The sequence below is a fragment of the Strongylocentrotus purpuratus genome, unplaced genomic scaffold (genome assembly GCF_000002235.5).
Source record: "Strongylocentrotus purpuratus isolate Spur 01 unplaced genomic scaffold, Spur_5.0 spur5_scaffold_8, whole genome shotgun sequence".
NCBI lineage: Eukaryota > Metazoa > Echinodermata > Echinoidea > Camarodonta > Strongylocentrotidae > Strongylocentrotus > Strongylocentrotus purpuratus.
In genome coordinates, this window is record NW_022145614.1 from 25,411,542 (window position 1) to 25,481,365 (window position 69,824).

Sequence of the window (69,824 nt, forward strand, 5' to 3'; positions counted from 1 at the left end):
CCCTCTCTCTCTCTTTACCCTCCTCTCTCTCTCTCTCATTATGCTTCCACATTCTTTCTCTACCCCCCCCCCTCTCTCTCTCTCTCACACACCTACACACACACACATGCACAAAGCTCCGCTCCGCACATGTTCCATATCAAATGTCTAATTGTTTCCTCATCCACAAAATGAAAATGAAACATAAAGACGTTTACATCGATACAAAACAAAGACGAGGATACCCATCATTTTTATCTATACATAATTTGTGAAAATTTATTTGAAGCTTGCTAAAAATGAATAATACAAGAAATTTTCGAAACATTAATTAGAATTAATCACACTGAGAATGACTGTGACAAGATAGAAATGTTCACTTTGTAACAATTCTGCAAAAATCATTTTCTTGCAGTAAGTTGTATCAATATTGTTTGCAGTTAATTGTTGTTACGCCTATAACTACAGACTGCTGAACAATTCAAATACAATAATTTTTCTTTACTCTACATATCTTGCCAAATATACAATAATACCCTGTCGGTATATATCACAATCGACATGTGAATTAATCTTTTAGACATTTATTAGTTGACAAATTGTGTATAATCTATATAATTCATTATCTTTATTGGACACTAAATTTAAACATCTTCTCATTCAAAATCTAAAAAATCTGATACATATTCAAAAGCTATCCCTGGCAATTTCGAGTTGCTAAACTCTTTCTCTTTCATTATTTGAGCCACAGATACTATTTTTCGTAGTTTCCTCATTTTTTTCTACACCATAATATTGCACGTATCATGCGTAGCACATGTGAATAGCGTCACTGCGTGACCCAACACATTTTTTTTAGAATACCCTGTAGCCCTGGCGTTTCAATTAAAAAAGGACCCTCCAAAGAACCAACTCATCCCTACTACCTGGGAAAATACACACTTCAGTAAATAAACTACTACTCAAAGAGTTAGTATAGAAACAGGGAGCCCAAACTAGAATTATTCCATACAGAATGCAAGACAATCCCGAATAATGAATTAAGGCTCCGCATGTTTTTTCCCATGACACCTATTCACATCAAAAAGTAATTTCCCCGATTCTCCCTTTGCAACAGCCACTGCTGTAAAACATTTAAAAAACGTGGTTTTTTAAAGTCATGTCCTTGTGAACCGAAAACATACCTCACTTATATAAGTGCTCTTTCGTCACCCCACTCTTAAAATATACCCCAAAAACAACACAGAAAATGAAGAAAAACTCCACTTTAGGCCTGATCAAGATGAAAAGAATTCGATACTTGTCGATTATTCTGATATATATATATATATATATATATATATATATCGAATTTCGAACTTTTGTCTGGACTTCTTAAATCATGATAGAATAGAAAGACATCTTGATTATACAAAGATGACCGTATTCAAGCGCAGTGTGAGAAAGTTTTTGCAGTGATGATCAAAAACGGAAAACTATTATACTCAACCACAGAGGCAAACTAACATTTAAACATAGACCTGTTGTAGAACCTTCGAAATGTTGTCTAAATGATATAACCCTATCTACAGACTAACGTTGATATTAAATCTAATATTCATATGGAGGAAAAATGACATAAAACACTTCTCATTAAAGAAATCCGACCGAGTTGACAACAGAAGTCAACTGCATTGGAACGTAGAGGCGCTGAAGTATTAAAAGATAAAACATAATAAAATTAGGAAAGGACCTAGATAGGAATAAGAAGCACTACGTGCAAAATGAATGGGATTTCTTGACGAAGACAAGTCCGAAGAAGAATATTAATAATAGAGAAGAACGCGTGAACGAAGACAATACAATGACGAAGTACGTCATTGCAATAACGATACAAATTATAAGAAATAAATGTACGATTCTGATCTGTTAAAGTAGATTAAAAGAGAAAGACAGTTTAGCGTGAAGTGAAATATCGCGTCACTAACAAACACTGACATATTCCAATATCCCTTTCTTGTACATAAACGGAGATCTACAACGAGGTATGAAGGGAGTATGTCCGAAAATCAAAGCCCTATCAATTTACCTTTCATTATCTTCTTAAATAATAACCTTTGTGCGTTTGTAAATGTGGCGAAATTGTATGTAATACAGCAAGAACGGCCTAATTTGCATAGACAAATAATATTCCTCTGTTTTAAATATTAAGCTATTGTCATTACTAATATAATTGGATCAAACGTACCAAATATCTGAGCAAGAGGTTTCCTATTTTGAGGGCAAACAGCATTTTGATAACAAGATATTGAAAGAACTATTTATGTTTTGTTGTTCTTGTTATTGTTCATATGAATCGGCATTTTTGTCACCGGACTAAACTTGTAAGATCTTGGAGCATATAGGCCGTATGTTTAGTAAGCTGAAGTGCAATTCTGATACAACACACAGTCATTGTGCCAAACGATGAAATATATTTACAATGGAGATATAGTTTCAACCTCTTATCTTTCTACGACTAAACAACACAGAGCAAAATAATCTTGATATTACAATTACATTATAATACGACAACCTAAAATGCTAGACAATACGACGGTATTACAGGACAAACGAGAGTGAATGTATAACGTACATGCGTGGCAAGTGCAATTTTTAAAAACAAAACAAAATATACATTTGAAATCTCTAGATTATGTTGCTTACCACATTACACATTACACAAATCACTGCATCGTGTATAGTGCAAAGCTCTACTGTAATATTTTTGTTCATACATAATAAGGCATTTGTTACATAATATGTTCGCTCAAATAAAAAAAAAGGTCTAATTTTCTAGATTATTATCTAATATTCATACATAATATAAATTCGATCATAATTCTGTACATCATACTAAATTTTTAGATTAAAAATTGTAATTCAAACTATACTAATCTATTTAATATATTCATAATTTCTAATATAATACAATTTTTCTAGCTAGAAGATTATTAAGGGGCGACGGAACCTAACGAGGGTAAGTGGTTCAAAACATGATGGAATCATACACATTCAGAAAATGAATATTGGCCCGGGGAATATCAATGAAACACAAAGTCTTCATATTTCTATCGGAATGTGAAAAGTCTTGTCATAATCAGAAAGGGACGGGGATAAGTTGGAGCTCACTAATAATTATGAGCAACCACCCATGCCACTAACTTTCCCGGTTCCGCCGCCAAATTGATAATTATCATAAAATTACATCTCTTTTCTGTACTTTACTCTGAGAGTTTACTTATAGTTCTAGCATTCTTGCATAGCTAACCCTGGAATGAACATAGGTTTAAACGTTTGTTCCCCGATTAAATCCCCTCCTATGTCTGAGCTATGGCTACGTATTTAATGCTTTCATTCAAACTCTGATTTTAAAAAAAATATCATTATTCGGTAAAATACTGCCCGGATTCAAATGCTTTCAATCAATAAGAGATTATATAATATATTCAGTGCTTAGACATTTCATCAACAAAGATTCTATATATCAAATTTCCAGAGTTTCATCTTACATGTATTGGATAGTTATCAAGGTACTGAAAACATTAAAAAACACATGAGGTTTTACTGATGATTTGGAAGCCTGGTGCGAGCTTAAACATTGGCTTACATTCTGTAGGCACTTGATAATTAAACTAGAATTCATGAATTATTACAACGATGATTATTGCTAATCTTACATTATTTTATAAACACATAATAAGGCAAATTCATTTAACCGAGTATCAAAATGATACTCATATTGGTCACAAACTTAGCACATAATATATTTGGAAGACGTAGGGATTTTGTCGTACAAGTAGACATCACAAAATGCAAATTTACATATTTATGTGTATACATTCAAATATGGAAGTTACAACTATTTTACAAATGTACTGGAAGTCTTTGAAAGCAAAGATAGCAGCTTTTGCAGGAAGGCATCCGTCTAATGATAATATAAGGCACATTTTGGTGTTGCCAACTCGCATTGAACAAGGCGTCAAATATAATATTTACAAAATATAGAACTTGGAAATAGTACTAATCTACAACCGTACCAATACATACTGATACAGTTATTAATTCATATATTTTCTTACTTTGAATTTATACACAAGAGTTCATTAATACGATTAATATCATCCTAAATTAATAATATTATTTCTTTATCTTTTATCGGCAAGCCAGCATCATTCCTTATTTGAGGGTTAATCAAAATAAGCTCACCATTAAACCGTAGTTATTTTAATGGCTGGCAAGTCTTCATTTTCTCATATGTTTTTCGTTTCTACAGCCCTTCTTTTCTTTTTTATTCTTTTGAAGAATAAAATGAAATACTTCTATTCCAATTCGTACTGATGATGGACAAATACATTTACAGTCAAGGTAAATGACGAAATCCTAAAATCGTATAAGTAAAATATCACATTTAGAAACAAACTCTTATTTTCCAAATTGAGTTGTGCTTGAACAATTTTGTTCGTTATTTCCATCTAAGGATGACAATCAATGCGTGATCAAAGAAAATTTCAGTTAAAAAAAATTGAGCTGGAAAGTGAGACTGTTTCTGTTAAAACCAAGATGATTAATCTTACACTAGTCTAACAAAAATGAGATTTCAAACAAATTCCTAGCGGAAAATCATTAATATTTGACATTTCAAAGGAGTTGGAATGAAGGAGATGTACATAGACTATACTGGAATTCTAACACACTCAAGACAATACCTCTGCACACATGTTAGCATAAAGAAACACATCATTACTGTGGCAAAAATGGTGAAAAAACATTTTTTTAAAGAACAGTGTTTTTACTGGAATTGTAAACCAACCGAGCAAACCTGGCAAGCTCATTTTATTAAATAATATATCAGCCGTTGTCGTGGGTACCCAGACTCATTTTTTTCTTTTGCATGGACGCACTCAATGCTGAAATCTTCCAATCTTTCATGACAGTTTTGAAAACTCATACTTAACCTATTGGCGTCACCATATATTTACACTTGCGTTCGATCGGATAGGCTTGGTGCAAAAGCAAAGCACGTGATGCTCCAAAGCGAACCAATCAAAACTCGCCAATGTGTTCGTGTTATTATACGTACAGGAGCAAAATGAAGCATTCTATACGCCTGGGTCAGAAAGGTTGGAAGATTTTAGCAATTACGTCACAAACTCTTTGTGTATAGATATACAAAAAGAGTTTTGAGTTTAAGCAAAGCGATCAAGCAAGTCAAATATTTTGATCCCACACAGCAGCAGACGATCCGTCTATTTATTCTTATCTTCTTCTTACTCGCCCTTAAGCAACGAATAGTTCCATTTTGCCGGAGAATTGACGTTGTCGATCTTGCAGTGCACGAACTGCAATGTCTTGGGAAGAAAATGGGACCACGGCCTCGCCGTTCTGACTCACTTGAACGCTTTCTGGAGGTACCTAAATGTGTGAAAAGGTAAAAGGAGAATTTATTAAAAATATTATGAATTAAACTTTTATCAACATCTTTTTTAGCCCCGTAACACACACAAAAAACACGGTGAAGTTAAATTGAAAAATAATAATCGTGTTTTAATAAAATTGCTAGTGTAATATTTATATTTCAAAAACATATTAAAGACATTTTGTTGGATTCTTTTACTAAGAAGGTACAACAACAAAAAACGAAATTTAAAATCTGGCAAATTTCGTTTGTCACAAAATTGCACTAGACTTTTACGTATCACACATGAAACTGTAATCCCTTTCCAATCGTCTATTCCATTGTCTTTGTTGATATAGAGATTCGCACAAAACTTGGTGGTTCGGTGCGAATTTACAAACGTTTTATTTAAATAAACTATAAAACAGCTCTATAGCTATCAAAATATCAGTTTCATCTGCAAGTTACAATAAGCGATATCTGTAACCTATATTGTATCATGGCAAATGGCAAAATGGCACCGTTATCTACCATGTGTCGATGACTTTCTAACAGCTAATATGGGAATGAGATAGGAGATGAAATAGAAGTTTGATGACATTGCTTGCTCGAATAATTGCCCTTTCCATAATGGAATTTGCATAATAATTTCAGGACGTATACTCTGAAAAAGATGCACAGATTTGTGTTCATTGATTTGTGATACGCAACTACAGTTTTTTGTAATAATCTGAATCTGAAATATTACCTTGGAAATTTTAAAGAAGATGACTAAACTTCATTATATAAGCATCCACCGAATAAACATTATCAAAAAAGTGACACTAAGAAATATCCCAACTACAATCGAACTAAAACATGCACCCAGTATTGGCTATTAAATTGTACAAAGTCGTGTGTATGTGTGTGTTTAGAAATCAATGAATTTTAAACTAGTAAATATCCAATAAACTTTTTTTTCTCAAAAAGAAACGGGTGAAATGTTTGAGAAAACCACACACTCGAAAAGAAATGTAAGGAAATATCATGATGCAAGAAATATATGGATGAGAAAATATCAACACCTTTCGTTTCAGAAATAAAAAGTTGTGTTATATGATGAACCAAACCCCGTGAGATGAATGAGTCCTTGTATAATAGCTCTAGCCACCATGCAGCATATCGCCACTAAAGATTTTTCCTCCACCAACACCTGATGATTACCAACACCAAACGGAACATTATGCACCCTCTTGCCCCTCATTCCTTTCACCAAAAAAAAAACACCAAATGGTAGCTCCTCATTGCTCCCAGTGGTATAAATACACCTTCGCGCCCATGACAAATGCACCCCAACACCAGGCACCCCCAAAACGAAAGCACAGTTAGTGTTAACTGTCTTTTGTACCTATTGCATAGTTAGAGTTCATCACCCTGTATGTAAGTTAGGAGCCAGAGAGGGGTAATAGGTTGACCCCCTCTAGGCCCCCTGATCGCCAGGTCATTGCCACGACTCTGTTCCACGGGCCGATGTTAATCCCTTTGTTGGGGGTGGTTAGGAAACAATTGGTTGAAATGTTAAACATTATTTGTTTTCTCTTCTCCATGAGCATACTGTTGGTGACATTACCCACACATATAAAGCCCCAATCACTACGAATTCAATATTTATCAAGAAAATAAAGTGATTATAACATCATGCAGTTGTGATTTGTTTCTATATCAAAATATAATGTCAGAATATTTCCACAAGCTAGCTGATTTGCTTTTTTTTTTCTTTTTTACACCACTTGAAGAAATAAAAAGTGTAAACAGAAGATCTGTTTTCTTCAACCTAGTGGATATCCAACGATTATAATTGTGCAGAGAGGTGTACAGCTTAGAAGGCATGCACTCGTAGAACTGATCGAGATCCAAGCATAATTAAAGTGACATTTCAGAGTTATTTGTTTTACACTCATAAGCATGACAAGATAACTATATCTTTAGTTATAAAGAGTGAGTGCACCCATGTCGGAAAGTATCTTGCCACTCATGAACTTCTGTTCACATAGTATCAACAGATGTCGTTTCTGTATTTTTAATTGATTCCTAAGCACTATTCCTCGTAGGTTTTTCATTGATTCTAAATACGACAGTTACAATCAGTTGGCAAAAGCTTTTGAATTACTTTATCATAGGTTATGTAATTATTCAAAGTAAGCTTTTTGCAGACATCAATAATTATTCATTAGCCTTCATAAGTTAATAACCTCACGACCATATTTAATTGATAAACATAGAACATTGAAGGAAAGACAGCCACATAAACAGTTAGAGGTTTAACAAACTTACCCCATAGCCCTGGAAGAATTTTGCGACATCTTGGGCAGTGGCGCCTGTGTGAAGCCCTCGTAGACGAATCATAGCGTTACTCTGCGCGGCCGCCAATGCTGCGGCTGCTGCGTTGTTTCCGGTGGCGGCTCCAGGGTAGTACAACTGGTGCCCCGTTGGCGACACGGGTGGACTGGGGAAACCTGGATGTACATACATCAATTGCTGCTGGTGGTGCAAGAACGTGGCGCCTGGAGGGAGCTGATGGTGACCGAGGCCTGCTGCGGCGGCGGCGGCTACGGCTGCGGCGTGTGGGTTGGCGTGACCGGGCATATGTTGCATGGTGGACATAATACCGCCTGCACTGACCGGAGGCATGTGACCAGGGTGGGTGAGTTGGGCGTGAGGATGATTGGGTGGAGGATAATGCAACGGAGTTGTTGGAGATATTGCGTTTACTGTGAAAGAGACAAAGCAAGAATATAAGGAGATTTAATTGCAAGGTTTCTTGATCATTTCTTAAGAATTTCTCACTTTGAAATACGCGCCACCGCCCCTGACTACTACTACTGTACTACTACTACTACTACTACTACTTCTACTTCCATGGTAACCGCTATAAAAATATGATATTGCTGCCACTACTGTACATACTACAACTGTTGTCGCTATCATCCTGCTGAATATTTTGTTCAGATATTATGGTGATATATGATGGTGATTTACAAGCTGCTGCTGTTCCTCCTGTTACTACTACAACTTCTAGCACTTCTACTACAACTACTACTTACTTTGTGGCTGTTGTGCCTTCTCGTTGCGCATGCCACTGGTCAGAACCATCTGCATCTCCTCGCCGGAGCACTGGAAGACTTCTACATAACGCTCTCTCATGTACTTCATGTGGCAAGTCTGTGCCGCCAAGCAGGCGCGCTCTGCAGAGGTCATCTGGATGAACGCCTCGCCGTTTGGCTTACCCTGATGGTGTAAAAGATGGTGGGTGAGAAAGAAAGTAGAAATTGAATTTACTACGAAGAATGTGATATGCATCTATGTTTAATATCAAAAGGATTTTCATATCAGTACTATTCCGTTATAATTATCTTTATATCTTTGTTTAATTTGATTAAGCATTCTGTAATTTTGAGGATACAAAAAGAAAAGTTTCATCTACTAAATATAATCTGTAACTTTAATCACCGAGCTGCAGCTCTTGACCATGTGTATGCACTTACCAACATTTTATTTCCGGTCAGATTATAAAGCAATAATAGTTTGTAAATGTTTTATTGTCCACTATGACAAACTAACAATATCATACCGACAGTATAATTATTTAGATCTAACCATGATTGTAACAATGCTTAACACTTCATAAATATCAACAAATCATTCCTACAATTTACCAACGCATACGACACTTGGCAGGAGTTAAGTTACAACCCTACCTGGAGGTTGAGGACCATGTGGACACCATGAGGCCGAATGAACTGGGCTGCCTCCCCGAGGAAGAGCATGATATCTTCGATGGACGCGTTGTACGGGAGACCGCGCATTCGGATGCAGTCACGGACTACCCCTGCTGTAATGAAGTGCGGGTGAGGAGGAGGAGGGGGCTGGTGTGGATGGTGAGGGGGCATGGCGTGGATGGGGATGGGGATCATCGGGGGCATGACCTGCTGCTGGGGGATGTCCGCCATGATGGGCTCGGACTGGACACGAGACAGGACCTGGAACGACGAACAAGAATTAAGGAAGAGTTGCAAAAAGGGTTGAATTCGCAATTCGCATCGTCCAAATATTGACCAAAATATCCCTTATCCCTTCCATAACTAAAATGAATGAGAGAGGCAAATTTGTGAGACAAGACCTGGAAGGAACGAGCAGGAAGAATTACAAAAAGGATTCATTTTTGCAATTCACTTTCATTGTCCTATAATCCTAATACCTCTATTACCGCAATCGTAGATATAAATATATTTCCTTTTGGAATCAAACATAAATCACTCCCAAACAAATGCGGGTATAGCAATCAATGTAGTTTTTAAGGTATAAGTCGCAGAATCACTGTGTCAGGTATGGACTCATGCCTCACTGGCATAGATTTTCACTTGCTTACTAGTTCCAGCAAAAGTAAAATCAATTTGCCTTGACAATTTTCGCCTTTTTTGCATTGTTTTCTCTCATAAATACTTCTTTAAAAAACCTCTGTCCCTACTCTCTTAACCAACAAACGATTCATAAGTCACGGAGATGCAGTTAAGACGTAAGATACAAACAGTAAATGACTTCGAACACTCACCTGTTGTACTTCAGCAGTCGTGCTTCTGAAAATCTCAATGTACCTGTTTCCTAGGTACTCCCGATGTTTGGACAGTGCCTTGGACACAGCATCCTCAGAGGCGAATAGCACGAAGGCATCTCCAGTCATCTTGCCGTTCTTCTGCTTGACGAAGAGGATCCCTTCTTCTCCTCCTGCGACGGGAATCTCCGGCCCAAAGAAATCCACCTACAACAGCAAAGGACCAGAATTTGTTACAGGTGGGTCTTTTTTTAACAAGTCCTCCAAAAACTTTTATCCTCAACTTCAAGCCATGGTTAGCCGTCACTTAACACAATTTGCTACCTGAGAAGATGGTTACAAAGTGGCTAGAGAAACAGTGCACGTTTCACATGATTATTCCAACTGGCTAGTCTTCTTTTGTTTAAATTAGTGTACACACGGCTATTGCATAATACGTCACTAAATATAATTTATCGCTATTTCGGTCAGCGTTTGGTCAGAGGAGCTGACTCCGGAACCAGGCACAAGATATCGTTGTGTCGCTGTCACTTCCTTAGTTTAAACATTCTGGAATGGCTGTGTGAATTGATACTCCAAAAGAAGCAGAGCTTTACACGTGCACATCGGTTATGTAATCTCTATCTTTCTCTATCTATATCTCCCTCTCTCTCTCTCTCTTTCTCTCTTTCCTTTCCTTCATCCTCCTTCAGTAAGCTGAGATAATAAATAACATTAGGGCAAAATCGTATTCCCTTTCCTAACACTTTGGATATTGTACATTATAAGTTTAAATTACTGATATATCTTTATTACTGTGATCGCTTCCTATTAAACAAAAATATATATTTGAGGGGTGTACATACCACATCTTTCTCTGAGGCTGTGAACGGGAGACCCCGCATGCGCACGATGATATGGCCTTCATCCCTAGCTAAAAACAGTGTAGCCTCTTTCGATGTTCCTGTGAAATATATGAATGAATCCGTTAGTGCTCCACTTAATTTTAATAAACACCGAAACATCGCCATGAAATTAACTTCGTTCGTCTGCAATATGCGTAGGCTACAGATTTATCAAAATTTACACGTTTTTTCTTTATTTCGTAAAACGTTCTTACCAGAGTGTATTAAAGTAGCATCATCCTGTACAGTAATAACACTACTAGTATATATTTTCGATAATTTATATATCTGTCAGAAATAATTTGTAAAAATAGAACGTATCGTGTGGGTCTACTTTTTAATACATTAATTTACTAGATTATCTTTACCCATGCATGGGGTGAAATCCCTAACTGGAAAACAGATTTCAATATAGAAGTCCTTTGAGGAACATGAACTGAACAAAATGAGGGCGGAACAATAAAGGTGGTCGGAGGTCATCAGTTAAGGAGAAAGGAAAAAGAAGAAGAAGAAATGGAAACATACCAGCAGCTACCCGGATAAACTCATCTCCAGTTGCTTTGAATACCTGCAAAAAAATAATCCAAATATGAGCTATTACTTGAAAAGGCCTCGTAATTAAACGGGGCAAGGTCTGAACCCCCTCTCTAAACAAAGATACTTCTACTAAATAGTGGAGTCTTGTATAGCGCTCATGTCTGGCACATTGCCACTCCTGGTGCTCTATTACTATTACCCTGGCTTTAGCAAAACAAGTCAGTTAAATTTAAAACAATTGAATTATAATATTGTAAGTTACAAATTCCCTTTCCTTATCCCTTCAAACACTTTTAGGGCCAAATTCTAACATATTATCCGATGCTTTTAGGAGACATTGTGACAGTGGATTTGGCAATGGCCCTCACTATTTGTCATTTTTTTCTAAATTACGTATAGTCATTCCTTCGAATAGGACTTAAAGCCGTAGGTCCCCTATAGCTCACTAACAATTGTTTACTTGATTTCTTCGCCTTCATACTAATTGAAAATTAAAACAATGATAATTACCTCTACGTATCTCTTGCCGAGGTTGTGTTTATGCCTCTGTAGTGCCATGTCTCTCTGTTCTGAGCTTTCAAAGTGGACCATAACCTCACCGTTCCTACGACCGTGTGTGTTCAGACACAGAGCAACGCCACCCCTGAGAGATGAAGCAATAACATAACATTTTACCAAGAATTATTTAGGAGTGATCAGTGTATGTATCCGGAAGAGCTGTGTGAAGTTGTTTCCAGAGAAAGAGAAATCAACTTATATTAAACAACAGTGTGTCCGCCATAATTGTTTCACTTTAATGATTTATAATACTAAATCACGCTACATTAACCCGTCGGATATGATTTTGTTTTGATATAAAAACGCAAAGTTTTCCAAAGTATCCAGACCTAATTATTTCCTTATTGATGGGTTATTGTCCAAACAACAAAATATCAATCATTTCAAATAAATACTAGATTCAGTAGCTTCTCTGTTTCTTACAGGACAGAATTTTGGCCCTCGTATGTGCTGACTGAACGAAGTGTAGAATGCATGCTTAAGCTTAGTTGCACTGAAATTTTCCACATTGCGACCATGATTTTTCATAATAATGATGTTAATATGTCGTTTAATCATTATAAAACATTAACTTTTTACAAAAAGGACACATGCTGAGATATGCAGTTTAATATGAAATATGTTGAGATACATTTCAATCCAATTTAGTTTATAATATACAAGGCATAGGCTTAGTAAACTGAAATAGCGAAGGATCATCAATGAAAATAAATGAAAAAGTTCTGAAAGTATGTGTATGTAACTTGACAAAACATCTATAGTAACTAATGACGTTTCATCAAAAGTAGGAAATTCCCTAGAGATATGAGACGGGGAGAGGCTAACCTAGCAATGTTGAGTCCCTTGAAGAAACGAAAGACGTCTCTATCCGATGCTTGCCACGGGAGACCACGGGCTTTCACTGCCGTATCGTCTGGTATAGAATCTGTCTTGTCGCTGCAAAGAAACAAAATCATAAAAACGGTAAAGTAAAATTCACAATTCCTTCATTTCAAGGTGTTGATAAGACAATTTCTGGTATTTGCAGTTCCATTCAACAATCTACATGTAGCACTTCGATTTTTAATGCCTTATTTTGTAGAATTCGATCCTACAAAACTTACATTTCATGTCATTAAGGCGCTCTGATGATAGAACGAGATCCCATTCCACCTCCCATGCAACATATTTGTTCACGTTAGGTTTCAGGAGCAATAGGGAGAACTTTTTGTTTTCGTTTTTGTTTATGTTTACTTTCATTTATGAAATGTAGTTATGCACATTTTCCATGCTTCAAAAGAACTTGGTGGCAGCTTTGTTTGCTATCATTCTAAAAGCACATTGCTTGTTATCACATTATATGCTCAGGATACTAAGATAATAAGAGAGAGAGAGAGAGAGAGAGAGAGAGAGAGAGAGGGGGGGGGAGGAGTAGATTGTGAGAGAGGGATCGGGGGAGAAAAGGAAATACAGACGGGTAGAAAGACATAAACAGAGATAGAGAGACAAAGAGAGAGAAGGATTTATAATGCGAATGAAATAGAAACAGAGAAGGGGGATACGATATATTGAACGAATCTGAAAGAGAGCCGAGCGAACATGTGTTGGCATAAAGGGAAACAAATCCCGATGTAAATATAGCTGGATGAACCAATATTTGCCATGGGAAAGCCGGGTTGAAGTACACTCCACTATTTACCTAAACTCACTCTAAGATGAGAGCTTGACACCGTTTAAGTGAATGCTTAAGTAGAAATTAAATACGTATTAGATACATAAGTAGCGAGCTCGAAGGATGGTGCTTTGTGTTGTAAGTGTGCTCATATTGCTTAGGACATGCAGGATGAAGTTACTTGTTTCTTTTTATCCCGTCATCTTTCCTCTGGATGTAATACGGTAGACGTTTTCAGACTTACTTTTCCACTTGGGAAACCACGAAAAGTGTTTTTTGTTTAAATTGTTTTTAATGTCATCTCCTCTGTAGCTATGGATGGCGGTAGTAAAAACAAACATCCATTTGATATCCAATGGAATAATTGCTAAAATATAGTAATCAGGAACCTAAGCGACAGGTTTTTATTTTTCCGTTGAATTAGGAAAAAATAAATGATTAAACCAAAACTGTTGGGCCAGAAAATTTGCAGCTGTTACCTATCGTTAAAATTCTAACACCTCATTATTCCAGATTCGATAGGTGTAAAACTATTAACTATAGTCATAGTATTCCCACAAATATCGATATTGTATACTGTTACATTTATCTATGGTTGTTATATTTGTTTTGTAAATGTCATAGTTCATGGACTCCCAAAATGAGAAGCAAGTATAGTCAGGATTTGTCCATGAACTATATAAAATTGATTATATGAATTTATTTAAACTCGACTCGTTCAAATACATGTGCGTAAAGCAGTGGTTGCAGCCTAGATATATTATTGCAGAGTATTGCAGACGCGGCATTTATCTCAACTTAACTTCTATATATATTTTTGTATTACTTGTTATGCACTATAAAAACAATTGACTCCATAGAAAGTGGAAAAACATGAGGAATACTACACACTTTCAAGGGTGAGTTTATATGTCAACAAGAAAAATACTAGGAACAAGAAACCAAGCGATTTAAACAGCGAAAGGAAGAGAGCAAAAGAAACCATGAATGACTTTCTCCGAAAATCATAAGTAAACATTTATCTTGAAGAGATTCACCAATATGAGTCATTATAACACTGTCAAAGACTTTCAAAACAAAGTCAGCCTTTTGCTACAGATATGCATACAGTCTTTGGATTGTATTTACTTATGTCGTTAGCTAAACATCACGTTAGAAATTTTACTCAGTATCAACACTGGCGCCGTCGATAAAATGTCTGCCAGCTAAAACGTTTGTATACCAATACAACTGAAATAGAGAACATGCATACTACTTTACATGTCCTATAAAGATTTTGAAGAAAAAAAATAAATATGCGGGCACTTGTTATAAGAGAGAAAGATGTAGTCTGCAAATTGTGTGAAGGGATATTTTTACATTAAGCATATTCGTTAAGTCCATAGTCGTAAAGATTGAGTTGCTGGTAATTGAGTGTCTTTCTTGTTTTGAATTAGGTCAGTTTTTACGTTATTATCACAATTTACCGTGACTTAACAAAAATATTCGACTAGTTACAACCCAAGACTACATATAGAAAATATCACGACAACAATACTTATAAATTGCAAGCTTAAACTAAGACCTAATCCAATACATATTGATTCTCTGAATCTTTGTAACATACCCTTTTCAAATCAATTCAATGTCTAGAATGATTTATTACTAAATCGGACATGCGTGAAATCGAGAAGAGTGTTTGCCTAGTTATTTTCATTTTTCTTCTTTTTACTGTGAATCATGAATTGATGAGATTTTTGAATACTTACTATGTTCCTGGTTCGTATTTCTTCGTCACGTAATCCGGTTTCATGAACAGATGATCTGCAATAAAAGTGGGGAAAGAAAAGAACTTGTGAGAAAACGAACGAATCAATCAAATGTGCATAATAAAATCTGATAGAAATTGAGATTCTGATAGTCGAACAGTTTAGATTGCATGCATAAGAATTTTCGTCTTCCTTTGTAATAAAAAAAAATATATGTAAACAAGTTAATTCAGCTCTTTTTGACAATTGTGTATTATGAGTTTACTTTACTCAGGAACTGCATCATATTAAAAAAAAGTGTTTTTATATTTGTTATAAATCTAAATTATGTCTGCCTTGCGCCCAGCGTATATGGCAATAGGGCTTTGTGTTTGTAGTTTGCTTTATTGGGAAAGCAATGCATAATTCTATCATGAAACAAGCTGTGCCTTCATAACCCTCACCATCTTGCTCTTTCCCATCATCAAACTTGATATTTAGATTAACGTTATCTCTTTACCCCTGGTAATCTGACGCTCGTGTGAAAATTTGGATTTTTTTCTTCTTCCCCTCTCCTGATTTCGAAAAACCGCGCATTCATCTCATCGTTAAAACAATATCAGCGATGCTGGATAGATAATAACTCGAGACGAGACTGTTTACAGTACACGGGGCAAGCATGGACTCTCGTGGATTCTGTGTGACCGTGCTATACTGGCCACATGTGTTGGGGTGGCGCCGCGTTGCGCTGGGAAACCCCCAGCTGTGTGCACGTGACGAAGCGCTACTACCAGTGGCGCGAGTGTGGCGTACGTCTGACCACGCCTTGCCACGCCCATCTTTGGAGTATCATTATCACTTTCTTTCTCTTTCTATTTTCGTGTAAGAAAGAGTACTTATTTGTCCACCGTTCATCTTTAACGAGTATATGGTGTTTAGCCCAATACCAGCGTATAGGCATAATCTACGCGTACTGTTTCTGAACGTTGGCTTTTTATTTTGTCGTTAGATTCCATTCTGAACTTGTCATCTTTATTTTTTTTACTAACGTAAGCGTTGCTCAGCATATCTCTCATGGCTATTTCTCTTATTTTTTTCTTCTGAATTTTAGCAATTTTGAACCTCGCTAGCAACGCTGCCTGCGACAACAAGAAATCAATGTTAGCAATTGCTAAAATCGTGTTTTTCTTGTTTATTTCAGGAATTAAAAGCTTAAGTCAATTAATACGTACAGAATGATTGATGAGTGCAGAGTTAATCTACCTTTGTTCATTTTTAACATGGTTTTCAAATTAAATTCAATGTAAAGTAGAATATAACCATTTTGGATACACAATACTGAGATTGTCCGTTGAGAAAACAATTACAAAATCACCGTACTGATCGATAACATGGCCTGGGAATCCATGCAGTATCAATTTGGCGCACGGATTTTTTTCTTCAATTTTTCACTCAAATCATAATGGGTTAGCTATTTCTAGCACCATGGAATAAAAGAACATGACACACGATCAATATGGCTGGAAATTCTCGAGGCACGTGTTCCTCTTCTCACGACCTTCTCCTGTCCACCATTGCGATGTTTATTGGATTTCTTTTAGTCGGGTGTGATATCTTCCGAACTTTGAGTTGGTACTACAAGTATTTCGAAGGCGCACGTGCGTTATGAACTAAAGTACGCACTTATGAGTTGCGGGGGGTTTCGAATTATACCAGCTTGTTTTGGGTAAAGTGCGAAAGAAACAAAAGGGCACCCTGCATGGGGTCATTATTCCCGTCTATTCCTTTGTTAATCATTTAAAAATAGGATACGTAAGTTTATGCAACGTTGAAATGTGGTATCATTGCGCAGATAAATGACGACAGTGCCTCAGCACGGGTCAGGAAGAAGTGGTTGGCAGTGGTTTGAATGATTAAATGGAAGATGAGGACTATGTGGATTAATCAATTTGTCATTTAGGGGGAAAGTAAACCTCTTTGGTGTGGTACTAAGCTGGAAAAAAGAAACACATTCAAGATGCTAAAAATGTCTAGGCTAGTAACTTTGACATAATTACATAATTGGTAAGGCAAAGTTTTGTGTAGTGTACTCAAGGTATATCAATTGGGTTTCAGCGGGTTATGCCCACTGTAAATGCGTCACTAGTTTTAGTGGTGATGATGATGGTGTTAATGTTGACAACCCAATATTACGTTGTCAAAAGATAATCAACCTTAGTGCTGTCTTTGTGTTGTATTGATTTGTGACATTATGGTAGGCCTATTTTGGGAGATATGATAGTTGATGTGATCTATACCGATTCGGTATGAATGATATCTGATTAAACTTCTTATTGGAAGGTGGCCATTTGACCTAAGAGGGATATAATATACTTACTATCTGAGATCATCTTTGTGACTATACTGGCCATTGTTCGACATTCGTCTAGTCCCGTCTCGGTGTAGTTGAAGTTACCCACATCTATTTTCAAATCTGAAAGAGGGGGATACTTGGTCAAGGAAATCATATTCATCAAAACAATTTCAATCAGATTCTGTCAAGGTTTCATCAAACAATTTAGAACAGCCTTAGAGGTATCAAACTTTAATCTCTTTAAATCTCTTTCTCTCATTCTCAGTTTAGATGTGTATAATGTATTTGTGTGCGTAGGTGTGCGTGTGTTTCTATCTTGTATCATCTGGAATAGAATCTCGGTCTCTATTTTTTTTTTAAATGCTCGTTTTCTCATCACATCAAACGAATTTTTCTTCCTATTTTCCAAACGTCTAATCATACCGTAACATAATTACACCTCCCAAGAACCAAACACAACGCCGTTTCTCGTGCACACCCACGTCCTACACCATCAAACCTCATAGGACGGATAAATTAATCGTCTCTTTTGTGAGAAGAAATTTATTTTGGTACTTAACTGTATGTTGTTTTGTTGCCTTTTCTATGAGTCCATGTGTGTTATGTCTTACATTTCTTTCTCCTCTCTCTCTCTCTTATTCTGCATGTTCTAAGAGGTATAAGCATGTGAAGCAAACAAGTTGCATATTGTCACATCCCCGGTGGGAACTTATGAACTGCATTTCAGTCCACTTTGAGCCACAAAATATTAACTTCTAGCTTCGCCTGTCCTCTCTTTCAATTTCTCACAAAGCGCTGATACGGCCTAAAGCAATTTATAAGAGGGAAGAGAGAAAATAGTGCAAATAATGACAAACAACTGCATATCAAGCGATCCCCATGATTGATTCAATTCGCACCATGATAATTAATCATCTTTGTAACCATACGGTATGGATGAGGTGGGAACAAACAGAAATCGACAGAGAGGGAGGGAGAGAGAGATAGAGAGAGACCTAGAGAAAGAGAGAGAAAGAGAGAGGGAGAGAGAGAGAGAGAGATACAAATCAAAATACATTATTCCGAATTGTTTGCATTTTTCATTCCTAATATGTTTTTCATGCGCTGCTGCGCAAATCTGCGCCAAGTCATTCGGATCGACCATTTTATGTATTGCTGACGATGCCACAAACACGCTGGGCTTAAACGTGGAAGTTTAATGCCATTTAAATGCATGTTAAGAATGATTTCAATAGGTATTCAGTGATTTTGTATTCAATTCCTTCTCAGCTCCCTCTTTCTCTTCTCCCTCTTTTTCTTCTGATCTTGTTTTCCCATGGTAAATGCGTGTGTGCGTGTATGTGAGTTCATGTTTAGAGTTATTGGTACATAATGATTAACACGGTCGCTCTCATCTCTTTCTCTCGGTTTCTATCCCTAACTCTGGCTGCCTCGTCGCCATTTTCTCACTAATTATCGTTTTCTCATTCTCTTTCTCCATTTCCTTGAAATCGAAACATATCATGCCTCCGTTTCTCCATCTCTCTCTCTCTCTCTCTTCCTCCGTAATCACCCTGTTTACCCCCATTCTTTCCTCAAATTCTCTCTCCTCGTTTATGGGGCTCTGTATTGTTGTGTCTGCTCTCCTGGGGTGTGTGGAGAACAATGGACGGGGGATGAGACGGGAGCGTGGGATAGGCCCTGGGCCGGTTCGGTATGTGGTCCTCCTCTATCGCTCCCCGAGCCATGAAATATAAAAAAACCCACATCTCTCTCCCTCTCTCTGATCTGAACACGGATGAAATACATATAGTAATACCTGTAGTACCAAACAATGCGAGGTATAACTGGTCCAGTGACCGTGATGAATGATTGTAGATAAGAGCGAACCGTGAACGTCCACAATCATTCAAAACATTTGCAAGAACGTCAGCACTATAGCTTTGATATTTATTTATTACAATGGTATAGAATTATGAATCATGTACTCTCATAACGCAATATATCGGCACATTCATCAAACTCTTCTTGTTATATATATAGCAAAATGTTATCAACGAATTAAAGTCGAAAGTGACATTCAAAAGATATCTGGATGTGTATTTGGTTGTATGTGTATGCCATTATAAGTTTTGTATAACAAGTTTCAAGGAATCAATTTCCAATGTGTAAATAGTAACTGCCTCCGTTTAATCACTATCCTATTCCGGAATAGCTGATTGCATTCTTATACAACAGCAACAACGAAATAACAAATCATTATTTTGGTATTTATTCAATTTCCAATTGCGGTGGGCAAGTCCATTTCTGTGTTACGGTCGACTGGCTACAATGTGTGGTTCGCTAAAGAATCATCGAATGGCATTCCTGTGAATATGCACGCTGATAATGAATTATGATGCATAAGGCTTAACAATAGCAAGCCATGTGTGTACACATTGTATCGTCACGGAAGGATTTATCACGGAACTTTTATTCAATTTAACACCATTTTAGTTAGCTGTACGATTTAGGCCTGTACCTTCACTAAAACAAGTAAAGACGTATTCTTGTTAAAGAATCTAACACGTAAAGAGATGATCGGTACTACAAAAGCGAAGAATGAAGAATGAACCCTCTAACAAATATTTTATGAGATTTATGATATAATATTTCCAATGATATTGCAAAAATGAGGGAGCAATCTCACTCATAGACCTCAAACTCCTTATTTTATATGGGTATCCACATTCCAAAGTGACTTCACTGAGGCAGAAATATAGAAAATGGTTGCAAGTCCTCGTTGAACCTATTCGATTAAGATTACTGCTTGCTTGAGGATTAAACAGGATTTAATTCTCGAATTCAATCGAATTGTCTATTCTTTTTGTCAGAGAGTCACATTTAAAGACTTCAGAGAGTTGGACTTATATAGAGCCGAAAAATTGTGCAGTGAAGAATGAAACTCCTTATATTGTAGTTTGATATTGTGAGTGCACTAAAGGGATAGACACCAAGAAAAGGTTCTTGGTCTATTTTTAAAACAAATCGAGTTATGTTTTAGGTTGGAACGACCTAGATTGCAATTATTTAGTCCTAGAGAAACTATGGTTAGTCAACGGTGAATTACGCATGACAAGACTAGACAGAACCCGTTAACTTAAAAGCCCCCCCCCCCCCAATTTTAAAAATACAGGATAAAGACTATAAAAAAAAATATAAAAAAATTGACACAGAGATGTGAACTCACACTTTACAAACGAGCTATTTGGGATCTTATTGAAGGAATCCTTATCAAAGACACAGGTAATCGAAATCAATAGCAAAATGGGGGTCATTTTAGCTCAACTATAGCAGTATAATTGCATGGAAAACTGCACGTACAGTGGCTAGCAGCCAAGGATGATCGACAATAGCGAAATGGGGCATGATATTTAGCTCAACTAGCATACAATGCCATTGAAAACTGCATGCAGTGGTTATCCCAATCAAGGATATACTTATTTAGAGATCTAAATCTAGTCAGGACATTGAATACATTCGGAGGACTTTCCGAGTCGTTAAGGACGCAATCCTTAAATGTTATTACTGATCCTGACTAACCCGGCACCATTGGAACAACTAGGACTCTGCCGAAAATCGAGGCAGGGTTAGCCAAGAGAACCGAATCGTTCACAAACATGTGCATGAAGTTTTGCAATGAGTACGAACATCAATTTTAAAGATTATTTGATAGAAATGTGTAAACTATTAGACTACCAGGCTTGTATATTATGGAGTTAACGTTGAAACTTTGCAGATGCGCACATCTACAAAGTATGAGATATCGGGTTTACTAGTGGTCCGTTGTGTAGCTAGCACTCGACCTCTTTAAACCTAAATCAACCCCTGATGCCGAGCTTGCCCTGGCGCCGGGTTAGCCCGCCGCTTTTCGAGGTACTACATTAATATTACAGGAACGGCGTCAGCAGCATTTACCTTGCGTCTGAGCCACGCCCATCCCACATATCGTTTTCACCCTTCCCTATATACACCAAAGGGGTATTACTACTCCACAAACCTGTTGACTCCGGTCCACCCACTTACATATAGTTCATACGGTTGCACTTTTCAACTTTAAAAATCAACGCCATTGTGAACCCACCCCCTCATCCATTACCTCACTTTACCCTAAATCCAGTCCTTTACAGCGTGCCACTCTATGGGTACATTGAACCATTCATAGACATTAATCTCATCCTGTAGCTGTGACCTCGGAAGAGAATGTGTCACAAAAACGGTCAGAGGTAACATGTAAGGAGGCCATGAGCAAAATACTTTATTCGCCATTAAGAATGCTCTTTTGAAAGATCAATGAAGCCTTGAAATATCTGGATGATAACATCGATTCTCTTTACTCTGTTCCGCATAAGCAACATATTTTTTACAGAATGGAAGAAGATTTTTGCATGAGTTGTTCCCTTACCGCGATCCATTGCCTCGGGTGTATTATCATTATCATATCTATTTTTTTTTTCTTTTCTTTTCAGTCGGCTTACACTTTTATCAATTATTTGTTTACCACTGAATGATTGTTATTTTTGGTGTAGTTGATATTCCCTTTGGGTTTGTTATTGAATTTCTCTAAATGCTTTGACAATTATCATTACCTGATTCAAGTTGATTGATTTGCATTAACAAGTCTTTATTTTCGTTGTATTTCCCTAAATGACGAGGTTATTGCATACCTTTCAATCTTTGGAAATATAATATTTGAAATGATATTCTCATGAGTATGAAACATCCCACATCACAATATACAGACACCTGTTGCATTCAATGTTTCCAGAATAATTTGATCTTAAGGCTTTATACAAAAAAAGCTCCCGAATATAGAATAATATCGTCTATACCCATAATGTACTGTCAGACACTGCTACCTTATTTTGTACCATTTCTGAAGTAGATCTCTACCTTAATAATCACTGCAAAGAAAGTCACTCTTCACAAATCTATTTCAAAAGCCGTCTTTGAAAGGGAGATTATAAAGTAGTGAACCCTTCACCTTATTACACCCATTAAGTCGCAATTTCTACACGCATTCAAGTCGGAGAAGACCAAATCTTTTCAAGATGTATGGTCTCTTCTCTCATAAAATGCAAATTCCTTTAAAGGCCCCTACTCTATTGTAAAAGGTATACAATGCGGACCCTTTTCACGACACCATTATTAGTAATGCCTCAGTTTGCCCGTATACCAATCCTATAATTCGGTAAGCAGAGAATACCAACAAAAAACCCGATAGACAGATTATGTAAATAAAATGAAAATAAAGAGTTTTTGTCAAATCTCGTTCCAGACCTCACCTCTTAAAAAGGTCATTGTCAAAATTGATGAGGTAGTGGGTTTTTTTCTTCATGAAAATAATGACGAAGCCTCTGCCAAAAATTCTTTAACCTATAAGACATCATTAAGCATTCGGAGAGGATAAGAGGTCATTTTATATATCGGGTGCAAGGGAAATAGTATTTGTCTGAAGTAATTACTTAGCTGATGAAGTGACTGTCATTATGATTAAAAAACACCATCAATGGATGTGGAGACGAGTAAAGTAGAATATTGTAAGGAGGAAGGGAACTAACTAAAGAGCAGAAGAGAGACATATACAAAATTAAAGAAAGAGAGAAAGAAGAACAGAGGTCATTTGCCATTCATGACAGTAGTAGGAATGTAGGCTCCTCTTATGAATTTGAATTGAATTTAAAATGTATCCAAATGCTTTGAAGTCAGTTTTTGACGTTGGACATTTCCTAAGGAATAAAAATAAACATTTCAGTGTTATAATAATACCATAATCTTCCCCGTACATCTTCATGATCTTTAAATGCGGATATTTCCATTCAGTGTGATTTCTGTACAAATGGTGTTTTCAGCTTTGATGGTATTGAACCATTATATCAAACCTTACATATGAAGCTTCGTCTGAATGAGGATTATTTGACCGAATAAATGCCTTATTTTATCATTTTATAATTACCCTAAACGATAACTTCAACACGCTATTTACATGAGTTTACATTTGGACCCATGCCATGCTGCCGTGTCAATCCACCTCACGCTTTGTATCGCAATTCGCACTTATCGGTTTTCCGAAGTTTCATCCATTCATATCAGTGTCTGGAAGAATTGGATTACCATTTCTACTTATCGATTTATCGACCACGGTCAACGATCTGTGCGAATGACACACACATTCTGTTCACGTCTGAGAATGGATTCATCGTTGAACACCGAAGGACTTTCGTGAAGGACATATTTTTGTTATTAAGCATCAAGACGCGATTTTGATTAACCCTGTCAGTGCCACATGTAAATGTAGCAAGTATTGATCAAAAAGTATTTTGATTTTTCGGTGACGAGGGCATAAAGTGCATCAGACCAGAGGTTTCCAATCAAGTGGTCTGAATAAAGAAATGTAATGTTATTGTTTGAGCTGCATTGTGACTTATTCGTTTTTAAGTATCAAAATCTAGAGCAAGCGGAACAACCGTTGGTTTTAATTTAGAAATGAAACTATTTAATTTATTCAGCTTTATTCCGCGAATGCATCAATAATGCATTCGACTGTCGTAAAGAATGGCGTGTTTGCACGTTATGGATAATGGTTTATCGCGTGGGTGTGTATAAGTAAATAAAAAATTGACAAAAGCACTGTTGATTTGAGAGTTCGCTGGGTAAACTTGGTAATGGTTTGAAAATTATGTGACCCATATCAAATGAAAGGGTCAAAAAGTTTCTCAAAACAAAACTGAGACAAGATCATCCTATATCAACAACTACACTTTCCGGAGACTGACATTATCGTGTACGCCATGTTCACTTTGGGTGTAGATGCGTGCTGTCTCGAGAAACATGGTGTTTTGGTTAAAAATTGCATCCGATATTTGGGTAATAATACATCGTAAAAATCTTGTATCATACGCACAAAAAACAAAGAAGAAGAAGAAGAAGAGGAGGTGAAGAAAGAAGAATAAGATGGTGAAAAAAGAACTGTTATATCATAGAGGAAAATGATGAGCACCTCATCATGATAGTCAGGGTTTATCCACATCTTCTTTGGAATTCTGTTTGGAAGAGTGTTTTACTCTCCGTAACTACATCCGAAATGCCCCTCCCCTCCCTCTCTCGCTCTCTCAGATGACCGAGGGAGGAAGGTAATCTCACCAGAATATATATTTAATGGTGAACATTATTATTAAAATCCATTACTCGAAAGTGGTCAACGCCCTGTCTGACTATTATTTTAAACCTAAATACCCACAAAAACACGTTAATACTTCAGCAATAAAAGGCGTTCCTACCTATGATTAAATCCGACAGAAAAGATAGTTGGACCTACAGACTACTTTGCTTTAAATTTTAATCCGACTCCATGCAGGTAAATCTGTTCACAGCTAAGAAAAGTACTAGACATATCATTTATTCTCTCATCTCCCTAATCAAAACCTACACCAAGCTTCCTTTATAATCCGCAGACAATTCATAATACATTTAACCACGAAGTACAAAAGGATATCTTATGAATAAGAACAACCGCACTCTATAATTTCGTAATGTCGACTGGATTTCATCATGACAATGAGTCGTGATCATCCCTGTCTTTTGGTTTAGACATAATCGATAACTCGGGGTTCCCTAGTGGAAATAAAAGCGCCTATTCTTAAATTGAGACGGTGAGACAAAGGCGGATTAACACTTGGACCTAGTCTAGTTTGATTATAGACCAAGTCCCATGCGTAGTTTGACTTGAGACACTCCTAATAGTTCCTGGTTCAGAGGGACCTCGGAGAAAGACAAAACATTGCGCCCTGGCCTTGCATTCCGTAAAGAGCCTATGTGCTAATATCACAGAATGATGCTAAATAGTGGTCCATCAAGAGATGTTTCTTGGTAGGATATTCTCACATGCATGTCATTACTTCCGTATAGCAACTGCCATTTCAACCTGAATACCATGATTACAGAGGCAGATCGATCTAGTTCAGTGACAACTATTTAAGAACAAATTCCTTGGCTATGTAACCATGAGATCCTCAGAGTCTTGCGTACGTCAACAGACCTAACGTTTCAGAACGTTTTAGATACTTTAAATAACGACACAACCTGAGCTGAGCGTCCATACTGTATTGGTAGCATTCTACTGCATCGTAAACCATTACTATACTTAAGTGCTTTGATTAGTGAAACCCCTTTTTATGGGAAAAGATGGTTTCCATCTTAATGGGACTAAGACGTAGGACAATGGCGTGCTTTAGGGAATGAGGTTTCATTTTTGCCGCGAATGTGAGAAACGGTCCACCACAGAAAGGTCATTTCACATAGGCAGATCCCCAATCGATAACTTTTGTCTTTAATTACCTTGGGCGAGGGCCATTGACTCTCGCCGTTTGAAGGGGCTTTTACGTGGTTTCGATAACAACAGGGGGAAGAGACTCACAGTATCGGTGATACCGAGCATCAGTGATTGCTACTTATCCCTGCATTGGAACTAATTGTAAAGGCGACCGAAGCGGACATTGTATAACTCGAGCAGAGATTTCTAAGCTCTGTCCAGATTCTTCGAGTTGAAGAGTCAATTAAGTTGTCCTCACATCATGCCGTTCGGGTGGGTTCTTGAATTTGATCACCTCAAAGGGCTCCATTAATATCCTACCTATTAGAAATTATATAACCACGAGAGTATACGAATTCCATTAAGTATTGCATATCCTCAATTATTTGTAATGCTAATTGTTATTTTAATTTCAAGATAACATTTTTTGCCTCACAGCATCACAAACTTCTTTCTGTGAAGACATCATCAGTTATACCAGCAGCCTCCCACGATGTTTACGAACACATTTGTAGAAACGCCAAGTTCAACCTTATTATATGCCTTGATTACTGACCTGGATCGAGAGAGGCAAATAATGATTAAAGGCTTGTCAGAGGACATTTAGTGCCATGCTGGGATTCGAACCCCCAAAAGCGTTTATTGAAAATGAAGTAAATTAACCACATTGCAACATCTCGACAATCATGTGTTATCTTCAGTAGATTAAGAATCAAACATGGGGAAAATGCGATTCATAGAAAAAAGTTTCCCTAGTGCTTGCACGTCATGACAATACTTTTAGACAATTTTCTCCACAATCCAAACGAAAATTGTGAACCAGGTCAGAAACTACCTGGTGTGGATAATATAGAATAAGTGGCCATTTTGATTTGTTTTATCATATTTTGGATCAAGGATGTTTTTTGGTGCTAATTCTTGAAGTCACGTTTCTTTGGTTGCGATTTTGTGAAGAAAGGAATCACGTCTAAATAATCTAAATATAAAACAGTGGTCTTCATACTATCAACGCCCAAATGTGAACACCATACAAAATCACTCAGGGATGTGCGATTTTTGGTGATAAACTCTATCGAAGAGACATCATTTCAAAGCTGTTGATATCTTACTGGTGTTGAACCTTTCACCTTTCCTCGGTTTTAAACAGGTAGCCAACCGATCTTTCAATTCTGACAATAGGGCTAATCTTTTTTGTTTGCAGCAATACGTGACAGAACGATTCCCTTCTCAATTAACCTAGTTTGTACCGAATTGTACCGAATGGTGACGATTGGGTGACGATTGGGTGACGAGTACATCCCGATTTACCTCGGCACAACGCGTAAAGTTCTCGGGAAAGTCCGGCATAACCCATACTAACTCATCCGTATTTTGAACATGCTTGAAGTCCTCGTGAGTCAGTAAAGCTAATTACTAGGTATGTCTCAGGAGTCAGGAAACCTTTTCTTTCCCTACGAGTAATACTGAAGTAGTTCGTGATAAACAAAATTCGGCTCCCGATTCTGCACTAACTCGGCACTAGTGTCAAGAGCTTAAAAAGTGTCATTATGTATACAATATTAAAACCATTAGCTATTAAACTCTTATGGGGTGATTTATTTCATTCAATGACTGTTTTTGCACCAAAATAGCTAGAGGGCACGAAAATATTCTCCCTTTAAGAGAGACAAAACTGAAAATGTTTTTATGTCAATCTTTATAATCACCATCTATAAAACCTTAGTTTAATAGTCGATTAGTCTTCATAAACCTCTAAAATTTAATTCGGCTTTTGTAAGCATATTTACATAACCTGAAAAGGAAATATGACATAAACAAACTAGCCCTCCCAATTTTTCCCCTTTTTTCTTCAAAGGATATCGACTAAAGCAGAAATGATCAATCTGATAAGACACGGTTAACTAAAGAAAATCTTTTGGAAAAGGAGGATATTCTATAAACCTTCTCATGCATCACTGAAGTATGTACGGGGAGTTAACTCCTACTGGAGCATTGCAGTGAACGTCATAATAACTTAACTGTTAAAACAATTATTTCAACAACTATTCAAAACAACATTCTGGACTATAATTAAAAAAATGTTGGCAATGCAATTGAAATGTTCGTCTAAAAAGGTAGTTTATTGTTGAAAATTAAATGTTTCATCTTATACTTAGTCCAAATGATCCATTAGATAGTGGGGTGATTGTGAAAATGTATTTATACAAATATTCATTTGATTACTTTAATGTGATGCTTTTATAAATATAAAATATATTCAAAATCACAAAACTGTAAATTCACTGTGTTTACGGTTTAAAAGTGAATGATAAGAAAAGGGTCATAACACTACTATCGAAATGTCCACATCAAAGAATCTCCCTTTAAGAAAAACAAAATCACGTCTCGTCACATTATGGAAAAAATACCTGAATATTACAAAGTCGATGAATAAAAAGTTGTTTGCGTTTTCAAGGCGCTGATCATCGTGGTATAATCCTTCATGCGTAGCTACCTCTTTGCCAAACCGCAAAAAAAGACAATAAAACCTGAAAATACTATCAAAATCCAAAACCGTCGCCGCTATTGTTCAATTTCTATAACTCGGTGATAATGCATCGCCATAGAAAAGGACGGAAGAATAATAATAATAAAAATCATCTCCGTACAGGTACCACGGACCAAAGACCGATGATTGATTTGAAAAGGGGGTACCTTGTTACCCCGAATCATCGGTATTTGGGATTTTTTTCTATGCGCTATTCTTCTTATTGTGGTGAATGGGGAAGCTATGCACCATTTCTCAAAAAGTTTGATAAAAATTATGAGCTGTTCCCATCATAGCAAGATTGCATCTTATAATGCCTTCCATTTTGTGCTCTCATAACTAGACAATCTATCACTAATCATTCTCATCAATAAGATATGATAGCTTTTGCCTGTCATTTCTATCTTGATAGGGAGATCCATCTTTAATACTGGAAAAACATAAAATTCTCGTATGTTCAAATGGGGTATAGGTCGATGATATTGGGAGCGAGTTGAACTTAATAAGCGTTCTCTCTAGTTTTGTACCGAACGAAATAGCTACTGGGTAAAAAGTCTCGAATGAACTCTCGAATGAAATAACCGAGAGGCAAAGTCTACAGAACTGGCATTAACGAATAGCTATTTTTCTTTTATCATTCTAAAAGGAAGTAGTAGGTTACAATGCACGTTATGTGGGATTACAAACGATGATAATGAAAATGATCAATTAGAGAATTACAATTTAGTATTCCGCGTTTGAACAAGGAACCTATATGAGGAAATCGCTAACAGAAAAAGAGGAAGCCGTTCTCAAAATAGTTCATGAATTCTAAAACAATCTCAAGGTTGACCATATTATTCTTAAACAACAAAAATGGTGCTTTACTGTCTAAAGAATTTTCGGAATTCAGTGTGGGATGTCGCTGAATAGGCTACTCTGTTTCCTTTACTTGATACATTGAGAATAAAACGATTTTCCTTTACGCATCTTTAAAGCTTTTAAAGAGGAAATCTACCTCAACGCCTTTCCACCTTGGTTTATTCTCTTTTTTAAATCACACAAAAGAAGTAGTTTGGTAACGGTAAACCGTGACTTATCTCATTAGGATATTAGTTTTAACTTTAACGGTTTCCAAATAACAATGAAAATCACTTCCTTCTTGGAGAATACTACGGTATAGTTTGACCGATTTAGTTCATTAAGCAAATACATAACTAAAATTACGTTGATTTCACTGGCTGTTGTTTATAAAGTATTGAAAATTGGAAACATTACAACACTATATTACGTAATCTGACAAGATTTCTATGGGATATACAATAAATTTTCCGAAGTTGATTTGATCTCTCGTGAAACCTATGCGATCACGACGTACATAAAAATAATATCACATCTTCCTAAGATAAACAAAAATCATGAAAACCTTCCTAAAACATTTTGTTCAGAAAATCTAACGGCATAATGTTCTTGGTCTTGAAGATAGCAATATGTTTATCGCAATTCATTCACATGGGGACTGGAGAGGTTTTATCCTCGTATTATTGTAGTCACAATTTGTATGTGAGGGAAAATATTACACCTTTACAAATTCCATTATCGCCCCTCCCCCGATTCAAAGTCTTTCGTCCTGTGTGTATGATCACATTTTTAAAATTATGTCTTAAATTATCATCTAAAACTGATCCATCAATAAACTATCACTATGGGTGTTGCCTAAGGGAGTCCAATGGCACCAACTTTAAAAGGTGTATACACTCTTGTTCAAAAAGACTTGGGCTGAAATAATTGCGGAACAACTGAGAGAATTGTGTGCAGACGGCTCTTCTGCATACTGTGCCCGGTAGATAAATGAAAGGCTCAAAGGAGGAATCGAAATAGGATTAATATATTATCAGCGATAACTTGAATGGAATTGAGTAAATAGTGCCTTGAATAAAGCTATGTCAAGGCCAGACAGATTGGAGCGGCATGCTGAACTGTGCATTCGGCCATCCGTGTCAGGCGTCTCATGCTTGAACTATCTTACTGGCGATGGAAAAAAATAATTCTATGATGTGCAGCCTTTAAAAATCAAATGGAATTCTACAGGTATGGGTTTGTTCAATTGGTTGTTTAGAATCAGGCATGCTGAATGAAGTATCACTTTGCCTGGTATCTGACATTATACGAGTCTGACCTATGAGAAGTACTCGTGGTGTGAGCCCTTTGTGAAACCTTAAGGTGGCTCGCTTTTAGTTCGTTTGTTTGTTTGTTTTCTTTGATGTGGTTATAAGTCACAGAAGTACACCGTGCGATTGTAGTATAAAATTTTCATTTGACAACTTGTTTGTTTTTATAATAAATCTGATATGTACCCTATCTTAACTTACATAATCTAGGAAAGAGTAAAAAACGAATATCATGTCACCAAAGCCATTTTCTTTGCATTAAGTTTACCAGTTAGGGCCATCTCGAAGCAGTCTTCGATGTTTCTCCTCTATGAACCCAAACCGATTATGTCTCCTCTCCCCTTCCTCTTCAAAATCCATATTTTTCTAAGGTGTTTGAGGAATTCCTCAAATTTGGACTTTGGTCTCAGGAAATATGACTTTGTTTGAGTAAGAAAGGAAGCCTTTGGAAGGGATTGTTGTTTCGATCCCTCGAGGACCGTGGTGAGAAAAAAGGGAGATTTCGTGTGAATACAAGAATGGGGTAGTAAATAAAGTATCGGGGAGATCTCCTTAGATCAGTATAAGATAAGGAACTAATAATGGAGTCGGCTTGCAAGTCGATTCAGGAAGAAACGGGGTTACCCTGTTTGAATCGTTCGGAACTATGCTATGTAGAATGCATTCATCGTCTCAATAAAAACCTTATGACATGGAGTTCGTGGTAAATCTTCCAAGAACGGGAAGAGGGTGACTAACCATGCAGGATTTGGGATTCCATATATATTCAAGCGTCTGTAAGCATTGCATTGTGTGCCGCTGCACTTAGAGACTACCATGTCAGCAGAAATTTAAAGTTTTTTAAATCTTAGAAATGTCACCAAATCACAGAGGTCACGTGTACTTTTTGCGTATTGTCGATTAACATGATCATTAACAAGCTTATTTCTCCCACATTCTGTTCCAGGTCTGAAACATCATTATGCATGTATTACATATACCACGGCTACATTCTCTTATCCTTCATCTATATTATCTATATTATCTTTATACCTGTATTTTGTTCTCTCCTTTTTATTATTACCCCTTCCACCCTCTCTCTATCACAAACATACATACACACACGCCCATACGCACACAATCAATCCTCCTATACATTTCATGGAAACACAAATAACCATCGAATTACAACTCTATACTGTAGGTCACCTTGTCTTCTCTCTGTCTTTCAATCACTAGAAACATAAAGGAACATCGAATTACATAATAGTACTCAACAGTCTCAACTGATACAGTTCGCCATGTCTTTTCTATCTCTCTCTCTCTCTCCTGTTCTTTTTTTCATGAGAAACGCACATTAACATCGAACAGCATCCCTGTAAGCATTCAAAGGATACAATGTCCTTTACTCCTCACATCTCTCTCCCCTCAACCTCTTCTCTTTCTCGTCTCTCTTTTTGTATTTCTCTAAAAACATCACATAGTAGTTTTGTATGCATTCAAAGGATACAGGTCGCCATGTCCTTGACGTCTGTGATGTGCGGTGCGTTGGGGTACTTCCGTCTGAACTCCTTCCGGAGGTCGAAGAAGTTGTAGAAGTACTCTGGGATTGGGATCCCCTTGTTGGTGGTCTGTGGGTGGATGCATTGTCGCACGTGGAGCTGGCCATCGGTCAGAAGGCAGAAGGTCTTCCCGTCCTCGCCCACCAGTTCGGTCGTCAGATAGTTGTCAAGCTGCGAAAATGATGAAAAGATGTAAAGTAAATTAATTATGGAATAGTAAAGTAAATTAAGTATGGCATAGTAAAATAAATTAGGTATGGCATAGTAAAGTTAATTAAGTATGGCATAGTTAAGTGAGTCCATGCCACTCGAAAGTGGCACTATATGGGGTTGAATGAGAGCGAGGTTGCTCTCATAGTATGTCGAACTGCGTAAAATGATAACAAGGTGTAAAGTAAATTAAGTGTGGTATAGTAAGTTTGTATATTCGAATGTATAGCTTTCTGTGGTTGAGAGATAGAGAAAAGGAGATTTAGGGGTGTTATGTGTCGTCATCACGTTTTCCCTTGACAAAGGGTGTGATATATTGAATATTGAAGCAAAAATGCAGTTCTCTTCATTGCCCTTTGAACCAAAAGAAGGATTTGGGTTTTAAGAGGGTAACGTATATTCTGTTCCTTATACCATGGACCTACTACAGGTTCCTGCTTATACTAAGAAGCTTCCATAGGGTGTATAAAAACCCTTGACCGGAACAGTCACTGTTTTAGGTAGAACAGGTAAGAAGGGGAGAAAAGTAGAGAGGGAAAAAGAGAGAGAGAGAGACGAGGAACTGTCCTCGTTCCTCAGAAAGAGATTTGCATCATTTATTTTGTGTGCCACGTTTGATTCAGCGATCAGAATTAATGAATAGTCTGAAGCCTTTGTAATGAGCATGCATTCAAGGAAGTGGCTTCTTTAATACACGGTAAATCTTGTCGGGGTCGCGACCCTTTAGGCTCGTTTAGTGCACAAAAGACATTTACGTTAATACAACCCATCATTTCATATATTCAATAACAATTGTATTCATACACAGACCACAAGGAGAACTGTTATTAAGTGAAATAAATAGAAAAACTGGATTAACATAACAATTCCCTTTATGAGATTAGTTTTAACAGTTTCATGGATCACAAATTAAATACAAAGTGTACCCTTTAAGACACTAATGTAAACGTGTTAGCTTGATGTACGTTAGTGCAACGGTGACGATAAGTAATTTGTTTCTTTTAGGGTTCCTAATTGCTATCAATGCATTGGCATGTATAATATATTTTTATTGGTTATGTTGTATCGTATTGATAAATAATTATTACATTACCATAAAAAGAGCCGTTATCTTTGCAGAACCAATTACGATAAAATGTTTAAATGCCTTATGAGTGATATCTATCATATATATTACATTTTAGACATGTACTTTAGAAAGAAAATTAACGCAGCATCCCGCTAAGCTACATGGTATCATTTTTTAACATCATATTTCTCGATTATACTTGTACGAAGAACCATTAAACGTAACACGTGGAGTTTGGTTTAAACCAACAGCTGCGCACACTCTCAACGTTTATTCTTAACGCAAGTGTAGAATATCATATTCATTTTCATATATAATAGGTATATTGCATGTGTAATAATGCGAATCTGATACATGCTCTATTTAAAAGAATACAACCATATGCATATTATTGTAGCAATAGCGAGGTAAAAAGATCTGAATTATATCGTTACCACATTGTATGCTTATGGCAAAATATTGTGCTGGAAATCGACATAGTATTCTAATGTTGATGTTAACAATTTCATTACAAGGATAATTAGTGCATAAGACACATTCAATCGACTTCGTAGTAATCACTGGCACTGAAAATATGGCATGAAGATGTTCATTATCAAACATTGGAGTACAACTCAGTTTCAAGATGGCGTATAGTTTTATTCTTCTTAATATGATGTTTGATAGTGTGTACTTTCTCGTCCAGCATCACACTTTCCCTTTAAAATAGAACAAAACATTATGTAATGCAGTGGTTAGCATGATGAGTAACGTCTTCGTTAAGAGGATAGCTTTTATTCGAATGCCATTGTATCCTTTGGTTTGGTTGCCTGTGTATAGGTAGGCTATGTGCTGTTCAATCCTAATCCCTGTGACAGCGTGAGCAGGGGTAATTCCTCGATCTTACACGCCACCCTCACGCACATTGTGTCACAATGCCAGACAAGTTTGACGAATGGTCGAAGTGACGAGTGAATTTCATGATAAGTCACGCAGCATACTCAGTATAATGAGAAATCATGGGCCACTTAACATGCCTAGAAGTAAATCAAACTCCCGTTTAGGGGGCAACTGGATGAGGAGGAGGAGGAGGGGAGGGGGGCAACTGGAAGAGGGGTCAAAATTGGGATACACCCATCTCAATGCTGGCATTAAAAATATCGCATACGCATGGTATAAACAGAGAATTGTTTTATAAGTAGATATAATTGGTCTATGGTTAAATACGGGTTTATTGCATAATGGTACTAACTTCTCAGTTAACATGTACAAATCCTTAAAATTTATATTTTGTGCAAAAACCTTTTGAAAAAGACCATTATAATCCTAATTCAATTCACCAAAAACACGGCAGTGGCGGTGAAGAGACTATACTAGCTGTGTATATAAATTATAATATATTTCTCACACGAGGACTTTCTATGACCGTATGCCAAGGTTTAAATATGCAGCGAGAAGTACCATCATATTTTTAAAAACATTATTGGTAAGGATGGTATATCTGTGTGCTGTTTCTTGCATATTGCAACGAATTCAACACAGCTGTAAAAATGCGGGTAGGATATGCTACATTTAATGGTGTTTGCACATATCAATTCCACATAGATGGATGATAGGGCTGTACCACAAGATATTCTATATTCATATATTATCATCCATACCTAGCATCTGGTTTAGTTATATATTTTAGCACGTAGACTCTCGTTATAGTGTACAAATATTTAATGGCAGATACTAAAAAGTCAGGTTATTACTAAAGCAAACTAGAGGCAAGTTTCCCCTCAAAACCCATCAAGATTTGTTATAAAACCTCCGATGCAGCTTATAGAAATATCAATTTCCACTGTGTTGATTTTATACTCTTATTATTTACCTTTTAGTCCACAAAAACGGTGTTTGATGAAGCTGTTCGAGCTTTTTTAATCAAATCAGCTCAACTAATCTGCTTCGAAGTTTTTTGTTGCGTACCAGTATTTTGATATATTTCTATATCTCATGTCATGTAAAGAGAACTGAATGATTACATACATTCATGGTTAGGATAGTGCCAGGTATTCAAAGGTTGATTACAAAAACTATTTTTCTTTATTTCACTTATCAAATCACCAATTAACATGACGATTAAACATTAATAATCCGACCTGCACCTGTCTTTTGGTAATCCTACATTATTATTGATATGAGTAGTTTCAGTTTTGGTCCCATTATGAGTCGCCTTCTCTCACTGATATACGATGATGATTTTTTTGGGGTATAATTGTTATATTCCTTATATTCGCTGCTTGAAATAAAAACACCTCTCGAAACCATATATTCAAGAGAAAGCAGATGACTCATAAATGATTCTTTTTTCATAGTATTTTGTAATGTGGCTTAAGGATTTGTTTCACTGTTATCGAAAGAACCATTTGGCGGCTAGAACAGTCGAAACAAACAATATTTCGTATCGTGTCGTGCAGTTATGCGAAATCATATCCATGAAATTGATTTAAGCCTCCAACAATGGTGTTTTCATCTACTAAATCGACAAAGTCTGAAGAATAACGTGTCTGACCTATATCAGTTTTAAAGCATAAAGCTTGGATTATGGTTCAAATTCAAGATTTAACACCAGTTATGAATGATGAAACTGATATCATAATGATGAATATTATTTGTTTTTTAAATCAACTGTTAGCACTACGAGATTAATTTCAATATAACGTGTCAAAATTAATTATGATTTTAGCGCGAGTAGGTCTCTTAAGGAACGATTCGCCTTGGAGTAATGATAATAACCATTTTAGATCATAAGTAATGAGAATATAGAGGATGCAGTACTGCTAGTTCGAAGGAAGAATATTATTTTAGCATTTCAAATCATAACATATTGAATCGATTTGTCCGTTTTATATTTTGGCGCACTCTCTCCCACTCTCTCTCACTCTGCCTCCTCCACCATCTCAATCCCCCACTCTCACACACACACAAACACACACACATGCATGGCAGAAATATACATCTTTTCCCCTTCTGCAACCAAGGAATTTCCTCCTTGCTGCAACATTATTCCAGGAGCGTATTTAATTAGTCGTCATCCTTGCAACGACTTTCACTGTCATTACTTTCTCGCCATAGAATCCCCCCTCGCCATTCTTCATCTTCTTTCTTCTCTTCCCTTTCAAACTCCCATCATCTTTTGTCTACCTATTTTCTTTTTTTTTTATTGGAAGAGGAGGAAACTGGCTCGCTATGATACCCCTAGCAGGAATTGGATTGTTTAGCAACATACAATGAGTAACGGCTGTTGCATGATGGAGGAAAAAGGATTACAAAATCAAGAAAGTGTTTTGTTTTGTGACATTTTAAGGAGGAAACGAAATGTGTAGTAATGCTTTACTGCTATACATCACCGTATTGATGCACATGTAATTGCACTAAAAGCATTTTACCATCATGCATAAGTACCAATTGCTGTTTTAAAACCTATCAATTTTCGTGTCTCAAAATAAGAGTTGTGTTTTAACCTTTATAAATATCCACAGTGTGTATTGGTGTTGCTATTGCTACTATTTTATTTCTTAAGAGCCATTGGAATTATTCGTAATAGCTTTTTCAAAATTTACTTTAAAATTCAACAGTCACCAAATGCCTTAATTAAATAAGGCGAATCAGAATGTAGTTGGATTTCGAAATATCGTTGTTTCGATAATCTGTTCGAATTCTTTTTTATAATAACTCTTTGAAGTCCAAATTATTATTTAGAGGAAAATACCATAGAAAACGAATGATATTAACAATCAAGAGGCAAGTGCCATGAAAGAGAGGGGTAAATTTGGGTCCCATTGGACAGAAACTAGAAAAGACCGGGCAAGTCCAATATACTACGCTTTGGAGATTCCCAGATAGTTTCTGTATCGGTCCACAGTAGATGGGTTTCCATTCAGGACGTCTGCCTGTGTTTGTTTTATCCTATCTCTTATTCAACACTCGAAATCCAAAGAAAGGGGAAAAACGAGAGAAACACGTGTACGCCGGAGCCTTATCAAAATAATATCACATCTAAATGATAATAGCTGCGAGGTCTAAACGTATGGCCAGAAAGGCTCACAGAACAATATTGCGGAGGGGGAAAAAAGAAAGAAAGAAATGTAAACAATACCCTGATATGACGCAGACGGTCTGCAATTGAATCATTATGAACGGCAGGCAAAATATCACGTCAAATATTATGAGATATTTTGTGATGTATTAGTTTCTGTATGCATACGCCAGCGCTTTGTATTACGAGATAGGGATGTGTAATCATGAGGTTATTAATAGCTGTTAATAGAAACACGACTGCTGATAATTTCATTAAAAAATAGACACAGTCCGATACCCGCTTAATTGACATTTTTTCTTCTTCTAAAACTATCATGGTACATTGCCTAATTTCAATACACCACTCGATGTTTTTTTAAAAACAGGATTGCCCCTCGCTATCTTTTTGTATCACTTCCCCATTTGTTTTAGGTCTGGGGGTAATGGGTACTATCAGATTTGGGGATAAAATAAAAGATATGCATATATTACTAAAGATATGCCTCGTTCTTCGTTTAATGGCACAACTGACAGTGGAAATTTATATATGGGCTACCGCCGAAACATAATGTTCGGTACAGAAGCTATTTTCCTTTCCAGTATATGCATGGTTTCCTATTATATTCCTTTATCATGGATATGATTGTCGTAAAGTGCTTTGATACCTAATAGAACTTCTATTTCCCGTCTCTCATCATAAGTTGTCATACTATTTCTTAAACGGTGATACAGTTAACCTGTGATCTTCTTCTTTTTCTATTGGGGGGTCGGGGGACACATAGGCCTTAAATGGTAGACTTATTCTATGTCCTACCGGTCTTCCCAAAGCTGTGATTCACTCTCCCTCTCCACCGCATGCTGTCACTTGCCGTATGTACACTAAAAAACGCGATTGTATAAATAGTCGTTAGCAAATTTATATTGACTTTCCTCTTCAGACAACAAAGCGCTACTAGTGGGACTAAGGATACAGAGAAACAGGAGTAGCGAACCGAGTGGACTCGAATAGATTTCATGAGAATTAACAAGATCCGACCGCCTGTGGACAAATAGGATCGGTCCCAAAGAGGGGAAAGATTATGTTTAGATTTGTAGGGTTGATACAGCCTCTCGAGTAATGGTTACAAGTTATAGTAGGCCTATAAGTGGAGACCATGTTTTGGTTCGGGTGCGTCAGTCATGCATACTATTTAGTTTTCTTAATTGGTTCAGCTAAGTTCTTGACTAGTTTAAAGCATATATCGTGTATAGGTCATACATTTTATTTCTAAGTAAGTTTAGATATATGTATCAACTTGAAATATAGACACAGTCAATCCCATTGGTGAATTGTTTTTATTAATTAATATTCAGCAAGGCCATGAAAAGAGGTATATGATTTTGCTAGACCAGTGATACATGTATACTCGTTTCGGTATGCCAATCTCTCGCTTACTGTCTTTTCCATAAAACTTATCAACAATACTTTAGTGTATACATAGGTCTAGATATTGTTGCTATTGTTGCTGTTTCTGCTGTTTTGCTGTTAATACTGGTGCTAAGTCTAGTGTGACTAGAATATATTATAACATTGTGCCTACTATTACAAGACAATTACCTCTTACAGTGAAGAAGAAAGATTTAATGATTCAATCGGCAAACTACTTGCGGTTCTTTGTAAAGTACATAAGCACATTTGTCGCAACCGCATAATTCAACTATACCTATAGACCTGTACAACGTCACTACAAATTCCAAGAACTAATAGTAATACTAGCATTTCAAAATGCATTTTTGCGATAAAAGTTAGCTCCCTGCTAAAATTATTGTTCTACTGATAAACTTTATTCATTCTTGAGTATTAAGTAATTTCAATTTGCGAAAGACCAATAGATTAAAATACCATAATATTTTTCATTGTAAATGAATATTGAATCACACCTTAATATCGTGACGTCATTTTTAGTAAAAAAAAAAAAAAGTAATGGTGGGTAGAGTAACAGCTGTTGCCTATTGCTGCCGTGAAAATTACAAATCACACACTAGTATGTATACGGACCTTATTGTAGTAAGGCCTTGGAGTTACACACTATTGTGTGATTTCTTTCTCCTACATTGCTACATGCAAACTGATTATTTCCATAGTCTATTCTAGGCGCACGTTAAGTCTTTATCTTAATTTGGTGAACATAATAATCTCGGATAACGATGTTTACCGCTATTTACAGTTTGTATTAGAATGCAGTCCATGTAGATAATAACAGCACCCCGTGTTTTTAAATGGTGTGCACTGTGGATATGTTAGAATCTACACGTGTTTGAGCTATACGATGGAGTGACCTACAGTGATATCAGAACATAGAAATGGCGCCGGGATATCTGCCTTTATATCATATATTCCTTTACATTATGTATATCCTTTTACATTTTCGTATATTCCACTAAATGTTCATATATTATATGGCACATACGTTATTCACATAAAAATAACTGATGAAATGGCCAAATCTGGGTCATTGGAATGAACACCCCTATATCGTAGCTTATAACATGTACGAAACAGATATCAAGTGAATGCGTGCTGTGATTAAATACCCGAGGGGGACAATCCCACTTTGACGAGTTTAGTGTTTTTGTTCTATTTCGGACTATCCAACTCGTGTTTCAGGAGTTGTACTGAAAGTATTTCCCCTGTAAATGAAATAAGGTGTTCTTTAGGCTTATGGTAGAATATGACCAAAAGCAATAAGAGATTGGAGGTGGCAAAACTAAATCATAACGTTATATGTATTTTGTTTGATTCTGTACAGAGAGTATATCATACAGTTTGAAATGATTTACAACAAGCAAATCATCCCCGACTCTCTCAATATTTGATCCATTTAAAGATTATATCAATCATCAGGATACGGTATCTTAAAATAATCAACGCTTAATTGGTTTGCATTTCCTTAATCAAATTAAGGATGACCCGAATGAATCAAGTTTGATGACAATCAAACATGGACTGACAAAATCATTTCTTGTATCGTGGTTTATTCTTTGGAGTATAATGGGGGAAATCTATTTCATGTTTACCGTCTGCTCAGTGTCATATGGTCTATAACTCATTTAATTTATATGGAGATAGCACTGTCTCTCAGCAGACGATATGCTTCAAGATTTTTGTGTGTAATATATTTCCATTTGTTGGATGGAACACTCATCACGAAGTATTTTTTAGGGGGTCCAGAATTATCATTATCATATGGATCACTTCACATTTATAACAAACACCAAACAATACACATGGAACATCACACTTTCAATACAAGACCAAATCAATTTGCAAACTTTTTTGAAAATGCATTAATTAAGACTCACCTCTGCAAGGACACGACTGAGGTTAGCTGCTCCAGTAATTACATCAGGTCTTATGCTGAGTGTATTGCAAAGTTCATCTGACAGCTCGGAGTTTTCAGGACGAATGTAGTTCTGGTTGAATTTCACCACCTAAAAGGAGCAAATAGATATGCAAACCCTTATTTTAACTCCAATATTGTTCATATTAGGTGGATAATTATATAAGCGAGCTGGACTATTCCGACCGTTCGAAATTCTGCTGCGAATGGAGTCATTTTGGAGAAGAAAAGTCCCTGACTACTTGATACGTCTGTACTTTTGGCGATTACGAATACTCTGGAATATGTAAAACAGAGACATAGCTCTCTGGAATTGTTTTTTAAAAAAAATAATTTTAAACCAACTCTTACTGAATAGGACATTTTCAGCCGAAACAGAAGAAATTATAGCAAGTACAGTTTACGAAATTGGAATATAATGAAGATTTGTCTATCTCCTAATATAATTTAATAACAGCAGTTTTATCATTTGGTTCGTTATCCTAGAACAGAGAGACAAATTAATATCTGAAGAGGGTTTACTATCGAGAGAGACGCATACCGACACACTTTTAGAAGAGAAAGGGAGCTGGCTAGGTAAGTGTGAGTAGAAATGACGGAAATAGAGAAAAGGGGAGACACACAGATACCGATTCTATAAGAGAGTTGGAACGTAAAAAAGAGAGAAGGATCTATAGACAGACAGGGGAAATAATAAACTCGAGTTGATAGAAAGATAGTCAGTAGACAGAGGAGGGAGAAGGAAGATACTAAAGAACGAAAAGAAGAGGGTTTGATAGAAAAGCAGAGAGGGAGGAAGAGAGAGAGAGAGAGAGAGAGAGAGAGAGAGAGAAGGGGGAACAGTTGAGCGACACCCACCCTTTACGGACGGCTCCTGATCTAGACTATTTTCAAGGAAGGGTTAACAATAGAACTTGTCAGCATTGTTAAGATGCAACCGAGTCTTATCCGTCCACAAGGAGGCATTATGTCAGATGAAGTAAAGCGTGATAAATAGCAGGCAAATACCACTTCAGAACCAACGATATCTTAAAAGAACTCGCAAAGATACAGATACAGTATCTAACGTTGAAACTGATTTTGAAATAACTATCCACTCTCTCTAGAAAGTAAAGGAAAAGACTACCCGCGACGCCAAAATGGCGTTAATATCCAAAATGGAATGACAAGCACAATTAACTTCGACCCCAAAACACTATTATCTCGCACATAAATACAACCGTGATTTTAATTATGTTTGGGAATACACAAGCATTGAAGTGTAGCTGAAAGATATTGAGTGAACAGGTTAGTGATGTGGCAATACAAATGAGCAGAGTGAACGGCAGATATCCTCTACAAAATAATGTTTAGTTCTAAAGTCATAGATGAGATTTATGAATATACACATGTTTTGAAAAGGACAGAAGGATAAGAAGAGGAAGAGAATAGAATCCGAGCTGATAGAAAGGGTAGAAGGAAGATATGGAGAAACAGAAATGGAATGTTGTTCACTTAATCAAACTCAAAAAAGTGAAGCCGCCACTTATCCTTCTGAGTGATTAATAAAAATAAGAAATGATAAATTGTGGTAAGATGTGATTAATGAAAATAATGAGTGGATTATATAAATGAAATAGTATGAGAGAAGATGTGAGAGACAGAGGTAAAGGGAGAGATAGATGTGTGAAGATGCAAACAGAATTAGAGCAAGAGAAAGAGAGGAAAGAGAGGAAATAAAGATGGAGGAGAGGGAAGAAAATGTTGACCATACCTTATTGGTTTCAACGTCCACCACCACTGAAACGAGGAGGACTAGGTCTTCCTCGTCTGTGCCAAGCAAGGCTCCTCTTCGCCCCGCTGTCGTGCAGAACACAATCACCAGATAGTTAAACGCCATTTTTCCTCCAACCAACTATTTCTGATCATAAAACACCAAAACCGAAGTTCACAAGCAAAGGGAAGGAGAAGCCACAAATTCCAACCGCGTTTATTTCACTCGTTTTTAAAAAAATCAACTCGATTTTTAACCCCCCGCAATAAATACAAATAAAATCAAAATATGAGAAGAGAGTCACCACTAAGAAATCTGTCACCACCACACCAAAAATGCACCCCCAAATGATCTAGAAGTTTGTTTTAAACATAACCCAGCACCGAAGAAATGAAGAGAGCCCCACACCGTACGGCTCACTAGATCACAGACCGAACTATCTACTGCCGGTGAATACTCGGTATCTATTTACCCCCGAAGATTGAGAACGGGAGAAATAATACTGGTAGGACGAATTCTGTCAGTTATCAACGCCTCATGCGTCCGCCCAAGAGGTACGATAGGAGCCTATGGAAAGAGCGAGCAGTCCCTGTGGTGCTTATGTACGAAATGCTGTCGCCACTTTGCGATGGTAGAAGTTTGTACGATCAGCGATGCTTATTGGCCCAATCCGCCGAAGCTCCGCTATACGTGGCGTGCAGGTAGGGTGCAATAATTGTATCAGACACACTCGACGGGGCGTGGACGATTATATGCTAGTCTATTGAATGCTCTCATAATATGTCTGCTATCTGTTGCATGCGATGTGTGTGTGTCTCACCCGCATTATTCTACTCTCAATCTATCCTCCCCTCTACAAGAAAAAAACACTACAAGCCGACAATCCCCGATTTTTTCCTGTCTACTTTTTTTCCCTTTCCCCTTGTTATATCAACGTGCTTTTATCGCTTTTTCTTTTATACGGACTTCTACAGTTGATTGGTGTTATACAAAGCATTGAGGGCGAGTGTATAACCTCGGCGTTTCACTATTTCGCTTCAATCTATTGTTCTCTCCTTTCTTTTATCTTCACTCAGTTCGTATGAGGTTGTTGTGATGGAATGCTTTCAAAGTCGAAAAGAAGCCAATCCCCTAAATCCTTTAAAGGATATGCTCCGTGGTAGCTTTAAACAACGCCACCATTGTGATTTCGAAAGAGAGGAGAAAGGACCTAAATCTCTGCACGCCAACGCAAATTAACAGAACCAAAAGCCAGTGAGCCAGCCCAAATCTTATCTTTCTTTTTAATGCCATCCCATTCTTAATCTTTAATTATCCCGCTGGCCAAAGTCAGAGTCAATTAGTACCCGACATTCAAAAGGGGAATAGAAAGGGCTAAGGGATCAGTGTCTGGAACAACCCGGCACCCACCCTTTTTTTAAAACAGACTGTAAGTGAATTGTATTGATTTTAGAGGTAGATCCTGCTATCTCTGGAGATAATAACCAACACCGATTTTAAAGTGATGAAAATTTAAAAAAATCCCGAAAAAATTATGAAATGCTACCCCAAATGTGCACCACGGCACTTTATTTTGCGTGCTGCTCTGAAAGACACCTAGAATCAACCAAACATAATCATACAAAAACATGAATAAACTTTACACGATGCATGTATTTGGCTTTACTAGTTCCGCAAAGCATGTTGAGAAATGAGATATACTTATTAGTTTTATATTTTAACTTAATACCTTTAATCTATTTTCTGATATAACTAGATTCGAGATTCGATTATTCAAAGGACACAGATCAAACCAGAGTAACCGCATCCTTCAAGAACCTGATCGATATCTCCACCTCATTTTTTATTTTTGACTGAATCGATTTGATTTGAATTGATTTTATATCATTCGAAATTTTGCATTATATCAAACCTTGTTTTTTGATTGCGGGATAAGCTTTTTTTTTTTTAAATGCCACTAGATGGCAGTTGTTGTTTTGATTCAGGGAACTCTATTCAGATGTCTTTGAGTGCCGAAATCAGTGGATTAGCGCTGTCAGGGGCATAATTTATATGGGCATTTAGAAATTGTTTACGACTTTAAGTTTGTAATCATCATGCCCCCAAACACAAACTCACGCCCACACGCTCTCTCTCTACCCCTTTTCTCCGCTTTTTTTTTTTTTTATCTCCCCTTTCTCTTTTTCTCTGCCTCTCTTTTCACTCTTTACCTATTTTTTTATTCTTTTATTCCTTCTCATTCGCTATGTTTCTCTATCTTTATCAGTCTCTTTCTCCCTTTCTCAGAAACGCACACCCTCATTATTTTTCCTTTCTAAAACATGGGCCCCGTTTCATGAAACCTGTAAGCAGTTACAATTTTCATATATATCAACTCTGCGTATAACAATTATTTTCATATAGGCCTATCTTAGTCTACACAATCAAGGTAAGTATTATTTTACTCTATTTTACATTGTGTAACCTATTCATCAAGCTCTTTTCCTTCTCAAAATAATAATAGTTATGAATTGACTCATTGGTTTGGTTTATTGGGCTTAAAATCGATTTACAATAATCTGCAATTTGCCACGCTCGACCCAGGCTTAGCGAAAATGCGTCCACTGGTAGAAAGAATGTTCTCCTTATCATGCCGCATCATGGGTAAAAGCTAGGATAGCGTGCTGTGTCTCAAGAAAAGGCGCTTTATGATAAATCCAGTACACGGGTGTTTCTGTTGTCGTTGTTTTTGTTGTTACCGAGAGATGAGTACTCACTACACATAGACCTAAAACCGGATATTTTCTCATCTAAACCCTATGAAAGACTTCAAACCCCCTTCCTCCAAACACAACCTTGGTTGCCTTGAAAGAGTCTTGTTTAAAAATCAACCAATTAATCTAAGGGTATACTTCTTTTAATCTTCGGTATTCATAATGATCGTAATGTTAGTCTCTGAAGGGTTTACATAACGAAGCATGCACGTGGCTAATGTACCCGGAACACTGGGTTATGTTACGTTACTAATGGGGGTCATTTGAGCCGAGTGACATTGTTTTGGCGGACTAGTGACCCAATCAACTAAAAATCATATAAAACAAGGCTACGTCTGCTAAGAAGCGAAATAGCGTCCCTTAAAAGTTATTTCATATTACATGAGTTCATGTCCCGGCTTTATTCAGAAACAAATATTTGCCCTAACGACTATGATTATTATTGTTATTTATATTATTACTGTTACCATTATTATTATTGTTATTCTTATCATTAGTAGTAGTAGTAATTTAAGTAATAATAGTGAAAATATTGGTAATATTAGTAGTAGTAGTAGTATAGTAGTAGTAGTAGTAGTAGTGGTAGTATAAGTAGTAGTAGTAGTAGTAGTAGTAGTAGTAGTAGTAGTAATAATAATAATAATAATATTATAAGTAGAAGCAATGGTAGTATAAGTACTAGTGGTAGTATAAGTAGTAATATTAGTAATAGGAGTAGTAGTGGTAGTATTAGTAGTAGTAATAGTAGTAGTATAAGTAGTAGTAGTAGAAGCAGTGGTAGTATATGTATTAGTGGTAGTATAAGTAGTAGTACTAATAGAAGTAGTAGTAATAATAGTAGTATAAGTAGTAGTAGTAGTAGTAGTAGTAGTAGTAGTAGTAGTAGCAGGAGTAGTAGTAGTAGTAGTGGTAGTGGTAGAAGTAGTAGTAGTAGTAGTAGTAGTAGTAGTAGAAGCTGAAATAATAGCACTAGTTAGGCTTAATAAAGTTGGTAAGATGATTTAAATTCCAAATCAAATTGCAGTATCTTACCTAAAAACTGAATTTCCTGCAACTACCGCAGAAATCCTTCAAAATGCTCTATCAATTGAATATCCGAAAGGTTTGACAGTGTTAGAGGTGTCTAATAAGTCATTCGCCATTTTAGCTGAATAAAATATCCATAATCCTAACACAAGAAACGATGCAGACTGCATTGACTGGTTTCTACTCCCGTTCCTTATCCACGATATGAAATATCTGATACAGTGATCAAACATGTAGCATGTGATTTCTTGGCTTGAGCATACCAATACGTTTCCCTGTTTCTTTTTTTCCATCAATTCGGTGATTCCCATGATGACAATATTTTCCGTAAAACAGAGAGCGCCTTCAAAGAAACGTTCAAGAAAGCGCAGATTGATTTTTCCCATCTGTAAATCAAAGAAAACAAAAGTTCTTGAAATTTGTAAAACTGACGATTTAACTCCTGTTTTTGCTTATCTAACGCTATCTCTATCAACTTTCTAAAAAACTCGACCCATTTTCACCTAAGTCCTTCAAATGTTCATTTAATTCGTATTAATTCGTTATTTCGTTATCATCGTCTTTCCGTTCAAGATCAGTTGAAAAGGATAAAAATCAGTACAATCTGAGGGTGTAGCACCGTTTTCAACCGATGGACTTTGAAGGAAAAAAAGCTTATTGAATAAACACCTTAAAGTCCCATCCATTTCGTTATGTCCAGGTAGGATTTAGCCCCTACTCAATTCAGACACACAGTTTCAAGTTGTATTTTTTTGTTAATACTTTTTTTTCCTGAGTACAACAAAATTGATTTAGTTCGTAATTTTCGCAGAGGGACTATCGTTTCCTCTCCGAGTTCTCTTTAGTGCTTGACCTCATGACCAGTAATCTCTTCCAGACCATTGATTCATCTTCCAAACTGAGGAGAGGAGATGAGGGTGGAAGTAGGTTTGGTCTACAACCAGTTCGTCTACCATCCATGATGGTCTAATAGTCATTTAAATATAAATGATAATAATCATCAAATGATTATTAGATCAATTAGATGGTAGACAAAATGGGTATGAGACATTTTTTGCCGGGATGAAGTTGTATCTTGCCCAAATATCACCGTTACCAGTTGTATTGCGAGCTGCGCTATCCATGTTCTAGGGTAGAAAGTGGGGGGGGGGTGGGGGGGGGGTAGCGTTTTTTTTCTGCAGGGAAGGGCAGAATTCCTTTCATTCCTTCGATTCTAGATCTTTAACTTTCTTTCATATCTTTTCATATTTGTTTCCTCTAAGAAAAATTATACCCCACATTCATAGAATTTAAATTTCTAAATTCAAACGATTAAAATGTATTTTTGTGATTGCATCATATAGTGCTGTTTTCAAATTACGTTTGCATACAAATTTGTGAATAATTTGTAGGCTACCTTCTGTTCTGAGTAAAAAAATAAAAATAATTCAGAAGAAAAAAAAGCTTGATTAATGATGAAGCAGCTCATCACGTTCTTAAGGTCACGATACTACGAGACTGTATTATCGTGTCAATATAATCCGTTGTGTCTCAACCACAAGATGATCAATACAATGATGAAAGGTTAACTTAAGGTCAACACTATAGACTGGAAAGGGAGGAGGGGTGGGATCCAAGTGAACCATCACCCATTCCCCCTTCTTCAAAAGCGATTGGTCATGCCATTTTCCTATTGGACGGTAATGACTATCGATTGCACGACGTCGATCTTTTTGTGATCAAAGACGATCTATCGCATAGAGTTACAGGCTGCCGTCTCAAGGGCGAAAGGTAAAAGGTTACTGGAGCTGGATGACTTATTTACGATGTTTAGAGAGGGGACTAGGTGTTTCCTTGAGTCATTCTTTGTTGCCTCCTGATGCGATCGATTAATCAATTTGCAGACAATTGTAGCATCAATCAGGGATATGTCAACTTGTCACGTCGGTTGACTAATTTTTCTCTTCGCGCGCGTTGACTGACACGACTTGAAATAGGTCTTCCCTATGGCTCTCCCTCTTTCTGTCTCTCTTTCTCTCTCTCTCTCTCTCTTCCTCTCCACCACACTTTCTTCTCTTTCCATCTCTGATTTTTGCTCTCTATAGTTCTCTTTTCATTGTTCCATCTCTCCCTCCCAACTCTCTCCCTCTCTTCTCTTGTCATGTAAATGTAAACATTGATTTCATGCTCGGGTGATATACATTCAAGACGGAAATAGATGTATTTTTTAATCCGAAGCTGAATATAGATAACCAAAATGGCACGGCGGAAATGTGCCAAGCTCTAATCCTTATAAACCTGGTAATTTATTTTTCATGGTATTTATTTGTTTGTTATGGTTTTTGACTGAATCGTGTGCTATACTTCAATGATCCATCATTCAGTTTGTGTTTTTCCAGTGGCGGGTACAGGATGTGGGGGGGGGGGGACACAAATTTGAAAATATTCTGACAAGCAACAAAATAGAGATCGAAAGAGAAAGAGAGAGAGAGAGAGAGAGAGAGAGAGAGAGAGAGAGAGAGAGAGAGAGAGAGAAAAAGATCGTTAGGGAGTTTAGAGAAAAGTTGACGTGAGGATGAGGATTGGTTAACTTCGGTAATAAGGCGGTCGAAATGACGCTTCGTGTGCAACGCGCGTCTAATGTTTATTAGGACTTCTTATTAATATTACCGCAAATAATTTTTGTGAACCGAGTTCAATTTTCTTCTTTTACTTTACCGGCAGTGGCAGTGAGTATTTTGAGAACTCTATTACTCGCGCGTGTGATGAAAACCAAGAAAAACGGATATTACTGTTGTCTATACGACTGGGCAGACATAAATGAGTGTGCTTACAAGATTGTCAGACCAGTTGCTAAAGAAAATGGGCAGTTTACTGTTCGAAAAGCGAGCGTGTAAGAGTGTTTAATGAAAGTCAATATTGCCGAATACCGGATGTTAGTTTACTTTAAAAGCTTTCTCAGACGTATCGCTTCCAGATTTGATATGTTAAAACACTCTCTATCATCTCATGAATAATGTAAATAAAACGATCTTTTATAGAAGAATGGTAATGTCTTTGCAGTTTGTTCTTAAGCCATTGTGTATCATCCGCATGGGCGTCTCCATAGGGGGGGGGGGGGGGGTATGGGGGGGTACGACACCCCCTCCCATCTGTCAGGATATTGTCGGTAAAATTGCGCAGCCGTCGGGAAAAAAGAGAAAAGGGGGAGGGAAAAAAAGAGAGGGAAAGGAAATAAAAGAAAAAAAGAAAAGGAAAAGAAAAGAAAGAAAGAAAAAGAAAGGAAAAGAAAGGAAAGAAAAGAGAAGAAAGATAGAGGAAAAAAAGAAAAAGAGGGAGGAGAGGAAAAAAGGAAAGGAAAGAAAAGAAAGAAAAGAAAAAAAAAGAAGAAAAAAGAGAAAAGGGAAACAAAAGAAACGGGGGGGGGGGGTGAAAGAGAGGAGAGAGAGGGGAGGTAAGAGCCTGAGAGAGGAGGAGTGGGAGTAAAAGAGAAAAGGGGGTTGTTGGGTGAAGTCGTCTCGTCGAGGGAGCAAGAAAGACACGGGTATAATGTTGCTGTGTCGGGTCAGCTGTGTCGGTATTCTTGCTCGATCCTCGTGTACTATATCAATGCAGAAGTTTGAAGTAGGGGAGATGTATATTGTCGGTCGGCCGACAAGTTTTTTTCCTAACGAACTGTGAATTTTTATCCGCTGTGAAGACTTCGAGAGTGACTACAACTACAATACTTGTAATTTCTCGAAGTTTTACTTTCCTATAATATCAGCTAAAGAAATCAAGGTTTAACATTTTCGCGGAAACTAAATTCAAACAAGGATTAAGAGTCAACAACGGTACGACCATGAACCTATTACGGAATGGACATTCATCGTCTTCTTAACGAATTCATTGTGATTGTCTCCGTCAATGTCGTCTCATGTCGTCCATGGTATAACGAATCGCCTTCTTTCTCTATATTTTGATGAAATGCCAAAAATTCCGCGCTTTGCGCGGGAGGGGAAAACTTCAGTTAGACAAGTCGAAAACGTCTAAGCTTCAGCGCTTCGCGCGGGCGGAGGAAAACTGAATTCAGATAAGGATTAAGAGTCGCGAACGGTACAACGAATCGTCTGCTTTCTCTAATAATTTAAGGAAACGTCAAAGCTTCCGCGCTTCGCGCGAGAGGGGGAAACTGAATTCAGACAAATAGGGCTTATTAAGAGTCGGAAACTGTACAACGAGTCGTCTGCTTTCTCTAATAATTTAAAGAAAGGTCAAAGCTTCCGCGCTTCGTGCGAAGGGGGAAACTGAATTCAGACAAATAGGGCTTATTAAGAGTCGGAAACGGTACAACGAGTCGTCTGCTTTCTCTAATAATTTAAAGAAAGGTCAAAGCTTCCGCGCTTCGCGCGAAGGGGGAAACTGAATTCAGACAAGGATTAAGAATCGAAAACGGTAGAACGAATCGTCTGATTTTTCTAATAATTAAGGAAACGCCAAAGCTTCCGCTTTGCGCTAAAGGGGGAAACTAAATTCAGACAAATAGGGCTTATTAAGAGTCGGTTCAACAAATCGTCTACTTTTTCTAATAATTTAATGAAACGTCAAAGCTTTCGCGCTTTATGCGGGAGGAGGGGGGGGGGAACAGTCGAGATTGTACAATAAATCGTCTTCTTTTCCTAATAATTTAGCTTCCGAGGCCTATCACCCACATCCCCCCTAATGAGCGCTCTTTAAGTGATTCGCTTGCTCACTACCGCCCCTCTCTTAAAAAAAAACCTAGCTCCGCGCCTGCATTAAAATATAATATAGCTATGATGCTGACTAAGTTGACGAAATAATTCGTATATTTATGTCGTCGAGGAAAATGACCATTTGCGCATACGCAAGTTATATAGATAGTCCATAGGAAAAAAAAATTAACCTTCGGCCCCGGGTTTATAGGGTTACATTTGTAGATATTGGCACATTTAATTTTGTCGGTAATTGGTGGCTAGTTTTGTCGGTAATTGGTGGCTAGTTTTGTCGGTAATCGTTGGCCTCTACACCCCCCCCCCATCCCCCACTGAAAAAGGTCTAGCGACGCCCCTGATCATCCGACGTGTCACCGTATGCTGATACCTCAGTCGAATACCACTACACCGACTCAAAACCGATTCCACGTTTCAGAGGCAGCGATCCAAGGAGGGACAGGGGGGACACGTCCCCCCTCAATTTATTTTAGGGGGGGGGTCGTCCCCCCCCTGAAAATTGAAAAAGTGAGAAAAAAAAAGTGTATAGCAAATACTGACTAAAGACTGCAACAAACTTTTAGGCTCTGAAGGGCCCAAGAGTGCAGCGTTTAGACAAATAAAAATGCTAAAATCTTCTCGCTCGGAAGCTACACTTCCTCGCATAATATTCTTCAAAGTGTACAGTAAATACTCTAGAAAAGTTAAGTTTGAAAAAGGTATATTGCTTGTTTTTATAATTTGTTAATACAACAAAACTTCAAAAACCTGCGGGGGGTAGTCACTTCCGACACCTTCACCCCTCTCGTTTACTATGCTCCCTCGACCTGGCGTAATGATGGGGGGGGGGGGGTTGGGGGTAGTTGCCCCCCTAAAAAAAAAATTCAAACTTGATTTATTTCTAACTCGATACCAGTGATTTACAAATGTTGCTGAAATGGCATGGTTTTTCCCTGAGTTTTCGGGGGCTCTGCCCCCTAGACCCCACCAAGGGCCCTGAGGCTGGTTTGTCATCTGACCGTGATTATGAATGCATAAAAACCCTGAGCTTCTGAGGGCTCTGCCCCCTTGATCCCACCAGGGGCTTTAAGGCGGGCCCCTGCATGGATGCTCATCTGACCGTTATTGAATGCCTAAAAACCCTGAGCTTCCGGGGGCTCCGCCCCCTGGATAGTCAGTTGACCGTTATTAAAATAATGCCTAAAACCCTTGAGCTTCATGGGGCTACGCCCCTGGACCCCACACCAATTTACTCTTGCTTTACTCTACCTGATCGAAATACTTAAGCCCCCTCCCCCACTTTGAAAAACGTTCCGCGGGGCCTGCATCTACCATGTAAGAGTGGGGATGCGAATTAGGTCTCCCCCCCCCCCCAACAAAAAAGAAGAAGAAGAAGTTTTTGCTCATTATTCGCCACTGCTCCCCCGTCCCTCGCATTTCGTCCCCCCGGTCATGAAAAGAAATCGCCGCCCCTGCCACGTTTACTTCGGGGGTGTACCCTAAAATGGACGAGCAGGGCCGGAACCCTTTACAGACATGGAGGCGGGGATGTATTTTTGCAGCTTCGCCAGTTTTTGACACGCTGCAAGTTGTTTTCATTTTTACGTGATGATTTTCCTGCGCTACTGATACAATTATCAGATTAACAATGTGATATTCTACACCCTCCTTTGTGTGTCTTTCTAAGAAAATCGCTGTTTGGGGGACCGTTAATTTCCAAATCCTCTTAAAATATACTTCATTCGACCTTATTTGTTGGTTTATCCTGATGGATGTCTGAAATGAATCCCATAGTCTGCATAATTATTAATGTTTGATATTACTGGATTAGGCGCTCATAAAATCTTCGTCGTGGTATTCCTACTTCAGAAGCACCTTGAAAAGTCAGACATAACACAATGAAAATCCACGCATCATTTTAATAAGCACAATATCGAGATCATGTAAAAGAGGTTTCTCCGTCGGAAATAAGCCCCTTAAAAAAGGTTAAAACATAAGTTTGATCGATTATGTTTGTCATGTCATGGAATATCCATTGCTATATTTAGTATCATTAGAAAGCACGTTTATCCTTCTTTAAAATAATACCTTATTTGTTAGGACTTTGCAGTCATAGAATAAGCAGTAAGTCAGAATAAGGGACAGGGTCAAAAGTGAAAAGTTGCAAAATACACAGGTAAGCACTAGAATTGTGCAGTGCACTAACACCGCAGCCCTACACTCTTCAAAGAAAGAAGAATGCACAGTCGAATAATAGCAGTGCATTTAGCGTGACATCTTTTATATATCTTGATGTTGTGCTTGTGAAAATGATCCGTGGATTTTTATTGTGTTCCGTCTGACTTCATTTTAATCACATCAAAGCTTTATACGGAAGCTTTGATGGTATTAAAGTATATGCATTATCCTCGATTAAATCATCCGAGACTATTTTGAACCTACTTATATGTCTCAATCTATTATAAACTGGCATATTCGGGCAATACCGTTGGAAGCTGGACCTTGCGAGTTTTCGTCTTTGAATAGTTGTTTATTCCGTGATCGCGGCATGTCTCATGGCAGACAAAGAATCCAAGTTTTAAAACTCATCAGGGTTATCTTGTTTAGACATACCTTTCCGGATTAACTTTCAGCAAAAACAATATTATTCCGTTCTTGTATAGCGCATATCACATTATAACGTCTCTATGCGCTTCCAAAGAGCTTTGGAAAGTATTACCCTAGATTTAGCTCCGGCAGCCGTAATCAGCGCACAGTTCATTCCAAGGATTAATCCTACCAGGTACCCATTAACCTCACCTGGGTCGAGTGTGGCAAATGAAGATCAATGTCTTACCAATGGACATTAGTGCTACGAACCGCAGACAAAGAGCTATCAGCCTATGTCTCGTGTTATTAGACCTGGTACCCCCTTTATCAAGCCGGTTGTCTCCTACGACATTACTTCTTGTTTAATTCGATTTGGTTGAAATAAATAAATAAATAAATACATTTTTAAAGGATTAACCAAACAAGTCCCACCCTTTTGACCTCGGAAAAAAATTTTCACCAATTTATTCTGCACTTTCTTAAAATTGTCTCAACAACTGTCATTGCGAAACCTAAAAAAACACTTCTTTTTAGGTAATAGTATTAAGGTGCTGGCCCAAATTTGACCCCGCATACCTTTGTATATAAGAGACAGATTAAATATCTTGTGAATTACATTGAGAACAGCTAACGAGGCAAAGATAGACGGATGAGAGAGAGAGAGAGAGAGAGAGAGAGAGAGAGAGGGAGAGAAAGAGAGAGAGAGAGAATGGGCGAAAGAGAAAAAAGGGGGAGGGAGAGGGGTAGAGAGAGAAAGAAAGAGAGAGAGAAGAGATAGGGAGGGCGTGGGATGGTGAGTGGATATAGAGCGTTGGTAAAGAAATCCTCCAATTCATCCAATAACAATATTCAACGCCACAATTTTTAATCCTCCGCGGTTAAAACGTTCCAAAATTCGTTCCATTTAAAGTTGAATTATATCATTATCATAATCATGTCATAGTATTGTTTTTTTACTACAATAATACTAGAACTATATATGGGACATAATTACAACTTGACATGTTTGGGTCATTGGCACCGTGTTTCCCGGCTTTGCATAATGTTATTCCTCATTCCTTATTTATCAATGTAGGTAATTCGGATTCTGACTATTGAAATGCAATTATCTGTAACAGGTGAATGACATAATTTTTAACATGGCACTTAACACAGATTTATGCATTAAATTCGATTACATTACCAAAATAGTCTATTGTTCAATAGACCTGTTATTTACATATTAAAATTTATGGCTGTTTCTTTCCTGGGGACCTAGTGACGGGCTCCATCATCATGTTATTAATGAATGAACTAAAATACTTGTAACCATTCTGCACCATTACTTGTTGCTATGTCGGTCTATTCGAGTACCCCTGTATTTTTGAGCCTGTCCTTGCATGAGTACATCCCTATCATTCTGACGAGCGTTTGGGCTGGAAGGTGATTGGTGCTATAGTGGGCAACGCATTGTGAGCTGTAAAAAGTTTCTGCATCGGACGTGTACGTGTGTGTGCATTTGGTGTACTACAGAAGGGCTTAGGCTTTGAGTGGGCTGTATCGAAAGTAGGTTGATTTGTTCATTTTTAAAGTACTTTCCTAAGCTGATAATCATTAGATAGTAAAATACTCTACATTACTAGTATTTGCCAGGACAATACAAATTGTGAAGTTTTACTCGTGAATGTTGAGAATTAATGAACCACCTGCATGTAACGTGGGGCTGAGTCGATTTCGGCCGCTGTCAACCTCTAATTTATACAGAGGTAAGTATGCCAGAATAATCCTTCAGAATCATGAGAAATTCTTGTCTTCTACAAGTACGATGATCCAATATTTCATTTTACTTTCATACCCATGATTGATTGATAGGGGGGGGGGGTGAAATGGCTAGTAACCACGGGTTAGGGAGAGAAACATTCATAATTTGAAATCGTTAGTAAACGGGGGGGGGGGGAAGTGTTTCACAAAGACTAAGATCGACTTTAAGTTGGACTTAAATATGACTGGCCATTCATGCCATTGGTTGCAAACAGTGGCATGAACGGCCTGCCATAGTTAAGTCCAACTTAAAGTCGATCTTACTTTTTGTGAAACACTCCCCTGGTTTATTGTTTGTATTTAAACAAATATATATTTCTTATCATTTTATCTCACATCAAATGCATATTGTACAAATCATTCATATTAAACAAAATTTTACATATTCTTCATAACGAAGCTGGATGCACTGCACATTGATATTTTGACTTAAAAATAAAATTGCAATATCAAAAGGAAAACAAAAGTAGTATGAATTAACTATCGATACACACGGATTTCGTGGCCTCAATTATAATCCAAATGTTTAGAGCATTGTTTTACGAATAGAATTCAAAGAAATTTCATAAAATTTACCCACACATATATTTGACACCCTTAAAATTTACAATGTGCAAATTTAGTCTGATAATAATTATAACTGTTAAAGGTACTATGTCCCTTTTGCAGCCAACATCAAATTATGTAGAACTTTGCAGGAATTATGGATATGTCATGTATTTCTTGTCTGTAAAATTTAAACATTAGCAGTGTCCTAGTATTCAAATTATGCAAGGACACCCGTTTACTTTCTAGACTTCCCTGTCAGACACTATTGAGTGACTGACTGACTGACATCTTTTTTTTTCTTTGGTAATAACATACATAAATTTAACTGTAACAGGTACATGAGCATTAATGATGTAGACAAATTTTGTCTACATCAATAACCCACTACTTGTTATGGCCAAAATTAAGCTGATTAAATCTTTGTGCAGCATAAACGTACGACTATTAAGGATAAAAGGGTATGAAAATCAGACTATTACTTAGGTAATTGCAATCAATTAAGTCGATTCGACAACTGATGTTCGTTATTTTACCACTAAAAGCCACCTTCAAGCCCTTTTGTTTTGAGGGGAGTTCTAAATTAGTATTGTCTTTCAAATGCCGTTGGAATTTAACCTTTTCATTTGTTTGGCCTGCAAATGGGACATAGTACCCTTAAAGATCAAAAGTGTACAAGTCTTTACGCACCTAGTATATGACTTGTATTCTAATATCTGTTTAACTTTACCCTAGACTTAAGTTACCGCTTGGTTAACTTAACCACTCTGAAACCTCACATCGGGACGAAGTATTTATCTTCCAAAAGCTATAATTTGAATAGAGTGGAATTAACGGTTTACTGAAAATTGCCGACTTGGGCAATAAAATGTCATCAGTCACAACAACGTTTTCTTCTCTATTATGGATCAATGATTTGCAAAAGAAGAAATCTTAAGAACTGACACTTCAATTATTCGTGAAAGAAAATAATGGGTGGGTGTTATTCACTGATTGAAGGTACCTAGAATGACAGTCTATAGCATCGAGTCAAAATAGTTTCAGAGAAAAATCCGTAAGCGGGCATAATCTCTTTTGGGCGAGGACGTCGAAAGTCACATTGGATAAACACGATGTTATTCGATCTGGACATGATTTTTACCCCCATTTAAGCTTCGGTTAAAACCCCGGTTTTCTTCCTCACCTGGGTCGAGTGTGGCAAAAGTAGATTAATTTCTTGCCAATGGACGTTGTTGATTTGGTAGGAGGTTGATGTGACTGTCAGTAGCACGGGGTCAAGTCATTGAGGGGGCACTTGTATCATGGTGGATCGCCGATCTTACTACGTGAATAAAATGCAAATGCAAACAAAACTATTGAAAAGGAGTGTGTGCATGGACGGATAATTCCCCCTCTCCTTTTCACCTTTCGTCCGCTCCCCCCCCCCTCTCTCTCTCTCTCTCTCTCTCTCTCCCTCTTTCTCTCTCTCTCTCTCTCTCTCTATCTCTGTTTCTCTCTCTCTCTCTGTTTCTCTCTCTCTCTCCCCCCCCTCTCTCTCTCTCTCTCTCCTATATCACCATTATATTTTGGACACTTTAAACCTTTTAATTACCCAGTTAAACTTGAATTCTAAGTTCACGTAAAGTTGAACTTTAAAAATGGTTGTTAGAGGTCGACCTTAATCACTTGTTTGTTTTCTATTTTTTAAATAAATGTTATCCCCTTCTCGATACTCAATGATTGACTCTCCGTTTTATTGGGCTATTCGATTGAGCTTGCTTCTCAATTGCTTATCCCCACTTCAAGAGCCACGAGGTGGTCCAACAAACACTTAAAGACAGATTCTTTTCCATCTGTTTGTTAGTTGAAGCATTATGAGATCAGTGAAGTCTTCTGTTAGAGTATTGTGATCAACTATACAAATCTTTGGCACGTCAAAAAGAATAAATCTTCTATTCTAAGGCGAGGAGGTGGGCATATTATATGTCATTAAGCACCACTTCTTAGCCACTTGTCCTATACAACACATGAGGAAATCGAAAAATGCGTGGTAGGCATAGACGTAGGACACAGGGGACTGCGTGAAGCCCCCCCCCCCCCCACATTTTGTTTAATTGCCAATTTCGGGCAATCGCCACCGCTCGACTATTTCTTAGTAATTTGTTTTGAGTCTTTTTTTCAATACTTGTATATTGATGATAATTTGTATGCTTGATGAATTGTAAACTATTTGTAACCTGAGGCTCAGTCGGTAAAGCGTCTGCCTGTCGAACCAAAGATCCCGGGTTCGACTCCCACCCAGGCGGATGACTAAAGCCTGCGTTGTGTGTTGACGTGCCCCTTCCCTTGTTCATAGATGCAGGTTATGTCAAGTGGAAAACATTCCGTCCCTCGGATAGGACGTTAAATGGAGGCCCCGTGTACAGGAGAGTCACCACCCTTGCACATTAAGAACCCATTGCACTATTCGTATAAGAGTAGGGGGAAACCCCGGTGTAATGGTCCACCTGCTTACCCCAACCAGGCCGAGTATAATGCATCTGCAAGCCGTGAATCTTCAGTATTGAAGGAGGCAGATTATTTTGAAGAATAAGAAGAAGTAGAAGAAGAAGAAGAACCTGTTCTCATTATTAAAAAAATCAAATGTATTTTGATTAAAATCCAAATTCTGGATTCTATTTCAATATTTTGTTTGGGATTCACCTCTTTATATTGAGGCAATATTCATTGTATAACTGTTTGAGATAAGGTCTTTCTACTTTTCTACTTTTCTACTTTATATGAATCATATCATACATAATATGATGACGAAATTACAAAATTTTCACTGAGAAAAGTAACAATTTTCTGTACACTCACCTTTTCCAAATTTAGAAGCTGGAATTTTGTTCTTCTTTCAATGAAAGTCTTTATTAATTTTAATCAAACACGAAAAAGACAACTCAATTAATTGAAGCGAATATGACATATAGTGGTATTAAAAGCAAACATTGTAATAGTAGTTCTGCATGTGTCAAATTATCTACTGATAAAACAATATTATTGTTTTTAATTAAAAAAAAACGCTCAACTTCATAAAGACGTTTTTAGCATATTCTGTATTTAACGATGAACGTTCTCCTTTGCATGTAGTACATATATATATATAACGTTTTGCATATAAAATGATAAGGATAAAGCTACATTGTTTACCATCTGGAAAATAAAACATAAAGGAAAGTTTATCCAAGTAGTATTGAAAAACACAAAATATTGCAAAATTATTTACTTTACTTGTATCAAAGAGAACTGTTGCTGAGCTAGCGCCATGAGCGTCCCTGGACGGTGTGTGTGCTCTATAAGTTTACACTATTATTATTATTATTATTATTATCATTATATTTTCCACATTAATCAGTTTAACTCATGCAGTTCTCAAGCCGGTGATAACAAGATGAAGATGTAACATTTTCAATCCCCCTGACTACAATCCCCAATGAGTGTGCGTTGGCTGATATTATCTGGTTTTCCACTCCATGATTATAAAAGAGTACATTGAAGAATCAATTTCGTTCAAAAATCCTTCCGGTTGTTTCGGCGAAAAAGATAAACGAAACATTAATTGCGAAAGACCCAGCGAGACCCAGCGATTTCATTATAGTGATTTTCCCTATGGGGGTTAAATCTCTCATATTCCTCACTCTCAAAATGTTTTTCTGTTTATGTCACTTTGGAGGAAAACTTGGTTCAAATGTATCATCAAAATAATAAATAGAAAATACACTCGTAATAGTCTGTGGGGATATTAGAATATCTTAGTCCTGAAAAGTTAGGTCAGGAATTTAAAAAAAAAATAACCAAGTGCCACTATTTCTGACTTGTTTCAGTTTATGCATAATCCTGAAAAAAAAACTTTGAATTTGTCTAAGATCTGCATAATAATTCTAAGTTACCTGACGTCTTCTAAATAAAATGTTTTGTCATCGGTATATGAATTACGCTTAATGTCTGTACCATTCACTATAATGCCTTTGCAGAAGCTTGATAGTTGATGGTCGGGCAAGGCACGTAAGCTAGCTCCCTGGCGGAATTGTGTCCCTATGTTCATGTTGGTAGATAGGACTTTAATACTGCAATAGAAAGAGAGGGAGGAGACGAGGGAAGATGAGGAGGGTAAGAGGAGGGAGGATGGATGAGGGAGAATGAGGGAGGAGGAGGAGGGGAAGATGAAGAGGAGGAAAGGGGAGGGGGGGGGGTGGAGGGAAGGAGGATGAGGACGAGGGGAGAAATAAAGATATATATATATATATGTATTTATATATAGAGAGAAAGGGAGACAGATACAGAGAGACGGAGGCAGGCAGATAAACAAACAGAGTATAGAAATCAATTTAAAAGAGATCATTTCGATGAGTTTTCTTGGAATACCGCTCTTCATTTCCAAAGCCCCAAATTAACCACTACCTTAAAGCCTATTAAAATGCACCAAACCTTGACTGTCAATAGCTTTAAAAAGAAAAGAAAAGCACAAGCGAGGGGTGGGGGGAGGAGGATTAAGGGATTTGGGGAAAACTTAAAGAAAGGCGAGACTCTGAAGCAAATGGTGTTCTGCACACAATTACTGTTATATATATATATATATATATATATATATATATATATCTCTTTGTGTGTGTAAAATGACCATTTCTGGGATGTGTTTCACAAAGACTAAGAATGACTTTATGTTTAACAGGACTTCAGGACTCCTCAATCCTCCCTCTCTCTCACATGGTGCAGCCGCGAGCCTACTGTATACGACATTATGTTGGACTTTACTATATGACAGTCAAGTCATGTCACTGGTTGCTCTCACCATTATGATTTTTAGACAATATTTTTTCATTCAATAGTAATTATATACAAATGTAAAATCTTTTGATTTGTGACCATGATTTATTCGTCCCTTAAGAGACCAGTGTCAGTATATGGTGAGAGCAAACAGTGGCATAAAAGGCAATCTCAGGCAATTTCAGTAACCGTCTTGTCCATCACCTGTCCGGACGTGCGAACGTTACAAGCGCACATTACGTAATCCAAACACGATTTTTACGGGGAATCCAAGAGGGTTGATTTCTCGAAAGTCTTTGCGATCGGTTGTGTTTTTGTAGTTTTAGATTTTATATTTTTTTCAAATCAAGTTTTGACGATTTACTGGGGAGAAATTTATAACCGAACTCATTTCTGCATAATATGACCCTTTAGAAAGACCGACGACCCCATCAGAGCTCGTATTATCCACATTATGTGGCCATGTCCTTGTAATTTATATGGATTATCCATGTCTGGTAAAGTTAACATTAATAATAGTAGGGCGGATCCAGGAATAGATTAAGAGGGGGCACAATATTCCTAAAATTTATGACAAGAAGAATGGGAGGTATCGTGATTTTCGGCTCCTTTCCACTCCAATTCTCTCAGCAAGCAAACAAGCTGGACAAAAAGGGGAGTGGCGCATTTTTCGATTTGTGTACTGAAGGTTTGCAACTTTGTTTTTACACATCTTCACGGTTGAGACCATCTTAATCTTATCAAGGACCTTGGTATATCTTTGTTCAGGAAATCATCTTTTGAAGACGTGGTGCCACCAGAATACATCCTCTCATTCATAATTTTTAATCTGTGCACTCTTATGTCAATCTGACTGGGATGGTCCTATTATAAGTCACATAATCAATATAAATCACTAGCTCGATATTGTATATTGCATGCCCTCCATTTTGGGGGCGGCCTACAAAATGGAAATGGGGTAAAAGACGGAGCGACGGAAGAGAAACGAGAAAAGAAAGAGAAAGAAATATTAAAGAGAATTAAAGGATTACTAAAGGGAGAGAGGAAAGAGTAGAGAGAGAGAGAGAGAAAAGAAGAAAAAAAGATCATGGAACTTAAATTTACACATACAGATTACATTTTCTATGAGTTGGCTCGACATGTGCCTACAAGGACTGCGAACCAGAGTACAACACAGCTCTATAAAATTGTCTTTAAGAGAGAAAGACCGATGATTTCTGACATGAAATGATAGGGGCTATATTACTTTTAAGGAAGAAATTACAATTTCTATGTTTTATCGCTGGTGACGGCCATTTTATTCTTAAAAATCATTCAAGAACTTCCAGTGGCTCCGCCCTCAGATCCCGGCAAAGGCTCTGCCCATGTACCCCATCCGTAATATAAGACGTGGTTTCCAAGACAACCTTTCGTTGTATATAATTTTCCTTAGGAGAAAAGGTGTGTTTTATGTAGTTTAAGCTTTACCAATCTAAAAATTAAGTAGGCAAGCTTTCGTCCACTCATGTGGACTTTTGATTATTCGAACCATTTCTTGCTGTCTGCTGCCTCGATATCATTGGGGTGGAGATAGGTGACAATGAATAGCCAAAGTCCATATTCAGTGAAGGATTAATCCTTTTCATCCACGTGGATTATTTCGCCTTTCTTGACCAGAAGTGGGTTTCAAACTCAATAATATGGGCACCATCTATCCAATGTTGTGTCCGGTATTAAGGGCGTGTTCTACTGCTGAATGAGAAAGAATGCTCAATCTGAGGGCTCCTTTGTGCTTGATCTTTTTAAGAAGAGCAAAAGGCCCCTGGATATTATCCCTAAAGATAGAAGTGGTTCCCAAGACAACCTTTTGTTCTCTTAAATTGTCATTAGGAGAGAATTTGGGTATGAGTGAAAGAATTAATTTCCTGAATCCTCCGCTGAGAAAAGAATAGTTTTACCCATTTCCTCTCAATTAAGTATATCAATTTCTGCTCGCTCGTAACATTTCAAGTTTAAAGTTGATAATTTGGTACTGTGCGACAATTCGTATGACGTTGATCTCCCTAGCAATTCACCACAGAAAAAAAACCCACGTATGAGGCATTTTCAAAGTTTTAAGAAAGTTCCATCAAATTCCAGGTAGTGGTGTTTTATGTCAGGGAACTCTATTTTGACGAGTGGAAGCACTGGCCCTAGAGGCTCTGCTTTTTGATTTTTTTAAAGCTTTCATGGAAATCACATCTGGATCGTCAACGAAAAAGTTTGAAAGCCCCTGCTCTAGTGGTTTATCATATTTGGTTTTCACGAAATCGACGTTATTCCAATTTTTAAAATATTTGTTTATATCACTGAAATTCTCTCGCTGCACCCCTAAAGATGTTTGGCGACACACAAGTTGAAAAACGCTTGTCTAAATTACAGCATGTGCATAATTTATTCAGCAAAGAACATGCATAATATCAAAAGGACTTGAAGATTTAAACAGGAGCGTCCAAGCAGTCAACGGTCCACAAGATTGACAACGTGGTTTAGTGAAAGTCCTAGGAAAGCTGTGCAGAAGGTGATTTTTAAAGACCAATATGTCGGTCTCGGGGTGATTTATCTTCTTGGGCCGACCGTATCATGAACTGTCGATCGCTAAAACCCTCCGATAACTGTTCAGAAGACCCATGAGGATAGAGACAGTGTGGAGAAAGACTTGATTACTCTACTGGTATTGTAATAATCAACTCTGGAATATTGAAAATGGCATAATAAATGCAAAATCAAGTATTTTAAGCAAGGAAATAATGACACATTGACGAAGAAAAACATGCATATAGAATTTATAAGACACAAATAATAATAATAATTAATAATAATAATAATAATAATAATAAAACGGGCGCTTTAAAAACACCATGTTTTAGCCTACTTGTTTGTTCATTTCAGTGTGTTCAATGAAGTCATTTATTTATTCATCCATTCACTCATTAGGTTGGTACTGCTTGCTAATAGTCTTTTCTAGAGCAGAACCGCCCCGCCCCCAAATATATATATATACAAAAATGTATATACCCCTGAATTGGTACAAACATCGAACTTTGAACAAAATGCCCACTGTCTGTTAGCTAAGACCTTACGGTAGCTGTCTTGATAAGTGCACGTAGAATGTAGGATGATGATAAATTAGGGGACTCGAAAAACAAAACCATATTTCGGACTTGCGGGTAGGTAGGGCGCCGTTTCTGTTTCGGTTGTTCCGCCGTACGCTGGTTTTTTAAATAAGATATTAATGTACGGGTATAGGGCACCGGTGGTCGCAGAGTCTACGGTCGCGAAGAAAGTGCTGGGTGCGATTGAGTAATAGTGGTATAGGCCCCGGGGTATAGGCCTACTACATTTATGACGAAAGTTCAGGGGGAGAGGGTCCTGTACTTTCTGATTGTACTGGGCTAGTAGATAAAAGGGGCGGGCAGTATGCAGTAAGGCCGTTGATGGCTGTTTATAGAGATTAAAGTTTGGAAAAAGAAGGGGTATTTTGTGGTTTACATCTCGAATATTAATCGTATGCTGTTCTGTCCGATAGGGATTTATATTTTATGATATGTCCAATATTAAAAAAAAAAAAAAAAAAAAAAAAAAAAAAAAATCCGTTTACGGGATGCAGGTTAATATTAAAGAGAATTTAAAGTACTGTTATCGCAATGAAAGAACTACATCCGCTGCCCGTATAAATATATATATACCGGTATGTATAGATTTTTTTTAGATATAGAAGTTACCTAGATAACGCAGCACAAACTTTATATTTAAATGTTACTAAATTTGCAAAACTCTTTATTTTATCCATGTTATCCACACAACAATGTTGATATGAATATTAATATGAATTTGTAAACCTGATCAAACAGACCTCGGCTGTTCAATTTTTTGTTTAAATACGGGATTCTTTGTACTTTCATACAAGTATGAAGAAGAAAAAAAAATGGTCCTAGAATATTATGAATGCTTAGCTGAAACAAACCAAACATCTCACCTCAACCTATAACCCCCTACAAATTGGATAATAAACAGTTAATAATTAGCCAGACATTATTGTATTATTGTAAAACTAAATATCCATATAAACAGCGTCCGTTCCACTTTATATAAATCGCATACATCTACACGTATAATGTTCATGTACCAGTATGTGTTTATATTGCTTACAAGTTTAATGAAGCATACTTAATTACTACAATCTTAATTAAGGCTCCGACAGGATATAATCCATTAGCTAACGCTGGTGGGGTATACCTAAGAATCGTCATGAACAGAGTACATTTAACAAAATAGAAACAAATATGAGATTGGGTCAATTACAAGGAAATGTTTAATGAATATATCTAAGGTCCCAAATAAGCTCAAATAATGATTTCAGTACTTATTTTAGTAGTTTATAAATTTCTAAAGACTTTTCAGGTTTCAGGGTTTCCATGAAAAAAAATTGCTGAGTGCCTAATTTCGTAAAAAAGGAAAAAGAAAGCAAAACATATACAAGATTGCCAAACATCTTTTGAACTGTGAAATGCAAATCATTTTTCATATGCATCTAATTAGGCGCACCTGTCTGGATTGTTTGATTGTGGAGCTTCAAGTAGTTTTCAAAAAGGCAGATTCATTTTGCTTACTACAGTAATTGATTTATTGTTCATCAATCTTTATGAAATAAATGTGATTCTAAATGTTGTCTTCAAAGTTTCCTTGAATACGCACTTGTTTTAAGGAGCTTTTGAATAGTCTGTTATTTTGTATTGTGTGTCTGCAAAGTAGCACTATTGTTAGTTTTGTTTTCATCACAGCACAGCACAGATTATTTATATAGTAGCTGCGCTATATGAATTGATCTAATAAGCCATAATACACCATACATGTATCTTCTAAGGGCTTTAATCCACTCTGTGTTGGAGCCCCCAAAATGTCACGTAAATTGTATCAAGTATAAAGAGGACGTCATTTAAGACACATTTAGGTTTTCTGCATACAACAGAAGACCAAGTTATGAATTCTCTTATCAATATTTGTCCTGCAGAAGACATCCTCTTTCACATTATGATACAATTTAAGTAAATTTAGCCATCAAATTTGGGGGCGAATTTGGGGCTCCCAACACTTTAAAAGGGGCTTTACACACTTTCAAGATTTTTTTTTTAACCATGATTATTATTTAGTGACAAATTTCACAAAAGTACGAAGGAGACATAGTCATTCTGATTCATGGATATTACTTTATTCCATTGCTAGTCCTATATTAACATAAACCCGAGGGTACAGCAAAATGCCCTTCATAAAGGCATGCACACACAGTCACTCAATCGCTTCCGGCCTACATAATCAAAAGGTGTTCCAGAGGATTCCAGGGGGGTGTTTCACAAAGATTTTAAGTCAAACTTTACTCTAAGTTGGACTTAAATATAATGTAGAGACTCTCCATAATTTTTAAGGCTCTGAGCCATTTGTAGCCTTATTATGAAATACATTCAAAGGCAAAATTCAAGTATTTAAGACTTTTCATAAATTCCACATCACGAACATAAAATCTCCCAAGATAATAGAAAATATGAATGATTTGAATCAACATTTTATGCCTTTAAAATAATTTTTACAAAATATTTTCAATGATGCTAACGGCTTTCCATAATTATCAAGTCCATCTTAGAGATAAGTTCAACTTAGGATCTTTGTGAAATACCCCCCAGGAGTGATTAATCAAAAATCACTGCTTGATAATTTATACTGTTCACTTTACATGCCTGAATAATTAGAGCACAACTAGTACGATTTATCTGCATTTTTCATCTCTGATTTCATCTGAGTTCTTCAATTAAGCAAAGGTAGCTTACATCAAATCGTTACAACAGTGATACACTGTTTATTGAGAAATCGATTTTGTATTTTGTATTTTTTTTAAAATCCTAAAGCAATGAAAGGGCCTCCATTTCATGTAATTTTTGAATGAAACAAGTTACAGCCCTAGATAATCTGCCTATCGGACTGACCAATCAGAATCTCCCTCATTTTTTCAACAAAACAGTAATGGCTGAAAGCTTAATCGGCTGATGTGACACCAGTTGTTTGATTGTAACTTGCATTTGACTGGCAAATTTTTAAATAAATATAGTCCTAGGCCCTTTCTTTGAAGAGTTTCAAATTGATCTCAATTGATCAGTCACAAGCCCCAAATTCACTAGCAAAGTTACAATGCCTTATTTATCATTTTAGCTTGAGGAGTTTTGACATTTATTAACAAATGCAACTTTTCGTAATACAAGATATTGATCAACTTGCAATTCCCTTATTTGAAAAGTCAGAAAAGTCAATTTACTAAGCTGTTCTGTATCAACCATTATCAACCTTATATTATACCTAGATTAACGTATACTCAAGTTGTAAGGGGTTCACATAACTCATGAAAACAGGCTACTGAGTTTCTAAAACACTTAAAAAGTATATACATGTTCAAGAAAATAGTTAAAATTAATGGCGAAAATCTCCAAACTAAGCAAGGTGATCCAGCAAAATACATATGAACTTCTGCATAAAGTTATCTCCATTTAAAAAATGCATTGTCCGAATAACTTATACATTTAAAAAGTTGATCTTCTAGTACTGAGTATCTATACATTTGAATACACATCTACGAGAAAATCCGAAGGCACATTAACAGTAAGCACAATAAGAGGGCAACAACATTACAAAGTTCAAACCACTAAAGCATGTTGATACAATAATTAAGTACATCTTGCCCTTTAGAAAAAATAAAACAATCATTGTTATTTCATTCACGTTAGAGTACACAATTACATCAATAGCTGGATTTGAGCACAAAGCCGCACAATAATGGAATGTATTAACCAGACTTTTAGGTTGATTTTCTTCTTCTTCTTCTTCTACAATACACAAAGCATCATCATAATACATCACATCTTAAAGTCAGACAATAATATATTCTCAAATAATTGTTCTTTAGGTAAATCCACAAAATCAAAATGAAGAAGAAAAAAGGCAAAGGCAATAAAATGAACAGAAAGGAAAAATTAGTAAGATTGCATGTACAGCAAATGTAGAAAAAATGATAATGAGGGATAAAAATGATGATGGAGTTAAGAAGACAGAAGACGGAGAAGGAAAAAGAGAATGGCACTTTAACAAACCAACATTTTTAATAGGGAGGAAAAGAGGAAAGAAATAGATTGAGAGAGAATGGAACAAAATGCATAGCAATAAAAAGAGACAGAGAGATAGAAGGATAATAGAGAAAATATTTCACTTTTAAACAGGTTTATTGCACAAGCTAGCTCATAGACACACTGCGCCAAATATTTACATGAAAGAAACACTACCGTTCAAAGATCTATAAATAGCTTTTATACAAAAGTACATTTATGTACAAGACACATTATGAAATGTGAATAAGAAGCACTGTTTAAAATCTTGGACACTAAAATATGATACAAGTAACTACATGAGAGAGAAAGAACAAAGTCGCATCAATTTCAATCCTTTTCTTTCACATGCAGAAAAGATAAAGCCGTGCTTTTCTTTCTTCATCTTATGTAGCATTTGAGCTTGTATAAAATGGCTGTCAATAAATGTTACTTAATCTTACCATAAATACAAAACAAAATGACATTTGGGTGAAAACATGACGACATCGGGTGAATACCTCCAAAAGCCATAAAACCTTAGTATAAAAGGTTTGAATTGTCCTTTAAATGTTAACACAACAAATGATATATTTGATCTGATAGATTCTTTACACATGGCAAGAGATCAAGAATAACGTAGTGTTTCATTCCATCATAGATTACTTTTTCTCTTTGAACTTAAAGCTTGTTTAGACATGGTGTGGTATAAACAATCAAAAAAACAAAATGCTGCCGTTTTTTCAAACTTCTCGTAGCTCTGTGTGACAAGATACTAAAATGTATAAGAGTATTACACTTTGATTACACTTTCTATAAAAAAAACGTTAGGGTTTCGCCACATCATATCTAAACAAGGCTTTAGTTGCACAATATATACAACGTACTGAGTAATAATGTGGTATAGGAACTCCTAAAGTTTGTCTGAAAATGTACAGATGATTTGTAAACAACCATACAGTAAATCTATACACAAACAGATTAAATAGCAAATGTATAATCTATCCTTTCAACAATCATCCAAAAAAAAAAAAAAAGGATTACAATTCCCAAATCGCACATCAAAAACAATCAGGAATTCTGTTTTTCTCTAAAAGAAGCTGAGGATTGGCACACAAGTACAAAAGAGCACTTTTTAAAGATTCTGCTAAAGGCCACACTACTTTTGTGTTTTACTTTCCAAGGCAATCCTTTATGTACATTTTAATTTCATTCAAATCTTGAAAGACATGTTTTCACTCTTGGGACCGCCAAGGTTAAAAAATTGAGCATAATCTCATTTTGGATGTGACAAACACTTTCTTCTTGGCAAACTTACATCACAGAAATCTCTTTTCATTGCCCTGGATTATACTATTGTACATTGATGTTCCAAAGGGTCCAGTGACACAAAGATGTAACTCCATTGTGGCCATTTTGAGAAAAAGTGGTTTGTGTCACTGAGCACTTGGGCCGTAAGGAGATAAGTCTGTGTTTCACTAGCAATTGACTTCAATGGGGTTTTGGGTGGAGTTAAGTCTTTGTGTTTCCTGGAAAGCCCACATCTTTCTGAACATGTTGATATCAAATACCCATTTTGGCAAAAATATGGAGTTACGTCTTTGTGTCACTGATATATTATTTCTGAGAAGCGTAGGCTTTCTCCTCTAAACTGGTATTAAGTAGTTACAGAGTAAAGTCATCCCAAAGGCCACTCACTAGAATCAGACAGGCAATTCTTTGGATATCATAATCAATAGGAGTACCAATAATTTTTTTCTAAAACGTTTACAATTACTCAAGTCTCATACTGG

The 69,824-nt window shown here is 36.9% G+C and overlaps 1 protein-coding gene across 2 annotated transcripts; it reads right to left on the reverse strand.

Annotated features, from left to right (window-relative positions):
• Window positions 1-230: 230 nt before the first annotated feature.
• LOC588026 (epithelial splicing regulatory protein 2) lies at window positions 231-43,583 on the reverse strand. 2 transcript variants are annotated; one of them, XR_972664.2, is made up of 15 exons: window positions 42,697-43,583; window positions 40,906-41,034; window positions 32,192-32,414; window positions 17,721-17,816; window positions 15,365-15,419; window positions 12,791-12,901; window positions 11,918-12,050; window positions 11,396-11,438; window positions 10,832-10,929; window positions 9,987-10,193; window positions 9,133-9,414; window positions 8,479-8,662; window positions 7,709-8,145; window positions 6,783-6,914; window positions 231-5,412 (listed from the first exon to the last, which is right to left on the reverse strand). XR_972664.2 is itself a non-coding variant. In XM_787727.5 (14 exons), the coding sequence occupies exons 1-14, from the start codon at window positions 42,820-42,822 to the stop codon at window positions 5,278-5,280; spliced, it is 2,259 nt and encodes a 752-aa protein (XP_792820.1). In that variant the 5' UTR covers window positions 42,823-43,583; the 3' UTR covers window positions 231-5,277. The 2 variants fall into 2 exon arrangements, 1 of the variants encoding a protein (XP_792820.1); XM_787727.5 differs by lacking the exon at window positions 6,783-6,914.
• Window positions 43,584-69,824: the final 26,241 nt, after the last annotated feature.

Excerpts from the sequence above, each read along its gene's own strand:
- LOC588026 (XM_787727.5), bottom strand. The coding sequence starts at position 42,822 with ATGGCGTTTAACTATCTGGTGATTGTGTTCTGCACGACAGCGGGGCGA. Across the intron at positions 12,051-12,790 it reads AAGGGACTCAACATTGCTAG|GGGTGGCGTTGCTCTGTGTC; the intron begins GTTAGCCTCTCC and ends TTCATCTCTCAG. Across the intron at positions 10,930-11,395 it reads GTTTATCCGGGTAGCTGCTG|GAACATCGAAAGAGGCTACA; the intron begins GTATGTTTCCAT and ends TATATTTCACAG.